General features: G+C 43.4%; 1 protein-coding gene and 1 long non-coding RNA gene across 3 annotated transcripts; one reads left to right on the top strand and one right to left on the bottom strand.

Moving 5' to 3' along the window:
• Positions 1–8388: 8388 nt before the first annotated feature.
• On the top strand, positions 8389–13021 carry Pcdh8 (protocadherin 8). Of its 2 annotated transcripts, none has more exons than XM_058582612.1 (3): positions 8389–10921; positions 11382–11589; positions 12056–13021. In XM_058582612.1, exons 1-3 carry the CDS (start codon positions 8582–8584, stop codon positions 12427–12429), a joined length of 2922 nt encoding a protein of 973 aa, XP_058438595.1. In that variant the 5' UTR covers positions 8389–8581; the 3' UTR covers positions 12430–13021. The 2 variants fall into 2 exon arrangements, with proteins under 2 accessions (XP_058438595.1, XP_046310154.1); XM_046454198.2 differs by having other exon boundaries at positions 8389–11212.
• A 21038-nt stretch (positions 13022–34059) lies between these two features.
• Positions 34060–50771, bottom strand: LOC124099238 (uncharacterized). Its single transcript, XR_006853884.1, has 3 exons — positions 50663–50771; positions 50475–50547; positions 34060–35378 (listed from the first exon to the last, which is right to left on the bottom strand). It is a non-coding gene; the product is annotated as an uncharacterized LOC124099238 (long non-coding RNA).
• Between the last annotated feature and the right edge of the window lie 21318 nt (positions 50772–72089).

Raw genomic sequence — 72089 nt, 5'->3', positions numbered from 1 at the left:
CAGCCTCCTGAGACCAGAGGCCACTATACAAGGCTCCCGAGGCAAAGTAAAGCAAGATTGATACCCTCCAAACAGCTGTGCCTAGAAGGGATAGAGGTTCAATGAAGGGAGCAGGCCATTCTTCTCCATCTCAGGTTCCCACACAGGACACCAAATGGGAGCCTGGAGCCAGGGCAGCAAGAATTCAACCTTTGTTCATCCCCAAACACAAATGATGTGCCACCCTTCCCTAGTCTCCCCAGCCCAGGCCTTCCCACCTTGCCTACTCAAAATCTTTCTGAAGGCGCTCCAGGCCCTCTTGGACTAACATGAGATTCATACTGCTCTTTGGACAGGGGGAATAGAATCAAAAGAGGGTAGAATAGTCTGTTGCACAGGGGGTGGAAACCCACTCATTTAACTATCATTCAAGGAGAATTTCACCTCCTTTCCTAACCAACCAAATGTCTTTCTCCCACATTTTCCCCTTTTAAAGTGACTGTGTTTGGGCCTGTAGGCTGGATAATTCTGCTAAAGAATCATAAATTAGCATTAAGGCTGATGGCTATTTGCCTCCACAATTCCCTACCAGATCGGGTAAAGACCTCCTAAGGGCTCAAGCGTACAGCAGGACTATGGGACTTTAGGGGACTGCAAAGTAATGCATATAAGAATGATTTCATCTAAATTCCCTGAGAGGTTTCACAGACTAAAGCACCTCTGAAGGACAAAGAGACAAATGTAAAATTACCTGAAAATAAATGCTCCTAAAGTGGTCGGAAGGAATCCAGGGTGAGGGGTATTTGGAGGCCAATAACTAATCCATCAGCTTTTTTTTTTTTATACACATCTGAACTTTTTTTTTTCTCCAAGGCTACAGCCTGTCACTATGCAGTTTATCAGCTGTCACTCCATCTCGATTCTGGGTGACATGAGATCAATGGCCTAAAACTGCTCTTAGATCTACGGAGAAATTTATAACACCAAGCTCCACAGTGTCCTGACTGGGCCTGGGTCCCACAGTTCTGAGGATAAGACTGCCATGTAGACTTCATTTCCATTTCAAAAGTGGGTTATGACCCGTTTAGAGCAGGCCAGTTCAAGCAAAGGGAGGCCTGAGTCAGACTTCTGCACTTACAGAACAATGACTTTGATAGGGGTTGGAATTAGCCAATGATAAAAATTCTCTTTGCTTCAGAAAGCTCTAACTTTCTGTTTTAATTTCTTTTTAATTGTGTGGGATTTATTAATAATGAAACCCTAAATTTGTAGCAACATGTTCTAGTCTCTGAAAGCAATTAGTCCATTTAATTTATCTAACTGCATAACCCTGGCACATGGTGTAATCAGAGATTTGTGGTTCATTTGCTCCTCACCAAGGTCTCGTCTGGTTACCTACAACTATTTTTCTACCACAAACTCTGTGATCTTTCCTAATTCTGCCTCAAAGTGCCCATGAACCATGAACGAGGCCCTAGGAGCCCATATTCCACAACATTTAGCTGAAAGACTCCAGGGAAATTCTTAATCCCTCACCACCACACAAAAACACAGAACCCATGGGGTTATCCAGGCCATAGGCAGCTGTAGAACACCTCACCCCACCAACTATACCCCATCCCACCAACAGATGCCCAACAAAGGGTTCGCTGAGGTGACTCTAGATTTATTCCCAGGTGAACCCAGAGAAGCCTCAGATTGCAGAGCAAAAAGAAAATCTCTCCTACCTCTGTCCTCTGCAACCTCCTTAGAACTAAATATCCAAGAGAAGGTTCCCAAGAGGAACTGCATTCTCTAAAGGACTAGTGATGGCTGGAGCATCAGGAACAAACAACTCCTTCCCTGCTTGATTTAGCTCCCTGTGACTGAAGGGAGGTAGGACTCATTCATAAGGAAACAATCCTCTGGCTCAACGCAGACACATCTCAACACAATTTTTCTCGACTGAGTCTCCAAATTTGGTCTTATTACTAACTAGTTACTATTCCTTAAGCTGTCAGTTGAAATAGCTGCCCTTCATCTTCCTTCCAGATAAAGTTTAAGCTTCTGGTTCCACTTCCCTTTCTCTTACCCAGGGAAGTCTATTGACTTCAGGATGACAGCTCTTTTTTGCCTTAATGACAAAACCCAGATTCCTTAACATGGCACATATAGCACCTACCTGGCTTTCCTTACCTCTCTGTGCCCACCACTTCCCCTCATGGGCCTTACACCCCAGCCTCATTTCTATCCCTTCCCTCTCATACTTTACCCCTAGCTAATTCCCACTAATTTTTCAAAGTTCAATTCAGATGCCACCTTCCCCTGGAAGCTCTCTCTGACTACCCTTGTACCTGAGTCAGACATCACTGTTCTTGGGCCCTGTGACATGTGTTAAGGTATTCCACCCTTCCACAAGAAGCCAACTATAATCAGCAGCAATGTGCACCTTCATTCTGGTACTTCTCAATCCAATTGCTCTCTGTTTTCTCTCTCCCCTGCCTCAAGCATGGTAGGATCTAACTTTTTATTTTAGAACAGAATTAAATTTATAGAAAAATTACAAAGTTAGTCTAGAGAGTCCCCATAAACCCCACACCCAGTTCCCCCTATTATTAGTATGTTTCCCTTTACATTAGTATGGTACATTTATTACAATGAATGAATGGTATTGATATATCATTATCATCTAAAGTCCTTATTTTATTCATATTTCCTTAGTGTCCCCTAACATCCTTTTCCATTCCAGGATATCACATTCCATTTAGTCATCATATCTCCTTAGGTTCTTTTGGGCCGTGATTGTTTCTCAGATTTTTCCTTCTTTTGATGACCTTGATGATTTGGGGAGTATGGGAAGGTTTTGTAGCATATCCTTCAATTTGGTGGGTTTGTCTGATTTTTTTTTTCAGGATTAGCTTAGGGTTTTATGGTCTAGAGGAAGACCACATGAGCTAAGTTCCATTTTCATCACATCCTACTTAAGGTACACACTACCATTATGACTTATTGCTGTCAATCTTGATCTTGATCACCTGGATGGGGCACTGCGTGACAGGCATCACTGTGTGAAGCTACTCTTTACCTTCCTTTTCATACTGAGCTTTCTGGAAGGAAGTCACTATACCCAGTCCACACTTAAAGAGTAGGAAGCTATGATCACCTCCTTGAGGACAAAATCCACATTATTGAGTCTGCATAAATTGATATTTTTCCATGTGGCAGATTTGTCTCTTCTCATACATTAATTTATAAAATATCCAATAATTTTTTATATTGGTATGGATCATTTGAGTTTTATTCTCGGTTCCCACAGCACCTACCACAGAGTCTAGCACTTCATAGAATGAGGATATAATGGACTGCCTTTGGTCGCCACAAAATTCATACACTGGATCCCTGACCCTTCATGCCACAGAATGTAACTATATTTGGACACAGGATTTTTAAAACAGATAATTAGGTTAAGTAAAGTCATCAAGATGGATTCTGATCCAATATGATCAGTGTGTCTTTAAGGAAAGGAAGAAATATTATTACTTGCACACAAAAAGAAGACTACAGAGAAAAGCAGTTATCTGCCAGCCAAGGGGAAAGGCCTCAGACACCATGATCTTGAACTTCTGAACCAAGAGAAGATAAATTTCTCTTGTTTAAACCACTCGGTATGTGGTATTTTGTTATGGCAGCTCTAGCAGACTAATACAGAGAAGCACAGGGCCAAACATTTTTTATACATTGATTCAACATAGGTCATAGGAAGTCACTTTCTGCTCCTGGGCATCCTAGAAGAAAAATTCCTTAGGAAAACTCCTGCTCCTTCAGAATTATGGGTTGCTATCCATCAAATGTCTATTATCTGTATGTGGTTTCAGTCATGATGCATGAATTTTGTTGAAATGAATAGGGGGAAAAGTCTACTGAAAACTCCTTTTAGTCCTCATCTGATCTCATCCAGAGAGTAAGACACCAAAAGATTTTGAAATGACAGGAGGGCACGAAAGTTGCTTGAACCCTCACATGACCATATTCTCTTTCCTTTGGGATCTATACACCTACAGCCATATTTATTATTTCCAGGGAAGAGAAAAACAGAAGCAAAGAAGCAGACTAGGAATAAGTTCCCTTCTTTCTTTCTTCCTTCCTAAACAAATCCCTTGCCTATAAAATATGAGATTTAGATTGCATAGTCTCTGATGTTCCTTCCCTATGCTTTAAAGTAATAACTAACATGTGTTCCTAAGCACCTGATATTTTATCTTCTACACAGTCCTCAAGAAAACCTTAACAGTTACTATTAATACCCCCATTTTGCAGATTATGGAATTAAGATACACAGAGATCAAGTAACTTGCACAGAGTCACACAGCAAATCTTTGATAAGATTTTAACTCAAGCAGGATGATTTCAGGGACTGGAGTCAACAGCCATGTTCTGCTTCTTATCAGGTAAAGCAGGTCTCCCAGTCTCCTGACACACAGAGCACACAAAAAGCTGAATGACCTGGAAATGATTCAGGATTTGTGAGCATCTGGTATTGGGATAAATCCAAAATCAATGTTTAAACAACAGTTACCTTCACCCCCCAAATCATCTCATTGTCTTGACAGCTGAGTTTGAATCAGAGATATAGTAAATGTCATTCTGTAGTTTAATAAAAAATGTAAAAGTTACTATGCCAGTATTGACAGCCCAATAAACAGAGAACTTTTTTGAAAATAAGTATTTGGAGAGTAGAAAAGAGCTTCGTTGCATTTCAACAGCACCAAACCCAGTAAAACCCAGAAATTTAGGAATTCTAAGAGATTTTTGGAAAATGCAGTGTCTCTACAGGAATGAACTGAATGTCCCTAAAGAACTGCTTCTATTCTTTGTTTGACCAAGCACTTGCTGAAAACTTCCTTGGGAAGTTTATTCAATGGAGTGAGCTGTAAAAGGAAAAACCATGGGCCCTGCCTTATTTAAATAAATAAATAAATAGTTAAAAGGTTAAAAAATAACTCCTCTCTCCATCCATCCTTAGAATTACACTTTCCAGCGAAGTCTATTTCCCTTTCCTGGTAGATATAATCCTAATTAAAAATAAATTACATGCTGTATAGAACTTGAAATGGAAAAGATAATCCTATTACATATGAGAATATATCCTGATTTTCTTTCCCGCTAAACTGTGGGAGATATCAGATCAGGTTGAGCCCCCCATTGTCGCCGCTTTGAAAACTTTCCTAGAGCCCTAATCCATCACGTGACACCCGTGTCAATCTCGGTGTCTGCACGCGAGTTTCACAATGCCGGCATTAGGCTCCGTAACAGAAACCCAGCTTTGCGGAGCCTGCAACATTTGCATTCCAAGAAAACGCTGGCTATTGTGGAGCTGTGTTTGTTCTCAGAATTGCAAGACGGTTGCCCGCAAAGTTGCTAAAACCAAGAGAAAGGGGCTCCTTTGAGCTTGCCCAGGCCTTTTGGTATGATAACAAGGCGATTTGATCGGCTTTTGTTGGGTGGGATCAGCGCTGGGGCGGGCGACCTCCCCTCCCTTCCCCCCACAACCGCCCTCCTCCCCTCCCCGGACATTTTTCCTCCCCGGGGAATTGCTGTGGTCGCTGATGCGCTATATTAAATCGTATTTCCGTAGCAGGCGGCTGCAGGCTGCCGGCCGGGAGCTCACTCTGTTCGCGTGCCTTCACACCTTTACCACCAGCTCCGCTAGACCTCTGCGCGCCGGCCGCTGCAGCCCAGCTCGCGCCTGTCCTCCCCAAGCTCCCCTCCCAGGGCTCTGGGCTCTGCGCTCCCGGCTCTCAGCTTCCTGGCGCCGCCGCGGTCGCTGCCACTTCCCAGCGGCCAAGGACCACGATGCTGATAAAAGGCTTTGAACCTGCTACAAGCCTCCCCACGCCTTCCTCCCGCGGCTCGGCTTTTGCCAGCTTCGGGTCCACTCTTCCCTTTCTCCCTTCCAAGCACTCTTTATTTCCGCCTTGAGAAAGAGCATGCTGTTGCGGAAGCGCCGAGGTGGGGAGGGGAGCGGAGTTCTCTCGGAGCCCATCTCCCGCGGTCCAGGCCAGAATTTTAAGAGGCGGGGGGCGCCGGGTGCGATGGCTTAGTGTCCCACTTCTACCACTTGCTCTGTGCAAGTTGCTGCCCACCCCTTCTCCGCGACTCTCGCACAACTGCCCCCTTCCCTGCTTGCTCAGACCTGGGAGTTGTTCTCAGCCTAGTTAAGAGCAGTGACTGGACTAGATCTCTCGGGGGTTACCAGAGCGGAAGCTTAGAGACCGCTGTCCAACCGCGCAGTTCTGAATCTGTTCGCCTCTGAACCGACAGGGGGAGCGAGAACTGAGGGAGTGAGCCTGGGAGGGCCAAAGGTCAACAGCAGACTCCACACTGGATGGGAATGCTGTAGTGGGTTCTGAAGGAAGACAGGAAATTCTCTGGGCTGTATATACCCCACTCCAGTAATGTCTCTTGGGCGGGAGTGGGGCAAGAGCCAGATATTAAAAATCACTTGGGGGAGGGAAGCCTTCTTGGCTGGAAATTGCGTTCTTGTAGGGGCATTGTCCTTCACACGTCCCCGCGTGGCTGTAGATGTCTGGTCTTAGATAAGGTGACAAGGTGAAGGTGACGCAGAAGAGAACCTAGAGGATCTGAGGAAGCTCCAAGCCACCCACCATACACCCATCCCAATCTCCTGCAAGCTTTTATTTACTGAAGCCTGGGATTGCATTTTTCCACTCTTGGCAGTTCCCAACTCCTCTCTTATTCTCCTCCACCCCACTGCCCACCTGGCTCCCTGCATGATCTTTCTGGGGAAATTCCTGCTCCTCCTCTGAAAAAAAGTCCAAACCCATTCCTTTGAATTCGAATGTAAGGAAAACATGGATAAGATGTTGGCAACAGGCCCAAAATCAGGAAGAGGTTGACTGATTGCAACCTGCTTATCAAACCCATGGCCTTAAAAACAAAAACAAAAAAAAAAATTCTTCAAATGTGTGACTTCTATTTTTAACTCATCTTTCTTATAAATTTGCATAGTGTGCTCAATAAAAGCTTCAGTAAGAATAGATAAGAATCTGTCTTCTTCCAGGATGGTGTCCCATCACCCTCGCCCTCAGGGGTGGGAGAATACCTGTGAATACCTGTGCGAGCAGGAAGACCTGCTCCGCCTGGAGTTTGGCAATGCCGAAGTTCCATACTTTCCTAGGCAGATGGTTAAGTTCCCCCAGGTTCGTGCCAGGTTTCAACGTCATGCTGTGATTTTGTTCTTCTGGAGCGGGACGAGTGTTGCTTCCCAGAGTGGCCCTATTAGAACAGAAAGAAAATCCTCTAAATAGGCGGAACAAGGCATCAGGAGGGAAAGTTCTCTAAATGCTCTCTAATACGAACCCGGTATTGTGTGGAATTCAGCGCCCATCACCGTTTAGCCCGAGAGTTATGGCAGTGATTGTGGATGAATAGAGGAACATAATGGATACATGTGGCGTTTGCTCGTTATATTCAAGTTAGCCCAACTCCGCTGTGGAAACTGTTCAACTTTCTCTCCCCTTAGCTTGTCACAGTGAAATAATACAGACATTGGGGCCTCCAATGGGATCGCCTGCCACGCCATTCTATTTCCACTGCTAACGAGGGCTTCATAAGCCTTTGATACAGTCTGATCTTTGAAACCTTTCCAAATCTCCTCAAGCTTATGCTAAATCCTATTTGGAACTTTTTTTTCCTTGCCTGCTAGAGCCCAAGGCTTAAGAAAGCCATTTGGACAGTGACATGCATACTAACATATAGTAGTGCTCTTTATTGAAAGGAAAGTGGCAGCTCTGATCACCAGGGCTCACACGAGCAAAACACAATTCTGTATACAAATTTGAATAAAATCAATTCTCCTTTATCCTTCAGGCTTCTTCATCGACAAGCTATTCCAGGCGCTGTGGGGAGCTGGGAAAGGTGATCAGAGCCTCACTTGGCAGAGCAAGTTTGGAAGCCTCGGAGGTGCCAAACGAAACAGGCGGCTGGGCGGAGGTGGGGGTGGGGGTCTGAAGGGATGGGAGAATCCCGAGCCACTGGGGAGAAACCCGAGCTACTTGGCACTTAGTTTTAGCAATCGGCACTGGAGAAAGGGTGCGGGGCGCACACCAAACAAAACCACCCGCTCCGTTTACCCTCGGAACCTTGCGCCAACTCCTCTACAAGCAGAGTGCTGACCAAAAAAAAAGGCGGGGGGAAGGAGTTTTAAAAACAAAGGAACCATCCCCCTCCTTTTCCTTTCTTGTTTTCTCCTCTAAGCCTTTCCACATTAAAAGAATTGTCAGAGGATGGCGGAGGAGCGGCGCTAGGGTAAGGCGGCCATTGGCTGCCCGGCTCGGGTGATTTGCATATCGGCGGTTACAAAGGCGGAGGCGGCTCGCGGCGGCGCAGCTCTTGCCAAGAGAAGGGAGGGAGAGGCGCTGAGTGAGGGCGGGTCCGCTCGTCCTCAGAGCCAGCCTGAGCCGGAGCTGCAACCCACGGAGTTCTCCCGCACAGGGCTCGCAAAAGAGCGTGCTCCCGGGAGCCGGGACTCTCGGCAGAATCTGCCGCAAACCAGAGAAGACGATCTTCCGTAGCATTTTGAAATAGCGCTTGAGCTAGCGGCATGAGTTCTGTGAGGCGCTGGGGCAGCCCTTGCCTTTTCCCCCTGCAGCTCTTTAGCCTCTGCTGGGTGCTTTCAGTGGCCCAGAGCAAGACAGTCCGATACAGCACCTTCGAGGAAGATGCCCCCGGCACGGTCATCGGGACCCTAGCTGAGGACCTGCATATGAAAGTATCTGGAGACACAAGCTTCCGCCTGATGAAGCAATTCAACAGCTCTCTGCTTCGGGTGCGCGAGGGTGACGGGCAGCTGACCGTCGGGGACGCAGGCCTGGACCGCGAGCGACTGTGTGGCCAGGCCCCGCAGTGTGTGCTGGCGTTCGACGTGGTCAGCTTCTCACAGGAGCAATTCCGGCTGGTGCACGTGGAGGTAGAGGTGAGGGACGTCAACGACCATGCGCCGCGCTTCCCCAGGGCCCAGATTCCAGTGGAGGTGTCCGAGGGTGCGGCGGTGGGCACGCGCATCCCCCTGGAGGTGCCGGTGGACGAGGACGTGGGTGCCAATGGGCTGCAGAGTGTGCGATTAGCTGAGCCACACAGCCCGTTCCGAGTGGAGCTGCAGACGCGTGCGGACGGCGCCCAGTGCGCGGATCTGGTGCTGTTGCAGGAGCTGGACCGCGAAAGCCAGGCCGCTTACAGCCTGGAGCTAGTGGCCCAGGACGGCGGGCGCCCTCCGCGCTCTGCCACCGCAGCTCTCAGCGTGCGTGTGCTGGACGCCAACGACCACAGCCCAGCCTTCCCTCAGGGCGCAGTGGCCGAGGTGGAATTGGCAGAGGATGCTCCGGTGGGCTCGTTGTTGCTGGACCTGGACGCGGCGGACCCCGACGAGGGCCCCAACGGCGACGTGGTGTTCTCCTTCGGCGCTCGCACCCCACCCGAAGCGCGCCGCCTCTTCCGGCTCGACCCGCGCTCGGGTCGCCTCACCTTGGCGGGACCCGTAGACTACGAACGCCAGGACACCTATGAGCTGGACGTGCGGGCGCAGGACCGAGGCCCTGGTCCCCGGGCCGCCACTTGCAAGGTCATCGTGCGCATCCGCGACGTCAATGACAACGCTCCCGACATCGCTATTACCCCGCTCGCGGCCCCGGGAGCGCCAGCAGCCTCGCCCTTCGCCGCCGCCGCTGCCGCCGCCGCACTCGAGGGGACGGACGCGACCTCTTCGGCTGGTCCAGGGACTCAGGAGGCCGGCGCCACCTCTTTGGTGCCTGAGGGGGCGGCGCGCGAGAGCCTGGTGGCGCTGGTCAGCACCTCGGACAGGGACTCGGGCGCCAATGGGCAGGTGCGCTGCGCCCTCTATGGGCACGAGCACTTCCGACTGCAGCCGGCCTACGCAGGCAGCTACCTGGTAGTGACCGCAGCTTCTCTAGACCGTGAGCGCATCGCCGAGTACAATCTGACGCTAGTGGCCGAGGACCGTGGCGCGCCCCCGCTGCGCACTGTGAGGCCCTATACTGTGCGTGTGGGCGACGAGAACGACAACGCGCCACTCTTCACGCGGCCAGTCTATGAGGTGTCGGTGCGCGAGAACAACCCTCCTGGAGCCTACCTGGCCACCGTGGCTGCTCGGGATCCGGACTTGGGCCGCAACGGCCAGGTCACCTACAGGCTGCTAGAGGCTGAAGTGGGCCGCTCCGGAGACGCAGTGTCTACCTACGTCTCAGTGGACCCCGCTACAGGAGCAATCTACGCGCTGCGCAGCTTCGACTACGAGACTCTGCGCCAGCTCGACGTGCGTATCCAAGCTAGCGACGGCGGCTCTCCTCAGCTTTCCAGCAGTGCTCTCGTGCAAGTGCGGGTGCTGGACCAGAACGACCATGCGCCGGTACTGGTGCACCCAGCGCCAGCAAACGGCACTCTAGAAGTAGCAGTCCCCGGGCGCACATCTAGGGACACGGCTGTGGCGCGCGTGCAGGCCCGGGATGCTGATGAGGGCGCCAACGGGGAGCTGTCATTCGACCTACAGCAGCAGGAGCCACGCGAAGTCTTCGCCATCGGCCGCCGCACGGGGGAGATCGTGCTCACCGGAGACCTCTCGCAGGAGCCTCCCGGCCGCGTGTTTAGGGCGCTGCTGGTCATATCCGACGGCGGCCGCCCACCTCTCTCCACCACAGCAACTGTCAACTTCGTGGTAACAGCCGGCGGCGGACGCGGGCCGGCTGTGCCTGCCAGTGTAGGGAGCCCGGAGCACTCCCGCCCGCCTGGCTCTCGGCTAGAGGCGTCGGGGCCGGCCCTGCAATGGGACACGCCGCTGATTGTCATCATCGTGTTGGCCGGGAGCTGCACGCTACTGCTGGCCGCTATCATCGCCATCGCTACCACTTGCAACCGCCGCAAGAAGGAGGTGCGCAAAGGGGGGCCCCTCCGGGAAGAGCGGCCCGGGGCGGCGGGCGGCGGAGCCTCGGCTCCCGGCTCCCCGGAGGAGACAGCCCGGGGAGCTGGGCCCAGGCCCAACATGTTCGACGTGCTCACCTTCCCTGGCAGCGGCAAAGCGCCCTTTGGCAGCCCCGCGGCCGACGCGCCCCCGCCCGCGGTCGCCGCGGCCGAAGTGCCGGGCTCGGAGGGCGGCAGCGCCACTGGGGAAAGCTCCTGTCACTTCGAGGGGCAGCAGCGGCTCCGCGGCGCGCACGCCGAGGTGAGGCCTTCCTTTGGCTGGGCGCCCCTCTCCGTGCTCCGCGGACAGGCTGGGGGAAGGGAGTCGAGGGGTAGGGGTGGGCTCTGGCAGTGGGACTCTTAAACTATCCCACATGCTTCTTTGTTTCTTGTCCAACCCTCACACCCTTTTCCCCCATTCCTCGCTGCAGCCTTACGGTGCCTCCCCGGGCTTCGGAAAGGAGCCGGCGCCCCCTGTGGCGGTCTGGAAGGGACATTCTTTCAACACAATCTCCGGCAGAGAAGCGGAGAAGTTCAGCGGCAAAGACAGCGGCAAAGGGGACAGTGATTTCAACGACAGCGATTCCGACATCAGCGGGGACGCTCTAAAAAAGGATCTCATCAACCACATGCAGAGTGGTGAGGACTCTTCTTCCACCACCATCATACACACCACCACCACCCCATTCCTCCTTCCCTTCCATTTCTTGCCTCCTCTCAATCTCGGTTCCTGGACCCACCCCCTCTTTCCCACTTTTTATTCCCCCGTTCCGAATCCAGGCCTCATAGTGAATTTCAACATGCCAAGTAAAGGCACCCCCCCCCATCCTGTTAGGAATAAGCAGAGATGCTGCCAATCTTCTAGGAAAGGAATTCAGCTTATCAATTTCTTTTTTCTTCCAGCGAAAGAAGCTGGGCTGAGCTTTGTGTAAAGACGTCTTTACAGGAAGCAATGTGCCTTTCAGTTCTTAAATCACACCGTTCATCTTTATCCACACTTTTCTTTTCAATCACCCTGAACCTGGCTGGCATTCTTCTGAACATGGAGGCTTGGGTGTGTGTAACCTCGGGAATAATCATTATGCTCTTTCCCTTTTTATGACAGGACTGTGGGCATGCACTGCTGAGTGCAAGATCCTGGGCCACTCCGACCGTTGCTGGAGCCCATCCTGTGGAGGGCCCAACTCGCATCCCCCACCACACCCACCAGCCCAGATGTCAACCTTCTGTAAGAGCACGTCCCTGCCTCGGGATCCTCTGCGCAGGGACAATTACTACCAGGCCCAGCTGCCCAAGACAGTGGGACTGCAGAGTGTCTATGAGAAAGTGCTGCACAGAGACTATGACAGGACAGTCACTCTCCTCTCTCCTCCTCGTCCAGGGAGGCTCCCAGATCTTCAAGAGATTGGGGTACCCCTCTACCAGTCCCCTCCTGGAAGATACCTGTCTCCAAAGAAGGGAGCCAATGAAAATGTGTAATCCCATGCTGCATGTCTTCACACACATATACAGGTCACTCCGAGAAGCCCCTAAGTTATTGACCGGTTTCAGTGTTGTATATATAAATATGCAAGATGTGCCTTAAAATGAAGTTGTTGGAAGCTATTTCCAATCACATTGGTACTGTTTGGTATTTGCAAACAAAAATGTAGTTAATGTAATTTTTATGAAATGTGTGCAGTATTTAATTTTTCTTATCATGCTATTGACTTTAGTTTCACTTGCAGCTTGCCATTTTCTTAGTGTTTTTAACCTGTACATTGTGTAATGTAATGTTTGTATATAATGAAATTTTGTTATATTTTTATATAATAAAAGCTAAAGTGGAAGTTATTGCCAAAGGAACTGTCTGTAAGACAAAAAAACAAAACATGTTGGAATTACTCAATGGAAATTTATCTTTCACCAGAAATGACCTAGTGTTTGAGAAGGTTTGCCTTGCCAAGTATAACTTGTATATCTTGAGTCTGTGGTAGATTTCAAGTTCAATGTTATTTAATTACATTTGGTTTTCTGTAAACCGTGTCACTTATAAGCACAGTAATAAAGGATTTGTCATGTGTTTGAAGAATCTGCTCATTGCTTTTCATGAAATTGTCTATAGTCAGATATTCACTAATAATTTTGGTGCCAGGATTAAATCCTCTTTCAAGTGCTAATTATTTGGGCATTATAATTGTTTATGGCAATATTATCCTGTGGGATTTCAAGTATTACAAAATCTCAGACAAGAATTTAAAATATTTATTGATTGTATAAAATATATACATCTCCATATACATTGATCACTATAAAATCCTTTCCCTCACCTATTCACTCAACACATATTTCTAAAGCATCATCAAAAAGTGGAGGAAAGGCCTAGTGTAGAGGTACATGCCTGTAGTTCCAGGTACTTGGGAGGCTGAGGCAGGAAGATTACAAGTTTGAGACCCACATGGGTGACTCTGTCTCGAGGATTAAAAGGAAGGGCTGGGGATTTAGTTCAGAGCACTTACCTAAGGTGTACAAGACTGTGGGTTCCATCCCCAACACACACACACAAAAAAAAAAAAAAAAAAAAAACTGTAGGAAAGCTAAGTATGGGTTGTTCATTCACTAACATATGTAGAGATTTTACTTGTAGCCAGTAACTCCTTTATGAACCTGGATTTGAAGTGAAGAAGACTATCTCTAGGAGATATCAGGTAAAATGTCAGTATCAAAAAGACAATGAAAAGGATTGGGGGCATAGCACAATGAGAGAGCACATTTCTAGCATACACAAGGCCTAGAGTCAATCCCCAGCACTGGGAAAAAAAAATAAAAAAGAAGTTTGTGGGTGAAATGAGGAGATGCAAGCTTGAAGATATTCTAGGGAAAAGAAAATATGGCGGGGCTGGGGCTATGGCTCAGCGGTAGCACACTTGCCTGGCATGTGTGAGGCACTGGGTTCAATTCTCAACACCATATATAAAATAAATAAAATAAAGGTCTATCAACAACTAAAAAAAGAAAAAAGAAAAGAAAAGATGGGGCTTTGTCGAACAAGACTGATAAAACAATAATTGTCAATAGTAATATGGATACATGTTGGCGTGGCGTAACTACCCTTACAGTCTATTTGTGTTTGTGTTTGAAAATGTGCATAATGGAAGATTTTCAAAAGATAGTCAAGACACCTATGCCTGTTTTCTATGCATTTCATTTGCAATCAAAATGATGATGATGATGATGATAATGAAAGCTAACATTTACTGAACAAGCTTTTATACATGCAAACAGAGCTCTCTGCAAAGCACTCTCTGTGAATTATCTCATTTAATCCTCAAACTTCCTTCATGCGAGGAGAACCATCATTAACTCCATTTTACATAAGAAAACTGAGGCACAAGGAAATTAGATAAAATGCTGAAAGTCACTCAGCTCACAGGTAGCCTGAGGCTGGGGCTGCAGTTCAGTGGTGGGATATTTGCCCAGCATGTACAAGGCCCTGAATTCTATCCCTAGTACCATCAAAACAACAACAACAAAAAAATGTACATAAGTGGCCAGGGTGAGATTCTAATCCAGAGTACTCAGAATGAAAAATAAAATAAAGCAATGAAAGAAGTTTGGCTGGCTTTTTTTTTTTTTTTAACTCAAAGAAACAAAGAGGTGAAAAAGTCCCAGTGTGTGGCCTTTACTGCCTGGTTATTGTTTAGTCCTTTATATTTGTGAAGTGCCTGTTTTCCTTTATTACTAATTATAGAGTGTGAGGCACTGTAATGAATAGAGGAGCCCTCAAAGCTGCCTGTTGAAGTAATAATTGAAACCAGTGGTGGCTCCAAGCTAAACAGCAGGTCAGGCACACACAAGCGCTTTGCCTCCCACGGCCTGTGCAAAAGTGCAGCAGTTTCTGCAGGCGACTGAGCTGCACATGCGCCTGACAATCTCAGGCTACCCAGGCCTCCAGTTCCAAAGAAAATGTAGGATTTAGAGAGGTTACCAGAATGATCAGGCCTGGTGGGAGAGACCCCCTGGTTGATCTGAAGCTATATGTTTGAGTCAGTCAGAGCAGAGGGACAAATGAATAATCCCATCCTGCAATCTAAAAGCAGCCAATCTCTCTGCATTTGCTGTTTGGATCCTTCAAAAGTAAAATGATGTTCATTTCTTTTTTTATTTTGTACTGTGCAAGCTATTTTACTGCTCAAAAAATTAGGGATTCACAACCTCTATGACTTCACTGTTTCATTTTTTCCCCTTAGAGAAATGACCACTAAAAGGCCTTGCTTCAGCCTGGAACCTTTACAAAAATCAAACATACAGTTCAACCCTTAAAATTGTTTGAACAAAAATGAGGAGAGGAAAGCTCTCCTAGGGACCAGCAGCAGGAACCCTCAGAGAAACAGGAGCTGCATGGGAGAGGCTTTCGGCTTTTCTCTAGAAATGCTTACTCTCAAGTATATTTTTAAGAAAATGTATTGTTTAATTAAAATAAATGAGATAATATAAATGCAGGACATTTAAGACAAAGCCCAGCCTATGGTAAGTTCTCACCACACCCTGTGCTTTTTCCCCTTTCCGTGCCCCACTTTGACACCAGCCTCCACTTTAACTATCAGCACAGTCCCACCCACTAAGGAAGAAATGGACCCAGGATGTCTGGCCTCATTCTGACCCTGTTTTCCTCTCCACTTCTTCCATTTTCACCAAGTAAACTAGAGCCTCATGTGTATTCAATACTCCACAAACAAGCAGGCTGAAGAGAACATCACATATAAACTCACAAGTGTTACAGGTTTGTGATGGCAACAAAAATACCTCTCTGGAGGTGGAGGCCAGGGATATAGGAAGGGCCTCAGGGAAAATATAAGTCACCTTGAAAGAGAAAGCTAAAGCCAGACTTCACCTGTTTCACATCTTTGTCTCTAGCCCCATTGACTTGGACGCCCTACACTTCTTCCTATAATAAAATATCCATCAAAGAAACCACTTCAGAAAATTAAAATGTAAGTGGTTTCAACATCTATTGAAAAAGGCATTCTGAAATAGAATGAAAACAGGATGCATGTCTCCAAATGCAAATATATATGCCTATAGAGAGAAGGGAGAATATATATATATAAGTAAATCAGGATAAGTTCCATGCCACAATTAGCTGGCCATCAGGCTTATTCACTTGGCAAATATAAGCTTCTATTATCTAAAAATTCCATTTAGAAAACAAGCATATTCACTTTAGCACTGAATTCAGTAGCAACAGTATAATTGGAAATGCTGCAAGTTTTGAAAGCAAATTGAAGCAAAGAAATACTCGAAGGACCACTGGGCTCTGCAAAAACTCAAAGAGAGCTTTGAAAACGTTGTCTTGGTTTTCAATAGCTACGCAATCACTCAAAGAGTATTTATTACTTCTTTCTTCAAAGGGAGACAATCTGCAGCAGAATTCAACAGGTTCAAAATCAACTAATAAGTGAACAGCAGGTAGAAGGAGACACCAGGCTATTTTTAAAACCATCACTTAAGCCACCATATTAAATGTGCTCTTTTAGCAGGGAGAAAAATCTTCATTCATTATCAGAGTTCGAACTTGCTCCCACAAACCCTGTTTAAGGGATTTCAACATGTCGAGTTGAAGCCTGCACAGTTTAACACAGGATCAGGAGAATTCCATTTGCCAACCCCATATGACACTTGGCTATATCACAGACACCTCCAACTCAGCATGTCCAAAGGAAAATCGTCTCTTCCTGCCACCACGAACCCCACACCATCTGCTGAGAGCCATAGCCAAGTAGGAATGATGCATGGCATTTTTGGTTGAAAGGTGACGCCAGCAAGCCATTGAGATGATATGATTATGTTAAGATCTGCATTCAAATGGATATTAGACCCCTGCTGTCTACCTTGGCCTGCTACTTTGGAGCTCTAGTGGGACTCCCAGAGAGTTCCCATTGGTTGGGGAAGTGCAGTAGGAGGGATTTCCGGAGGAGGGATTTGTCTGTTGGTGTAGTGTGGCCCGGGAGAACGCCAGTTCGGCATATTTCCCGGGACATTGCGTGGCATTGGCGGGAGTTTCAGAAATAAAGTTTGTTCCTGCTTGAGTGGCTCATGATTTTGTGCCCAGCCAGACTGTGGCAACCATCCCTCTGGCAAGTGTTTTAAACTCAATAAATGCAAACACAAACTCAAAATACAGAAGTCACTTTAAGACTTCACCCTGTTTCTTACTCCCAACATCCAATCAAGATCTATTCATTCTACCTTTCAAATATTGCTTCATGGTTCTTTCACTCCACCTATAGCAGATATGATACTACTGCCCACGTCCCCTTTGCTGACCTGTGTCCACCTAAGATATAGTGGACACTTCTGGTAGCACTATGACAGTGTCTATCTCAAACACTCTTCTCTGCTGCTTGAGATTTGCTAAGGGCCTTTGGCCATACTGAAGCTTGTTCAGTCTGTGCACAAAGAGGTGTGGAAGGGGATTCAAGGCCCACAGGGGCAACCCTCAACCAATGAGTGATGGGAATTGGCAGATAATACCCCAGCTTTCCCATCCCTTGGAGGAGCCATTTTAAGCTGTGTTCTACACATTCTCCTGAGGTTCCCCAGTGAATTTGAGCCCCAGGTGTCCACAGCAGCAACCCACTCAGTAACACAGCTTCTGTTGGCTTTCCAACCTTCCCCTGTCTCACTTGCCCCACTCCCTCACTTGTGCTTCCTGGGATCACCTCCCAAGGAAACCAAGGGCTCCTCCGCACCTCCTCAGCATTGTCCAAACTGAGAGCAATTGCCACTCAACTTGTCTGTCTTCCCTTGATAGCCCATAGAGTCAAGGACTGTCTGCATTTTCATCTGCAATATCCCCAGCACCCAGTCTTTCTTTCAGTGTCTGCTTTTCAAAAAACTGTCAAAATTGAACAATAGTTCATGTGTTGGACACTTGGTCCCCAATATGGCAACATTTGGAGGTAATAGAACCTTTAAAAGATGGGGTTTAAGGAAAGGTTATTCGGTAATTAATCGGGTTGCCATCCCTGGAAGACTCCAGTTAATTGCCAAGGGGATCCCCTGTTAGTTTCCAAGAGAATAGGTTGTTATAAAAGAGCAAGTCTGACCCCTCCCTGCTCTCTGGCTTCTTGTCTTGCCAAATTATCTGTCCCTCTCATTCCCATTCCTCCCATGATGCTATCCATGATGTAATGTAGCCAAGGGGGCCTCGCCTGAGGCTGAATCAATTGAACCATCCAATCATACACTTTCAACCTCCAAATCTGTGAGCCAAATAAAACTCTTTTCTATATGAAGTATCCAGCCTCAAGTGTTTTGTAAAGTAAAATGAATTAATTTAGGTTTCATAAAAATCAGAACATTTACTCATTTGTTTTTAGTGTATACTGTGTTCTAGTAATGGTATCAAGTACTTTATGGGTATTAGCTCATATAATCTTCATGAGTTTACATTATATCATCTTTTAGGTGGGGAAAATAAGGCTTAGAAAGAAAGGTCAGGTAATTTGCCACAGGTCACACAGCTAATATAAAAAGGAGCTAACATTAAAATCAAGATCTGGCTGATAAAGAATGAGGTATATATCTCCTTACTCAAACCTTCATTGCTTTTTTTCCTGGGTTCCAATAAGACTCTCTTATCTGCTCTCAGGATTCACTACTTGTCCTCCACATTGCTCCCATAAAGATCTCCGATCTTGGCACTCTTCTGACTCACATCCTCATGACTTCACATCACCCTTAGGATGAAGTTCAAAGTGCGGCTGATGGCATCACCAGATCCTTCATGTTCTGGATCCCTGCCTCCCTCCCCAGCCTCAGTCCAGCTTCCACCTTCCTCCCCTGCCACCTGCCTCACACATAACTCCTCCACCAGAAAGACCTACTTGTGCTACACCTGTCCATCCTGGTCCTTCTGCTTGGAATGACTTTCTATTTCCTCTTCTCTCTCCACCCACGGTTTCTCTTCTCAGGCCCATTTTTGTTATCCTTCAAACTACTGAAGGATCACTTCTCTACAGAAAACTTCTGTATCAGGTGCAGTGCCTTTTCCAACCCTTTCCCCCAGCCAGGAAGGACTATGTGCTTCCTCAGCACTCACCAAACTGAGGACAGTTGCTCTACTTGCCTATCTTGCCCTGCCAGCCCATGAAGTCAAGGACTGTCTGTGTCTTTCATGCCCACATCCCCACCACAAGGTACACTGGCTGGTACAGAATAGGGGTTCAATAAAAAAGTGCTTGCTGATTGGAATGATTCCCAGAGCCAAACACAAAAGGTCATAGCCAAAAGACTCTGCATTCACAAGCCAACATATCTCCCCACAGATCTGTGCTAAATATGCCTCTGAATCAGACACAACCAATAGATTCAGCATTTCCTGCACCCCAGCTACTCTAGTGACTCTGAGTGTGTGGATGATGCAGAAGCAGCACCAGCCCTGGCCAAGCACAAGTCACCTTACCCACTGAAGGTCAAGCCCTCCCCACTTCCAGTCTTAATGCAGCAGCATCTCTTTAGACCTGACTCAAGAGAGTTTCAGAAGTTTTTGAGCGCCATATGTCTAGCTATTTGACATAATCTTGTTCATTTTGGTACCTAAATCCACGTACACCAAATAATACAGACGATTGTCAAAACTTCCACTTTATTCCATGCAAAGTTGATGAAAACATCAAATTCTTTTCTCTGCTAAATGCTGGATATTAGTCTCTTATTTACTGGAATTTTATTTGTTTTGCCAAATTTTCTGCCTATAAATTCTAAGATAGCCACAGAGAGGTGAGGCTTTGTTTCTAATGAATGTCACCAGATCATAAGGGGAAGGGCTGGGTTATTGAGGGTGGGGAGTAGAATCTCATTTTCATTCAGTAACTGGCTTTCAGCCATCACTTAACCTCATTGTGATTCATTGTGCTTATCAGCCCAAAGCCCTTAATCACCACCCTCACTGGAAGTCTGAGAACAACTAATGAAGATACTTAAGTGCCTCCAGGAATGCTAAGGACTCAGGCAGCCAACCTCCTACACTAAAGAAATTCAATGTCACCATTCTGTCCCTGATAATCTTTTTTTAAAAATATATTTTTTTAGTTGTAGATGGGCACAATACCTTTATTTTATTTGTTTATTTTTATGTGGTGCCTGGAACGAACCCAGTGCCTTACGCATGCTAGGCAAGCACTCTACCACTGAGCCATAACCCCAGTCCCAACCCTGATATTTTAGTCTGTGCATGTAGTGGCATATCTCAAACTGTTACATACAAAAGCTAGTAAACATCACATTCTACATAAATATCTAGATGTTTTTTTTTCCTGAAAGCTCGGTCTTTGTCCCCAATGCCAATCTAATAACAAGGACATGGTTTTGAGAAAAAGAAAAAAGAGGTTTTATTGCTTTGCTAGCAAAGGATAAACACAGGAGACTCCCATTCCAAAGGCTGTGATTCTGCCCATCAGCATGAACAGGGGGCTTTTAAAGAGGTGATTCAGAGAAAATGAGATTAGGGAGGAGAGATCCAGAAGGAGAAGATAAGGGGAAAGAATATCAGGAAGGAGGTTAGGGAAAAGATCAGTGAGGAGAAGATCAGGGAGAATAAAGTTGGGGGAAAAAATGCAAGTTTCAAAGCCACAAGAGAAAAAAAAAGCATCAAGTGAACCCCTATTACACTTTGAGGTACCCCTATGGGATTCTTAAATATCTCTATAAGTCCTTCAATTCCTCACCTAATTTTTAATGATTGTCTTAAATCAAGTCCTGGAAAGCACAAACTGAGATGGAGAGTCTTGTGAAAATCAATTACTGAGGAAGTGCTCTTAGAAAGGGAGAGAAGCAATCAAAATAGGGCAGGGGAAGAAAGCTCATCAGGCAGGCTCTTAGCTTCATTCTGATCCCTACCCAGAGCTCTGGACCACCAATCAGTCCTCTCTTGAGGCAAGGGGCTAGCCTTTGGACTGTGTTGTCTTAAAGTAACTACTCTGTCTTAAAGGAAATAAGAAAATGATTTATTCTAAGCCATATATGAGAGGCCATGGCCCTAGAACATGGATCAAGTTACCATGAATGACATGTTCTGCAGTGGAAGAGGTTACATGAACTTTTACAGCCACAGAACAAAACAATCCATAAATCAATACATTTGATAAGTACATTGGTAAGGCAGGGTAGGGGGTGCTTTTCTACAGGTTTCAGATGTTATAGCAGTCTTACTTTAGGGTTGATAGAACATAGAAGTCTGCTAAGCTGAAGGCTAAATTCCAACAATTTTACTTAACAGTCATAGGGTATTAAGTCAATATAGAGACTTTAAGTAAATGGCTGATAAAGGTACTACAATAGCCCAAGATGATTTGGATTCTTGGCCTATAATATTCTATGTCTTCACAATTATGATATTATAGATATTTAAGGTCAAATAGTCTGCAGCATCTTTAATATTGTTACAGAGCCCAAGTTTAGAAGCTCAGCCCGTAGAAAAACCAATGCCCCAGAAATGGATATTAAGGAAGAAAAAAAGGCTTTATTTAGAAGCCAAAGGATGGAGAAGCAGGAGCTCAACTCACAAGTCAACTTCTCAACCCCAAGATTATCAGGAGTTACAGATATAGGGTAGGAATGATGAGGGAGTGAGATGGGCTAATGAATATCTTTTCTGGGAGTGGGCAGAGATCTTCTAGGAACTTGGGTGCCACCTCTTTTCACTCCTTTCATGGTGTAGTGTTTTCCGTCATGGTGACTTTAGCCTTAAAGGGAGAGGAGAGAAAATAGGGCAAGCCCAGATCAAGTTAACCATGTATTATAGTCCTAGACAAAATATTTCTCAAATAATCAACTTGTTTACATGTGGAGCTGAGTACAATATGGCCCAAAGGTTAAGGCAGAAAAAGAGAAAGACACAACATAAAAGCAGAGATGCTTAAATCTTTTCAGCTCATCCCAATCACCCATTGGATGTTTGTAGCCCCAAGTGGAGAGTCAGTGTTTTCAGCAAAAACCAGACCCTCAAAAATAACCTAGGCTACTGCTATCATCATAACCCCACATCAGTGGCACTGTCTACAATAAAGCTAGTGGGAGACCAAAATGTATTGCCCAGCTGTATGATCTTCAAAATTAGTGATTTTTTTAAGTCAACTAAGAGCAAGTGAAGTTAGAAGGTTTGTTTAGGATTTTCTCTGTCAAACTATATGTGCAACTTCTTCAGAGAACCTCAATTCACATCTCCGTGTCCGTCATTGCCCTGGATTGAGGGATGGAGAGTGAAGGGCTATGATACATTCTCTACATAGCAAGGGGATTCCCTATTTGGCTAATGGCAATTCTCCCCAAAAAGGAGCCGCCATGAGCCATTAGTGGCCACCCACAGTAACTAGAAAGGAGGTCATGGTTCCATGCAAGTGGTGCATGTGAGTATAACACCAGTAGCGTCCACCACACCAGTGGTTCCAAAATCACAACCACCTAGAAGTGTTGTTAAAACAAATCGCTGGGCCTTGGCCTAGAAATTTCTAATGCAATGGGTTTGGAATTGGGTCCTATAATTTATATTTCTAAAAAATTCCCTGGATAAAGCTAATACTGCTAGTTCAAGGATCATCCTTTGAAAATCACTACACTATAAAGATGCAGTGTTGGGCCAAGATACACATTCTGACCTGCTTTGATTTGGTGAAGTTCTACACAAAAGTATTTCAATATAATCTTCAATCGCTGTCTCCAGAATGCTTGATTCTTTGCTTGCCACAAAGAACATGCATAAAACACCTAAGTAGAAAGGAAATAAAATGGTAAATATGGAGGTTAGAGCTGAAAAGGTCCCCTGTCCTCCCCTCACCCTTTCCTCTTCCCTACTCTAGCACACAGGTAAAGGAGTGGGAGGAGCCAAAAGAGGCCATGGAGAAGTCTAATGATGAGCAGCCCCATGCCCACAGATGGTCAGGCCCTGTCTGTCGTGCCGTACACAGCTCTGAGTAGTAGACCTTGTCAGAGATTCAGCAATGTCCATAGAGGAAGGAGTAGGTGACCGGAGGACTCAATGCAATAGTGTTTTGTAAAAGAGATTTGGTAAATAATCTATGATGCAAGATACTCAAAACTTACATGAGCTACCTCAAGAGGTAGTTATTCCCTGTCACTGGAAATTTTCAAGCAAAGGCTAGATAATCTGCTGATGGAATGAGGGGGAGAGGAGAAATCTGGTTTGGGAGTTAGATCAGGTGGCTTCTAAGTTTCTTCCCAAGCTTATCAGTTTGATGACTATAATGGTTAATTTTAGCTTTAGTTATCAACTTGACAGGACTAAGGGACAAGACATGTGGTAAAACATAGTTTCTAGGTATGTCTGTGAGAGTATCTCTGGAGGAGGTTACCCTTTGAATCAGTAGACTGAGTGAAAAAGATTGTTCTCACTCATGTGCATTGGTATCATCCAATCTGTTGAGGGCCCAATAGAACAAAAAGGTACGGGAAGGAGAAAGTTTCCTTCCTTGAGCTGGGACATCCATCTTTTCCTACCCAAGGACATCAGAACTCCTGGTTCCTACATCAGCAGACACAGCCCCTTCCCCCACTCCCATCCACACAACCCATTTTCAAGCCTTCAGCCTCAGACTGAATGATACCACTGATCTTCCTGGTTCTCCAACTTTCAGACACCATATTGTGGGGTTCATCAGTTTCCATAATCATGTGAGTCAATTTCCATGATAAATTTCCCCTTATATGTCTCTCTCTATAGATAGACAGACAGACAGATAGACAGAACAACCAACCAATAGACAGACCAACAGACTGACTGACTGATAGACACATAGACACACAGTCTATTGGTTCTATTTCTCTGGAAACTGTCTAATACAATGACTTTATGCAAATTCTTGGTATGTTCTTTCTCCCACTCTCTAGAGTTTTTTTAAAAGTATTTTGGAGGAAATAGTGAAATTTTACATATATTTGTTATATATATATATATATATATATATATATATATATATATATATATTTTACACACACACACACATGTATATGAACACAATACCTTTATTTTGTTTACCTATGTTGATGTGTTGCTGAGGATGAAACCCAGTGCCTCACATATGCTAGGCAAGAGCTCTACCACTAAGCTACAACCCCAGCCCACGGTCTAGATATTCTGATGTACCTGTCCTGCTTTACTTGATTCTCAAGTGATAGAAAGTTAAGCACTCCAGCTCTTATTACACTTGGTTTGCAACAACCCCTACGTTCTCTCTAGTTGTCTGCTTTTCTGGTTGGGTGAGACTAAATATGTTATTTTATCCTTTTGTGCTATGAAGCTCAACTCTTTCCCTGTGAAATTGGTTTCAATAAGGGATTTACCAAGATGCTTCCAGTTACTTCTAAAACATAGTGCTCACAGCAGCCCTGAGAATGAGCAGCCCCATCTTGCAGAGGGGAAAGTGAGACTGATATGTTCAGAAGCAGGTGCTTCCCAGTCTCTCCATTGGCCCTTCCTTCTCACCTCTATCTTTAATGCTTATTAAATGGTGATGTTTATTCAGCATAAGTCTCAGGACTCTTGTGCATGGTAAATCATTTAAGAATTGAGTCACCGGGGTTGTGTTTTGGCCGACCTCCCGCATTCACTCATCCCAGACCCATGTTCTAGAATACAAAGGCACTGTGATTCATTTCTACTCTTCAGCTTCACTAATCAGAGAAGCCCATTTCTCTTGCCACTCAGCAAGAGATATAATGAAAATTTCCAGGCTGAGGGCATTAGATTCAGATTCAACTAAAAAAAAAATGTCAGGTGGTGTGATTTACTTTAGCTAGAGAGAAATGAAGGAGAAAAAAAAACTAACTTGTTTGTGCTTGCTTTTACTTGTGAAGCTGTGGGCTGATATTTGCCATTTGCTTGACCAAGTTATCTGTGTGAGGACTGTCTAGCCAGACATTGAGGGATAAACAGGTCTGGTCGATGTGTGGAAAACCACTTTAAATAAAATGTAACTAGATTCAGAAAACTATAATTTCCTGAACTCCACTCAGACAGAGTCCTGTATGTGAATGGCCCATTGGGAAGTGGAGCCAGGTGGAGGAAATGGCTGCTACACCATCCTCTGAGGGGCATCTGTCCATGAAGTGTGTGGCCTTTGTTTGCTGAATGGGCAGGCAAGTGTGAAGAAAGCTGAAGTGCTGGGTGGAGGAGAGATTATCCTCCTCTGCCCTCTCCCTGCACAGCACTGTGCCATTCTTCAAAATAAATGTGAAATGAATATTTAAAGAATATAGGCTTAGGGGACTTAAATCTTATTCCTAATGTTTTATTTCTTTTATTTAAATAGATCTACAACGAATATGACAAAACATTAACATTTGTCAACTCCGGTTGGTGGGGCGCATAAGTGCTTGTTTTATCCATATGTATATGTACATTTTTCCAACTACAACAAAAGAATTCTGCTTTGAAGGATCACTGCATTTATTAGCTTTCCCATGGCTTCCTCAGGTCTTTAGTCCATAATATTACCACTGCCCTCATCCTCCCGAAACTCCTCCACTTCTTATTCCCTACTGAGCACTCTTCTGGGTAGGATAAAGATCAACATTGGAGTCGTAGCAATAACCATAAACCTGAAGACTGGAGTATACGGGTATCCCCTGGTCACAGAGAAGCATGTGAGAGTCTGGATGCATAAAATCAGCACTCCTGTTCCCATCCAGACAATGTGCAGAGATACAGAGGGGAAGGAGGAACAAGGCTAGAGAGAGGGTGGTGTTCGTGCTACCACAGGATTGGAACTAGGCCAGGATCCGGGGACTTCTAAGAGAGCTCCGACAGCCCAGGATGCACCATCCTGCACATGAGCACTTCTTTATGAACGTTCACCAGCTGATGTTCACACCGACTCTAGTATAACCATGCTCCTGCAAGTGGACGTAGTCCTTTTAATCTGAAGATACTTAGCTTTCCAGCACCAAACATCCAGGGGAAAAGACAGAAAAGGAGAATTGAGATTGTTTGTGGCTGTTGGGTAGATCAGAGAGGTGACTGATTCTCAACCTATTAATCCACACATAAAAGATTCTAGATGAAAGAAATAAAAAGATTCTAGATAGACTTCAGGTAACTCTTAGGAGGTACAAGGTTAAGATAGTTTTTAAAAATGGCCATTGGACCCCTAAGGTCATTTGGAATCTTCCGGAAGGTCTATAAGGGCAAATTTTTCATAATTGCTGTGGTTTGGATGTGGTTTGCCCCCTTGGCTCATGTGCTGGGAGCTTGATACTCAGCATGGCAGTGTAGAGGTGGTGTGGAACCTTTAATAGGTGGAGCCCTGTGGGAGGTCGCTGGAGATAACCAGAAGGGATTGTGGGACCCCAGCCTCCCTGACTTCCTGCTAGGCCATATGATCTCTTCTCCACTTGAACTCCTGCCATCTTCATGGGGCCCTTACCAGAGTTGGCACTATGCTGTTTGGATTTTCAGCCTCTAAAACCATAAGCTAAATAAACCTCTTTTCTTTAAAACATGCATGTTATTATCTATTTTATTGTGTAAAGCAGCCCCTTAAGCATTCCGTCATGTTTTTGTTTCTCAGATCTCATTTTAAGATGTAAATAAATACAATTTTAAACAATTTTTAAAAACATCTTTTATTTATAAAGTTAGCCTGCCTCAGGCATTTTGTTACAGAAAGTGGACTGATACAATAATAATGCTAAGATGTTATTTGTCTTTTTCATTATGTTGACATTTGCTCTGGTGATACAAAAGAATAGGTTAAACTATTGTCACCTTAGCACAAATCAAGACAGGAGCACTAAATTATTAATCATTGTGTTTCTTTGACTTGCAGAGAAAGGGTCCATAAAAATTACTTTGATGAAGTAGTCCTAAGTATTTATTAAATCTCAATCATTGAGTTTATATATATATATACATATATATTTAAGACTTTATATGAAAAATTGGAGATATGCGTAGAACACCTTTGCTGTATTCAGATATGTAATGATTGTCTCAAGAAGAAGCACTAGTGTGATTGTTTGAGTTATAAGCTGAGCTCACTGTCTTTTCATGGAACACCATTTTTTTAACTGTAAAGAATGACTGGCAGACAAACTATGGCTATTCAGACTTGGGTATTTGTCAGACATTGTCTTGAAAATGAACAAAATTAGTATGTCACTTTAAGCAAACCGACTGATAACATTTGTTCCAAAAATAAATTTTGAACTTTCAAGAGAAAATTTGAACTTGGAGAAACCTGTGTACATGACAGCTATTCAACACTTATGTGCTTTTCTAGTAAGACTGGTGGTAATGTTAACAAATGTGAATGTTTCAAAACTTAGCTAATCTACATAACTCAGTGAATCAATATTTTTTGAGTAACCAATGGAAGATGGTAAGTCATGTGTGAGTAAATGGTCCATAGAGTACAATATAAACCAATGGATTTTAATGAAACAGAGGGTGAAAAGTTCATTTATGTGACTTCTGATTCCACATTGCAACTAACCTTTAAGAAACTACCACTTGTAGACTTTTTGAATAGAGAATCATTAAAGGGGCCACAATTGTATGAAAGACAAGTAAAATAAGTCTTCTCTTTTCCAACTACATATCTAGGGGATACTGGACCTTCTCCATATACTTAAACCAAAACAATGTATTACCACCGTCTGAATACAGGAGCAATTTTGAGAATTCAATTATCTTCTACTGCTCTAGGTATTAAAGAAATTTGCAAATATGTAAAACAATGCCCCTTTCACATAACATTTTTTGCTTTGAATATATAGTTATTTTTCACAATAGTGGTGTTGTTTTGTTAATGGCTTGTGTTGTTATCTTAATTAGTTAATTAATATTTGTAAAATTTTCCTCATTTTATTTTTAATATAATAAATATATAGACATAGCCTACATAAACAGAAATTATCGTCAATAATTTTAAGGAGAGTATAGAGACTTGAAAGTTTGAGAACAACTAAATTAGAACATTATTTGAAGATTGAGTTAAAACATAAAGTGTCCAGCTTATAAAAAGCCAGCACCTATTTGCTATATGCTAGACACTGTTACATACATTCATTCCACCCTCACATCATCTCTATGAGAAAAGCACCATTCTAACCTTTGGAAAGATGAGAAAACAATGAGGCACAAAGAGGTCAAGTACCCTGGCCAACATAAAACAGCTAGCAGAGGGGAGGGCTGGAGCATGAACGCAGGTAGTTTGGCACCAGAGTCGGGATTCCCAATCCTGGTATCATGCTGTCGATATCTGTTGGTCTTGATGTCACTAATGATTGGTGATCGCTGTAAACTGGATTCTGGAGTCTCAAGTTACTCTATTTATTTTCCTCTTGTTATCCTAAGCGTTTTATGAGGTCTTGTTTAATATTACAAATTAGTCTCCAATGTGCCATGAGATATAGGGCTGGAATGAAAGGATGGCATTAATGGGAAAGAGCAGTACCACCTCCTATTCCCATGTTAGAAGCAGCAGAAATTCACAGAGAGCTCAGAAGCAACAGAGCTGTCCTTCCTTGGCAGGCAGAGATTTCCCCCTTTGTAGTCAAGTTTAGAGGATTTGTATTACATCAAAGTAAAATGGCACTTCCCCTATACACAGGCCCTGGGTCCTCAAGAACATGACAATCTAATTGAGGGAATAAAACAAATATACGAAATAACAGCTAGAACAGATGACAGTATCTAATTAAGTGCTAAATTAATCTGAAACCAGATTGAACTTTTTTTTCAAAATTTCTCTTAGATGATTCAGAAAATACTTTGGGGTCTACTGTGCCTCTGGGTCATAATTAAGAACAGTAATCATTATTGTACTCCTGATGTCACAGAATTCTTATTTAAATTCTTTCACATCTCAATTTGGCAAGCTGTTTTCCTCTCCTGGTAATCCTGAATTTGATTCTCAGTTCTCCCCTGTACCCACATGCAGTGCTTTGTCATTGGAGCTCCACTGGTTGCCATCAGCTACCACCCTTACACTAAGGGATGCTTTATCTGACACCATTAGGATATTGTCAAGGACCTTTGTTAAAACCCCCAGAGGTCTTTATGGGTGATGACTGCTCACCTTCCAGCTCTAACATTTTATGATTCTTAGCAGTAGAAAATGAAAAATTATGGGGCTGGGGTCGTGGCTCAGTGGTAGAGCGCTTGTCTCGCATGTGTGAGTCACTGGGTTCGAGTCTCAGTACCGCATGTAAATAAATGAACAAAATAGAGTTCCATCAACAACTAAAAAAAATTTAAAAAGAAAATGAAAAATTATGGTTAACAGTGCATTTGAGGGCCAGGTTTACAAACTGAAATGTATGCTCAAGATGTATTTGCTGTGGTCCCTTTTAGATGTTACCGATCAATAGATATCTGAAAACCGGTGCCAAGAGAGGAAGGTGGAAACTTTCTTTCACAATACTTTCCTCTGTTCCTGATCCGTGGCGAGGACATTTTTGCGATGACTACTTTGCTCAAGGAAGGATGCTGGCAGCAGAGATGGAGAAGAAAAATAGCTAAGATCTGGTGCCTGGGCTCAAGCAGCTTAGCAAGTAAAGGAGGCAAACCCTCCAGTGGAAACCCAAGGAGAGAGGGATGGGTATGAAAGGGGACAAATGAAAAGTGAAGACTGAGATGAAAAGGCCCCAATTCCTTAGCACCTCATGAACTAAAGCCTCAGCCCACTGGCAGAGAGGCACCTGGGGCCAGTGACCACTGCACTGGCTGTCCTGAGACCCAAGGGGAAGGAGGCTGCTCATTCTGCTGCAGGTGCCAAGTCTCTATTCATGTTCATCCATAATAATAATAACTTCACACGTGAGTTAACTTGTCTTTCTAGGCTCTGCCAAGTTTATGTGCCAGATGGCACTTGCCTCCCACATCTGATTTACTATAGGGCAGACCAGCTGTGCCTCAGCCCAGGGCAGGCCCGCATCTGGCAGCCAGTTGGTGAGATTCTGTCTGTATGACACTTGTGCCCTAGTATAATTCCCCAGAGCAATCCATTTCTATCTGTCAAGGGTGTTTTTTAAAAAATATGTTTTTTTCTTCTTGGCTTATTTCTAGGACTACTGTTGAATATCTGTTGGCAACAGATCTACTTAAGCACCTTTGTGTCAGAGAAAAGGCTCTTACTGTGAAATATAAATAATGCCACTAACATATTCTGAAGGGAAAATTCTCATAGATAAAGTAAACAGGAAGACACAGGTGACTGCATACCCAAGAATTATTCCTCCCTTTTTCCTTTTCTCTGTAAAATCAGGACACTGATTTTATATGGAGAGGTAATTCCCTCCTAGGAGAACCCCAGCACCAGCTCCAAACAGCATTATGTGATGCCCCAAGGTGAAAACATCCTCTCTTCCAGGGAATTGCTTTGGGGGTGTGAGGGTGAGCCAGGACTGGCCTATAATACTAGGGGGCCGGTGCAATGCTGCAGGCCTGTAATCCCAGCAGTTTAGGAGGCTGAGGCAGGAGGATGGTGAGTTAAAAGCTAGCTTCAGCAAAAGTGAGGCACTAAGCAACTCAGTGAGGCCCTGCCTCTAAATAAAATACAAAATAGGGCTGGGGGTATGGCTCAGTGGCCAAGTGCCCTTGAGTTCAATCCCTGTACCAAAAAGAAAGAAAGAAAAAAAGTCTGCTAGGGGGATGGGAAAATCTTCTAGAAATAATTATCTCTAAATGAGAGAAAGAAAAGGGGGTTATGATTCAAGTGGAAGGAAAAGATACATACACACAGGTTCCCAGCAGCTTTATTCATAACAGCCCCAATTGGAAACCTCTAATGGAAAGTGATGAGATTATTTGGGGACACTGCCCTTCAAAGCGATTAACATTGTGGGAACCTGGTTAGTTCTCAAGAGAGCATTATTATAAAAGACCAAGACCGGCCACTGCTCTCTCTCTAGCTTTCTGCCTCCCCATGTGACTTCTCCCTCTTGCAAGTGTTCCTACCAGGATGCCATTTGCCATGATGTGATGCAGTAGGGTGCCATCAACAGAGCCAGAGCCATACTATTGAACCTCCAGAACTGTGAGCTAAATAAACCCATTTTCTTTAAAAGTTATCTAGCCTTGGGTAGAAAATAGACTAATATACCTTAGCATAGAAATTGATTCCCAAAGCAATGAAGATAAGTCAATTTCCCCTCTCCAGAAATGGATTTAGGATGGGCATATGATCCAGTTCTGGGCTAATGAACCACAAAAGGAAATGCATCTGAGAAAAACTTCTAGAAAGTTTTACTTACTCCTAAAAGGATCACAAGAAAAAGAACTTCTCATCTGAACCTTTGCAGGACTGGATGTGATGTCTGGAACTGCCTCAACTCTTTTGCTACCTAAGAACAGCCTTAAGATGAAGTTTGGCAGAGAATAAAAGAAAATAGGAAACTGGGTCCCTAATGTCATTATATGCCACTGAGGGTAGTATACAGGGAGCTAGACTTTTGGTTATGTTAGATAATAAATTCACTATCTTCTCAAGGCAGTACAACTCATTTCTTATGGTACCTATAGCCTAAAGCTTACTAATATATAGGTGCCATTCTTGAAGAATTTCCAGCTTTTAAAATTTTGTCAATCTTATTATGGATAAAAATTGATATTACATTCTTACTTGAATTTATATTTTCCCTTTATTAATAATGTTAAGTATTTTTCATGTGGATGCAATATTGACTTGTATTTCTTTCATTAATTGCACAATCATGTCTTCTTTCCATTTTCCCATTGGTTTGACTGTTGATTTATAAGAGTTTTTTAAGTTAATATGCACTGATCATTTGTGTATTTAATATTTTGCAAACATTTCCTCCCCTAGAGTTTTGTGTTTTGGAGGGTTTTTAAATTTTTTAAAAAATGTACTCCAATTCATCCATCTTTTCTTATTTTTTTAGTCTGTATAGTGCATAAGGCCCTCTCCATTTTATCGTGAAAAAAAAAAATTCTCCTATATTTTCTTTCAGTATTTTCAAGTTTTATAGTTATATTTTTCATAGTGCAAGGTTGAATTTTACCTTTATTTTTCAACATGAATAGTTTTCCCAACACTTTTTTTGGTGGCTGGGGGTCCAGGGCCTCACACATGCTAGGCAAGCGCTCTACCACTGACCTATATCCCAAGCCCTCCTAACATCTTTTTAAGCATTATTTCCCCACTAACTGAAATGCCATTTTTTTTATCAAAAACTAAAATCTTGTACATTGATTTGTCTGTTCTTGGGTCCTTTATTCTGTATTACTAATCTATTTGTCACTTCTGGCACTAACACCACACTGTTTCAATCATTAAACTTTGGAACCTTGTTTTGTTATCTGGTAGGACAAGCCTATCCTCTTTTACTTATTAAAGTGGTTCCCAGTTTTTCTCATGCTCTTTTTCTTTCCAGATGAGTTTTAGAATAAATTTATCAAATTCTGGACTTTTAATTTGAATTGTACCAATTTGTAGACTGATTTGGGAAAGGTTGTCATCTTCACTTTCTTCTTTTTTTTTTAATGTTTATATGTTTTCTGTGGTTCTGTCCTCTACCCTTGAGCTACACAGATCTTTATTTTTTATTTTGAGACAGATCTCCTTGAGTTGCAAAGGCTGACCTCAAGCTTGCAGTCCTCCTGTCTCAGCCTCCCAAATAGCTGGGACTACCAATGAGTGCCACCACACCCTCTGTCATTTTTTCAATAAGTAATTTCATTTTTGTATAAAAGTGAAATTTGTTTCAGTGCCAAATGTGGTATCTGTAGCTTCTCCCTGACAATTTTTTTTTTCTGGGCGGGGGGTCCTGGGGCTTGAACCCATGGGCACTTTACCACTGAGCTTCATCCCTATCCTCAGCCCCTTTTATTTTTTATTTTGAGGCAGAGTGTCTGTAAGGTGTTGAGGCTGGCTCTGAACCAGTGATCCTCCTGTGCCACAGTCTGGCTGGGCAAAATAACGGGGGGTGGGGGGTGACAAGCAACTTGTGAAAATTGAAACAGCGGGAGCACCTTTATTACAGGACAGCAGAGGTATATATACCCAACTAATTACACACAGCTTAACTTAATTAACATCATCTAGATGCAGCAGTCAGTCATTAAGGAATCCTCATCATCTTAATGGCTCGCTGGTGTTGCTTCAGAAACCACTCCTCCTGACAAAGTGCCAGGTGCCATCTTGACTTGGTTGTGGCCCTCAACACTCCTGCATCAGTCTCCCAAGTCACTGTGATTACAGGCATGCACCCCCACCCCTAGCTAGGTCTGTCTTTTCAACAGGATTGTTGAAAATCAGAGTTTAGAGCATCTGTCCATTCGTTCATTCCAGATATATTTATTGAAGGACTCAGATGTGAATAAAACAGTATTCTTTCCTTAACAGCACTCACATCCTAATGGTATCTGACCTACTCAGACACTGGGATCTGTAAGGTTTGGATCTATCAACATCACCGTTTCATGCTTTCTGTTTCTGTATGTCTTATTTCTTTTCCCCCACTTTTGTCTTTTATTAGATAGGGATTTTTCCTCTTTAACAGTCTGGAAATTACACATTCCATTTCTATTTTTCTACTAGCTGCCATTAAATTTTGACAAAATTGAATTCACTATCAGTGCCAAATGTGGTATCTGTAGCTTCTCCCTGACAATATGAGACTCTCAATACAATAGCACCATTTCCCTCCCATGACAGTTATTCAGAAATTTAGTTCCAGGCCATTGTGGATCTTTTTGTATTATGTATCAAATTTATTCAGATTCATTATAACTCTCACTGATGGCTTTGCTCAATATGATTTTCCATGTTCTATCTTTCTCTTTCTTGAACGCATTTTTTCTTTTTGCTACAATCATTCCTGAGGAATTCTTTCAGGAAAGTCCTATAAATGAAAAGCTCTCTGAGCCTTTATGCATCCTAAATATTTACTCTTTATTTTGAACTCACACTGCAGTGGTAGTTTGAATGGATATAGAATTATAGAATTCTAGGTTCAAATTTATCTTCCCCCAGAATTTTGAAGACTTTTATGCCTTCTCTTCTAGCATTCCTTATGGCTAGTCGAAGTCTGATACCCGATTTTCATTCCTGTGCTTGTGCATATTACAGAAACTCAACTCCAACTAGCTTTAGTCAAGTAAAGAATTTATTGACTCATACCTGGGGAGCCAAGAAGCGGATCTTGCCTCCAGTGTGGATGAATCCAGTGGTCTAAACAGTGTCATTGGGGCTCTTTTCCATTTCTTGTGACTTTGTTTTTCTCTGTATGTTTGGTTCATTCTACACTAAAACAGCAAGTTCCTCTCTGCAAGAAAGATAACTACATGCAGCTAGAGCTAATATCCCTGTAGTCACATAACCTCTCAAGAAAGGGACTGGCTTCCCCATTATCACCTGAAAATCCTGGGAGGATCTGAGTGAGTTCTTTTGCATCCTGTTCCCATTCTAAGTTAATCACTCTAACTAGAGAGAGGAATTCTCTAGTCAAGTTTAGGTCCTGAGCTTCTTCCTGTGGCCTGGATTGTCTATCTGAATGATATGGAAAGAGAAAAGACTTTCAGCTGAAAAGGAAGGAAGGAAAAGAAGTATGGAGGAAGAAAGGAAAGACGGAAGGAGGTAAAGCAGGAAGGAAGGAAGTTGCTCTTACTGAGAGAATGAAGAAAGAAAAGCAAACATGAAATGTAGAACTATAACTTCTGTTGTCCAATATAGTAGATAAGACTTCTTTTTCTCTCTGGGAATTTTTCAGATTTCATTTTTTATTCTTGGAACCTGTTCATTTCACCAGAATTTTCTGGTGTGGATCTTTTTACATTAGTTCCACTGGCTTTCAGTGGCTCCTTTAAGATACATGGTTCTTGTCTCTCTATAAGCTTAAAGAAATATTTTTTCCTATTATTTCCTTCCTGCCTCTGTCTCTGTTCTCTGGCTCTGGAATTCCTGTTCAATTGGTGTTTTGGCCTCCATGGATTAATCCTTTTTATATTAACTCTTCCTCGTATGTTTCATCTCCTTGTAGTTTTGCTCCAAATTCTGATAGATTTCCTGGGCCTCGTCTTCCAGATCATTCATTTGGCCTATTCTGTTGTTCAGACTTCTTGTTGAACTTTTCATTTCAGGCTTTAAACTTTATATAATTATTTCTTGTTCTCTGGTTCTAAGGTTTTCAGAGCAGTCTGTTTTTATTGTTGCTTTAATGAGTGCTCTTACCTCAGGGATTTTTTTTCCTCTTCTGTTTCTTAAATTGCCTCTTTTTCCTCAAAGCAGTTCTAGGTGCTTCTCTTTTACATACTGTTGATTTTCCTCAAAGACCTAGTATTCATCCGTTGTTGTCCATTTATACAGTAGTCAGTGTGGGTAGCTAGCAAGTGTTTCTTCTGCAGCTGTGTTGACTGGTTTCCCAAAAGGCGTGGTTATGATTTGGATTTGAGGTGTCTGCCAAAACTCCTGTTAATGCAGGAATATTCAGAGGTGAAATGATTGGATTATGACAGCTGTAACATAATCAGTCCCTCCTAGTTTGAATGGATTAACTAAGTGGTAACTGTAGGCGGGTGGGCTTAGGTAGGGCAAGGCTGGGAGAGGTGAATCACTGGGAGTTAGTCCTGGAAGGGTTCATCTTCCCTATAGGCCCTTCCTTATCTCCCTCCCCCTCCCCCTCCACCTTCCCTTCCACCTCCCCCTCTCCCTCCCACCTCCAGCCCCATGGGTGCTGTCTCACCTTGAGCCTAGAACAAGGAAGTCAGACATCTGTGGACTGAGACCTCTGAAACCATGAGCATCAAATAGACTTTTCCTCTTCTAAGTTGTTCTTGATGGGTATTTTGGTCATAGTGATGCAAAAATCTGACTAAAACACCTGGGAAGGATTCTTCAAGAGGGGAACATCCTAACCAGGAAGCTTGGGCACAGGGCAGGTGTGAGGCTGTTGACCTCTCTCCAATTACCAAAATAAGGAGGGTTCTGCCCTAGCAATGAGGAACTTCAGTGGTTTCCCTGTTGGAAAGGTCTTTCCCTCTTCTTTCCCTTTTATGTCTTATGGAGTCTGGAATTTCCCTGAGGTCACACTGGTTATTCCCCTCCCAGGCCCTCCATTCATTTCAGCAGCTCTTCCCGATAGGGCCCTTTCCCCTGGCCAGCAAGAGGTTTAGTGAGAGTTGCAACCAGCCCTTCTGGTCTAAAGGCAGCTTTCAGTCAAGTTCTAAGGACTGCCCAGAACCTTCTTCCTGTTCATTGTATGAGCCAAGGCTGAGCTCAGAGTTTCTCTCATTCTACTCTTACTTCACAGTGGTTTTCTACATGAATCATGGGCTGGGATTTTCTTAGTTCTTTCTAATCCCATTCATTGGAGAATTGCTTTCATTTGCTGGTGTCAGTCTCCTGTCACTGCACTGAGGGAATTGGAGAGAAATAAGAGTCACCTCCTATGTTCTGATCCACTCCCACACCTGTTATGAACTATCCATTATGCACTTATTTTACATATTGAACTACCCGTGGAGCACTTTTGAAATAGTCTGTTTGCTAGAATTTGACTTATATACAAGGGTGATGTGAATTAACTTTTTTGAATTGCTTTTAATTTTTTTTTTTTTAATTTTTTATTGTGGGTTGTTCAAAACATTACAAATTTCTTGACATATCATATTCCACACTTTGATTCTAGTGGGTTATGAACTCCCACCTTCACCCCATACACAGATTGCAGATTCACATCAGTTACACATCCATTGATTTACAAATTGCCATACTAGTGTCTGTTGTGCTCCGCTGCCTTTCCCATCATCCACCCTCCCCCCTCCCCACCTCTCCCCTCCCCTCCCCTCCTCTCTCTCTACCCCCTCCACTGTATAACCCTGAGGGTCTCCTTCCATTACCGTGCAATTTACCTTCTCTCTCCCTTTCCCTCCCACCTCTCATCCCTGTTAAATGTTAATCTTCTTCTCCTGTTCTTCGTCCCTACTCTGTTCTTAGTTACTTTCCTTATATCAAAGAAGACATTTGGCATTTGTTTTTTAGGGATTGGCTAGCTTCACTTAGCATAATCTGCTCTAATGCCATCCATTTCCCTGTAAATTCTATGATTTTGTCATTTTTTAATGCAGAGTAATACTCCATTGTGTATAAATGCCACATTTTTTTTATCCATTCGTCTATTGAAGGGCATCTAGGTTGGTTCCACAGTCTTGCTATTGTGAACTGTGCTGCTATGAACATCGATGTAGCAGTGTCCCTGTAGCATGCTCTTTTTAGGTCTTTAGGGAATAGACCAAGAAGGGGAATAGCTGGGTCAAATGGTGGCTCCATTCCCAGCTTTCCAAGAAATCTCCATACTGCTTTCCAAATTGGCTGCACCAATCTGCAGTCCCACCAGCAATGTACAAGTGTACCCTTTTCCCCACATCCTCGCCAGCACTTGTTGTTGTTTGACTTCCTAATGGCTGCCAATCTTACTGGAGTGAGATGGTATCTTAGGGTGGTTTTGATTTGCATTTCTCTGACAGCTAGAGATGTTGAGCATTTTTTCATGTACTTGTTGATTGACTGTATGTCCTCCTCTGTGAAGTGTCTGTTCAGGTCCTTGGCCCATTTGTTGATTGGGTTGTTTGTTCTCTTATTGTCTAATTTTTTGAGTTAATACGCACTGAGTGGCAGACACTGTGCTAGTCCCTTTATACTCATTTCCTCATTTAATATAACCTAATTCTCCTGAGAAAAAAAATTTTGTAAAAACTGTGAACCAAAGATGAAGGCTGAGATGGGGGAGATGAAGAAACTAACAATACACAAGGCAATAGCATAACTTGTCCAAAGTTATATAACTAATAAGGCACAGAGACTAGCTCTAAACCCAGATCTCTCCATCTCAAAACCCAAGAATTCCAAATGTTATCTATAACCTCTCCAAGAAAATTGATTCTTTTATTATAACATAAGTCTGCATCTTGAGTGTTGATGGAAATAACTGAGCCAATATATATATCTACTATGCTATAATTTAAACTTTTGCACTAGAATTAAGGAGAGTCTACAAATAATAACCTGCAACGTGAAAGACAGTTAGAGCACACAGAGTGTTGGGAATTAAAAGCGAATTAAATTCTCTCCTTCCTTGGGGATTTTGCCTCTTGGGAGCATGTGCAATCCTCACTCTTTGCTTGAAATACCTTGTAACACATCTTCCCCACGACCTTTTTCCATGACTGGTCCCTTCAAATTCTACTAAGAAGTCCACTCCCTGGAGCAGTCCTCCTGCAACTACATCTAAGAGAGGTCCCCTCCTCCTCAATCTCTCTTTTTGTAACTCTATTTCCTCTCTTAACACAACTTGTAATTATTTTGTTTACTGTTGGGTGTTTTTGTTTTTGTCTGTCTCCTCCTTAAACTGTAGGCTCCAGGAGACAGTATGCATTTTTTTTTTACATCAGCCCCTATTTGTTAAACTATTAGTTAAACCAGAGTTGTTATTAAGAATTAACGCAAAATAGTTTTCCCCGGCCCAATAAGCAGTGAAATAGTCAAGCTTAGGAGGTGAAGAAAGGTGTAAAAGCAAAAAACCTGGAAAATCCCCACCAGTATAATTACCAAAACAATCAAGTTAAATGTTGAATCAGAGATCTCATTTCTCTATCCTCTATAAATCCTCTTCTTAAGAACTAGTTTCCCCCAGACTCCTGTTGAGACTCTGACCAAAGATGATCGATCTAAAGAATGGACCATGCTGTTTGAACCAAATCACCTTTAGACCAATCCTACTAGTCCACCAGAATTGCTTTTTTGGGGGAATTTGGCCTTGGGACCCTGGGATTCTCCACGGATCAGGGAAGATGCAGATCTGCTTGGTACAGGTGTGACTTAAGAAAACCAGTCAGCCAAGGAGAGAAAAATAAATCAAGCTGACACAAGGAAGCGGAAACCCTGAGGCCTTTTGGTGCTTTTCACTTCAGGAATTGAACCCGACTCAGTCCCATGGGAGTTCCACTGCCATCTCTGCTCCTGAAATCTGTGAGACAAACTTTCCTTTTTGTCTAAACCACCTTGAACAAACTGTGACCAAATGGCCCTGACTGAGACAAGTGTAAAGTGTTATTCCTCACCTCCTCCTCTGCATGTGGGAGGGAGAGGCTTGGGGGTTGGGTTTTTCACTTCACCCCCAAAGCATCTGATATGGTCTGAATATGAGGTGTCCTCTAAGAGCTCCAATGCAGGAATATTCAAAGGTAAAATGATTAGATTGGGAAAGCTATAACCTCATCTGTCCATCCTAGTTTGAATGCAATGACTGGGTGGTAAATATAAGCAGGTGAGGCATGGCTGGAGAAAGTAGGAATACCCTAAAGAGTGCATCTTTCCTTGGTCCCTTCCCATCTCTCTACTCCTGACCCCTCCAGGATCTAAGCAGCTTGCCCCTGCTGGGCCCTTAGCCCATGATGTGCTGCCTCATGTTGGGGCCAGAGCAATGGAGTCATCCATCAACCCTGAGTTCCATATGAACTTTTCTTCCTCTAATTTGTTCTTGTCAGATATTTTGGTTATAGCAACACAAAAGCTGACTAAAATAGCCTCCTTGTTTATACATGAAGACGATAATATGGTATCTTACAATCAGGTCCTGTCTTATGTTCAGACAATATAAACCTGGAGTTCAGTTTCTGAGGCACCCTAAAGGCCCCCTACTCTCCCCCAGCCTTCTCCCTACTCTTAAAATTGCAACACTAAAGTGCAACTTAGTTCTTGGTCTGAAGCCCTGTCTCCCTGAAACACCATGGAACCACCATACAGAATAGGTTCCTTATAAGCAGAGACCATCCCATTCATTTTTGAATTCTCACTGTGCCTAATAATGCAGAGGAGCAAAGACACCTGCTGGAATAAATGAACTGAGTGGGAAAATACAGGCAGGCGGGGAGGGGGCTGTGAGGGCACCACACTCAGATGTCCACAACTCCTCCATTTTGAGCTAGGTTAGTTCCAATCACAGTCGAGTTGCAAGATGACAGTTTCAAAGAACTGAAAATCTCTGAAGTGACAGACTCTACATCCATCTTTGCAGTTTCCATTAGTTTTACAAGCATAAATGCCAACTGGCCAGATTCGTTTAAATGAAGAGGAGCAGAAAGGTTTTACACATTGCAGGGAATTGAAGGGCATAGAAGGGGAAGAAAAGAAAAAGAAAATTTCCAGGCAGAAAGGTGGAGTTGAAAATTTCCAGGCAGAAAGGAATCTCTCCCTCCTGCTTTCTCTTTTCCCTCCCCTTACTCTATTTCATAAGTTTTATTGCCATCCTGACATTAACTAAATTATGATTTGAGATTCGTTCAAGCAGATGAACTCGCGGGTCCTCTGTAAAATTGTAAAATTTGGGGAAAAAAATTTAATTTCTTTCTTTAGAAAAAAACCCATAGTGTTATAAATACAACTAAGGGACTATTCATATGCACCCAGTGACTGGAGCAAGCAGATACATGGTTTTAATATGCACTCTCATAAGCCTGGAGGTTAGCCTCCCAACAGTACCCAACAGGATTCCATACGATCTTTTCAAAGCATTTCACTAATGAGCTGCCATCATCTGCACAAACAGCCCTATAAGAAGGGGAAAGTTGTGGCTGTTCCATTTACAAAGGAGAAGATTGAGGTTTGAGGAAGGGAGATGCATTTTCCCAATGGCACAGTAAACCCATAGCATGTCTCAAAGCTCTGAGCCCCCTGCACTGGATCCCATGAGCTAGGCTACCATTTTAAATGAGACTCCTTCACACAATGAAGTCTTAGATTCTAACATGGCTGTGGGGTAGAATAAAGGCAGAAAGTCCACAAATGGAGATAGATTTAAAGTATATGATATCCAGTATCCATGCCCATACATCTGGCAAAGCTTTTTTGTTTTCTCACATGATTCATGGACAAAGTTTTAAGAAAAATTATGGCAGTCTCTGGAAGAATCTGCTTCCTAATATACATGAGGGGCACATGATTCCACAAGGCTCAAGGAATTTTTCTGAATGCTATTCGTAATTTAGCACATCATATAAGTCTAATTGGAACTCTTTTGATTCACATCTGGAATTTTCCAATGAATAGCCCATTGCCTAATTGGCCCCTTGAGTTAGCAAGTGGTTGCTATTTTGATGACTCAGTTTTCCTATCTAACAACTTTCTTTTTTTAAAACTATATTCAGTTCAACATTCACTTTTTTAGAGGCAAGGAACAATGCTGGATATTGCACAAGGGAAGGAAGGAGAGAGGCGCTGGGGAATAAAGATAAATAAAATGCAACCTGTTTCCTCCAGGAACACATAGGCTATTTGTGTAAATAACTTAGTTTTAAGGCAAAGAGAATTGGAGACTGTAAAAGAGTCAAAGAATCAGAAGGCAGAAGAGACAGTGAAATGTTGTAATAGGGGTAGCTAGAGGCTAGAGGAGGAAATCACCAGGCTTCATGGGGAAGGCAGCATTTGCAGCGGGCCATATCAAAGGGATAAAATGTGCATAGAAGAAATATGCATTCTAGACCAAGGAAAGAATGTATCGAGGATATAGATGGAAGTGGAAAGGCAAAGAGTGATGAGTTGGAAGTACAAGTCAGGGTCAGATTGTGAAGGACCTTGGATGTATTACTGCCAACTCCCAACAGCTGGGTTGCTTTTAAGAGATAAATGAGGCAGGAGGGAAGATGGCGGCGAGGGGAGTGCATTACCCCCGTGTGCTGCTTCACTGTGTGGGAGTGTGACAAGTCAGGACGGCTGAAGGATATCTTGTTGGGAATTTCCAGCAATAGTGGGGTGCGCCGGAACCTGGAGGAAGGATTTCCATCGCATGAGGATCGGCTACGGGGACTCAAACGCGAGAGGTTTGTCGCACGGAGGGTAAAACTGCTTATTCAGCGAATCGCCCCGCGGCTGGAGTCTGCAAGGCGCGCTGGGATAGAGACGCAGGGTTACAGCGCTGCAGTTTCTGCCAGACGCGCAAGCACCGCACTCAGGGCTGAATTCTGGGTTCGAGACGGGGAAGGAAGCGGTCCATCTCGGTTCTCCACACCGGTCAGACCACAGAGGAGGCCAGCAGCCACCATGTTGGTAAACTGACGTCACCACACCTGTTTTTGACTGACCGCAGCTCATTCAGCCATAGAACAGGTAATTTCAGGCTGCAATTCGCCTGCGGCTTGCAGACAGATTGCTAGGGTTCAGCGCCTGGGGGCTTCTTAAAATCTGATCTTATCGGAGTGAACACGGAGCGCGGGGCGGCCGAGTCCCGGCTCCCGGAGCCGTCCCGGAACCGCCCTGGCTCCGGGCTGCGGAGCCTGCGGAGGCTGCTTCTTGGACCCTGCTAATATCAGAGCAAACACGAAACACCAAGAGGCCGAGTTCCGGCTCCCGGAACTGAGCCCGCGGGGACTGCTTCTTGGAGCTTACACTTATAGGAGCTTACACCGAGCACAGAGCGGCCGAGTTCCGGCTCCCGGAACCGTCCCGGAACCGCCCTGGCTCAGGGCTGCGGAGCCCGCGGAGGCTGCTTCTTGGACCCTGCTACTATCAGAGCATACACCAAACACTAGGCGGCCGAATTCCGGCTCCCGGAACTGAGCCCGCGGGGGCTGCTTCTTGGAGCCTACACTTATAGGAGCTTACACCGAGCACGGAGCGGCCGAGTTCCGGCTCCCGGAACTTCCCTGGACCGGGGCTGGGAGCCCGCGGAAACTGTGTCTCGGTCCGGGTCCTGCTGAGGGCAGGTCAGGACTCACCCATTGCTTGGGTTGCCTGGCAAGGGGAACGAAATGCTGCCATTCGCATAGGATACCAACATGGCAGAGATCTGATGTCAGCAGAAAGCGGTGGAGGAGAGATCTTCATCAATACCAGCGGTGACATAAGCAGTTGGTCTCCTGGTAAGGGGGGTGAGGCTCAGTCACCCGAGTCTCCTCAATTTGTCCTCGAGCCAGAGGGAAGGAGCCGGGCCGCCGCCAGCCCCCGGAGCAGGCCCAGCGGCTCGCCAGCGTGGTGACCGCGTGACCCCAATTGGAGAGGGGGCGGAGCGGAGCCGCCACCCAAACCCGCCAGGTGGGCAGACCCACGACCCAGTAGTACATGGGCGTGGTAGGAGGGGCAGGGCAGAGCCGCCCTTCGCGCTTGCAAGGTAAACAGACCTGTGACAGCCTGGCGGGTCAGGCCCAGTGGCCTGCCAGTGTGGTACACACGTCACCCCAACTCGAGTAGGGGCAGAGCAGATCCTTATCCCACGCCCGGATCAGGCCCTGCCGGTGTGGTGGTCACGTGACCCCAATTGGAGTGGGGGTGGAGCGGAACCGCCACCCGTGCCCGCAGGGTGAGCAGACCAGTGATCAACCTGCAGATCAGGCCCAGGGGTCCGCAGGCGTGGTAGGAGGGGCAGGGCAGATCCGCCGCCCGCGCCTTCAAGGTAGGCAGACCTACAACAGACCTGCGGATCAGGCCCAGGAGCCTGCCGGCGGGGTACAAATACCACCCTAATTGGAGTAGTGACAGAGCAGAGTCGCCTCCCTTGCCAGGAACAGACCCAGCATCCTGCAGGCGGGGTAGTCACGACACCCCAATTGGAGTAGGGGCAAAGCAGAGCCTCCACTCGTGCCCGAAAGGTGGGCAGATCTGCGACCGACCAGCAGGACAGGCCCAGTGGCCTGCTGGTACGACAGACACGTCACCCCAATTGGAGTAGGGGCAGAACAGAGCCGCCACCAGCTCCCAGAACAGGCCCAGTGACCTGCCGGCGTGGTAGCCACGACACCCCAATTGGAATAAGGAGAGAGCAGAGCCGCCGCCCGCACCTGCAGGAAAGATACGCAAGCAGTATGAAAAGACAAGGAAAGAAAGGACCACAAGCAATGCAGGTCAACGCAACTTTAGAAGAGGTAACAGCTGCAGCAGATGGAATGTCAGATAAAGAATTCAGGATATACATGCTTCAGATGATCTGGAGTATCAAGGAAGACATTAAACAGCAAAATCAGACAATGAAAGATCACTTCGACAACGAATTACGCAAACAAATCCAGGAAGCAAAGGATCAACTATACAGGGAGATAGAGGTTATAAAAAACAAGCAATCAGAAATCCTAGAAATGCAGGAAGCAATAAACCAACTTAAAAACTCAATGGAGAATACTACCAACAGAGTAGAACACTTAGAAGATAGAACATCAGACAATGAAGACAAAGTATTTCAACTGGAAAAGAACATAGACAGCTCAGCAAGACTGTTAAGAAACCATGAGCAGAACATCCAAGAAATATGGGATAACATTAAGAGACCAAACTTAAGAGTCATTGGGATACAGGAAGGTACAGAGCTCCAAACCAAAGGAATGAGCAGTCTATTCCATGAAATAATACAAGAAAACTTCCCAGACTTGAAGAATGAGACAGAATCCCAAATCCTAGAAGCCTACAGGACGCCGAATGTGCAAAATCATAAGAGATCCACACCTAGACACATTATAATGAAGATGCCCAACATACAGAATAAGGAGAGAATTTTAAAAGCTACAAGAGAAAGGAAGCAGATTACATTTAGGGGCAAGCCAATCAGGATAACAGCTGATCTTTCAACACAGACTCTGAAAGCTAGAAGATCCTGGAATAACATATTTCAAACACTGAAAGATAATGGGTTCCAACCAAGAATTGTGTATCCAGCGAAATTAAGCTTCAGGATGGAGAATGAAATTAAAACCTTCCACGATAAACAAAAGTTTAAAGAATTCGCAGCTAGAAAACCATCTCTTCAAAACATCCTAGCCAAAGTATTACAGGAAGAGGAAATGGAAAATAACAATGAAAACCAACAGTGGGAGGTAGGACAGTAAAGGGGGGGGGGAAACAATCAAAGAGGAAAACAAACAATGTTTAGTAACAGAAATAAACAAATATGGCTGGAAGAACAACCCATATCTCAATAATAACCCTAAATGTTAATGGCTTAAACTCACCAATTAAGAGACACAGGCTAGTAGAATGGATCACAAAACAAGACCCAACAATATGCTGCCTACAGGAGACGCATTTGATAGGAAAAGACATACATAGGCTGAAGGTGAAAGGTTGGGAAAAATCATATCACTCATATGGACTTCGGAAACAAGCAGGCGTGTCCATACTCATATCAAATAAAATAGATTTCAAGCCAAAGTTAATCAAAAGAGATAAAGAGGGACACTACATACTGCTTAAGGGAACCATACACCAACAAGACATAACAATCATAAATATTTATGCCCCAAACAATGGTGCAGCTATGTTCGTCAAACAAACTCTTCTCAAGTTCAAGAGTCTAATAGACCACCACACCATAATCATGGGAGACTTCAACACACCTCTCTCGCCACTGGACAGATCTTCCAAACAAAAGTTGAATAAGGAAACTATAGAACTCAATAACACTATTAATAACCTAGACCTAATTGACATATATAGAGTATACCACCCAACATCAAGCAGTTACACTTTTTTCTCAGCAGCACATGGATCCTTCTCAAAAATAGATCATATATTATGTCACAGGGCAACTCTTAGACAATATAAAGGAGTAGAGATATTACCATGCATCTTATCTGATCATAATGGAATGAAACTGAAAATCAACGATAAAAGAAGGAAGGAAAAAGCATACATCAATTGGAGAATGAACAATAGGTTACTGAATGATCAATGGGTTATAGAAGACATCAAGGAGGAAATTAAAAAATTCTTAGAGATAAATGAAAACACAGACACAACATATCGGAATCTATGGGACACATTGAAAGCAGTTCTAAGAGGAAAATTCATTGCTTGGAGTTCATTCCTTAAAAAAAGAAAAAACCAACAAATAAATGATCTCATACTTCATCTCAAAATCCTTGAAAAAGAAGAGCAAAACAACAGCAAAAGAAGTAGAAGGCAAGAAATAATTAAAATCAGAGCTGAAATTAATGAAATCGAAACAAAAGAAACAATTGAAAAAATTGACAAAACTAAAAGTTGGTTCTTTGAAAAAATAAACAAAATCGACAGACCCTTAGCGATGCTAGTGAAGAGAAGAAGAGAGAGAACTCAAATTACTAGCATACGGGATGAAAAAGGCAATATCACAACAGACACTTCAGAAATACAGAAGATAATCAAAAACTATTTTGAATCCTTATACTCCAATAAATTAGAAGATAGTGAAGGCATAGATAAATTTCTTAAGTCATATGATCTGCCCAGATTGAGTCAGGAGGATATAGAAAACCTAAACAGACCAATATCAATTGAGGAGATAGAAGAAACCATCAAAAGACTACCAACTAAGAAAAGCCCAGGTCCCGATGGGTATACAGCAGAATTTTACAAAACCTTTAAAGAAGAACTAATACCAATACTTTTCAAGCTACTTCAGGAAATAGAAAAGGAGGGAGAACTTCCAAATTCATTCTATGAGGCCAACATCACCCTGATACCTAAACCAGACAAAGACACTTCAAAGAAAGAAAACTACAGACCAATATCTCTAATGAACCTAGATGCAAAAATCCTCAATAAAATTCTGGCGAATCGGATACAAAAACATATAAAAAAAATTGTACACCATGATCAAGTAGGATTCATCCCTGGGATGCAAGGCTGGTTCAATATACGGAAATCAATAAATGTTATTCACCACATCAATAGACTTAAAAATAAGAACCATATGATCATCTCGATAGATGCGGAAAAAGCATTTGACAAAGTACAGCATCCCTTTATGTTCAAAACTCTAGAAAAACTAGGGATAACAGGAACATACCTCAATATTGTAAAAGCAATCTATGCTAAGCCTCAGGCTAGCATTATTCTGAATGGAGAAAAACTGAAGGCATTCCCTCTAAAATCTGGAACAAGACAGGGATGCCCTCTCTCTCCACTTCTCTTCAACATAGTTCTCGAAACACTGGCCAGAGCAATTAGACAGACGAAAGAAATTAAAGGCATAAAAATAGGAAAAGAAGAAATTAAATTATCACTATTTGCAGATGATATGATTCTATATCTAGCAGACCCAAAAGGCTCTACAAAGAAACTATTAGAGCTAATAAATGAATTCAGCAAAGTGGCAGGATTTAAAATCAACACGCATAAATCAAAGGCATTCCTGTATATCAGCGACAAATCCTCTGAAATGGAAATGAGGGCAACCACTCCATTCAAAATATCTTCAAAAAAAATAAAATACTTGGGAATCAACCTAACAAAAGAGGTGAAAGACTTATACAATGAAAACTACAGAACCCTAAAGAGAGAAATAGAAGAAGATCTTAGAAGATGGAAAAATATACCCTGTTCATGGATAGGCAGAACTAACATCATCAAAATGGCGATATTACCAAAAGTTCTCTATAGGTTTAATGCAATGCCAATCAAAATCCCAATGGCATTTCTTGTAGAAATAGAGAAAGCAATCATGAAATTCATATGGAAAAATAAAAGACCCAGAATAGCAAAAACAATGCTAAGCAAGAAGTGTGAATCAGGCGGTATAGCGATACCAGACTTCAAACTATACTACAGAGCAATAGTAACAAAAACAGCATGGTACTGGTACCAAAACAGGCGTGTGGACCAATGGTACAGAATAGAGGACACAGAAACCAATCCACAAAACTACAACTATCTTATATTTGATAAAGGGGCTAAAAGCATGCAATGGAGGAAGGATAGCATCTTCAACAAATGGTGCTGGGAAAACTGGAAATCCATATGCAACAAAATGAAACTGAATCCCTTTCTCTCGCCATGCACAAAAGTGAATTCAAAATGGATCAAGGAACTTGATATCAAATCAGAGACGCGCCGTCTGATAGAAGAAAAAGTTGGCTACGATCTACAGTCAGTGGGGTCGGGCTCCAAATTCCTCAATAGGACACCCATAGCACAAAAGTTAATAACTAGAATCAACAAATGGGACTTACTCAAACTAAGAAGTTTTTTCTCAGCAAAAGAAACAATAAGAGAGGTAAATAGGGAGCCTACATCCTGGGAACAAATCTTTACTCCTCACACTTCAGATAGAGCCCTAATATCCAGAGTATACAAAGAACTCAAAAAATTAGACAATAAGAGAACAAACAACCCAATCAACAAATGGGCCAAGGACCTGAACAGACACTTCACAGAGGAGGACATACAGTCAATCAACAAGTACATGAAAAAATGCTCAACATCTCTAGCTGTCAGAGAAATGCAAATCAAAACCACCCTAAGATACCATCTCACTCCAGTAAGATTGGCAGCCATTAGGAAGTCAAACAACAACAAGTGCTGGCGAGGATGTGGGGAAAAGGGTACACTTGTACATTGCTGGTGGGACTGCAGATTGGTGCAGCCAATTTGGAAAGCAGTATGGAGAGTTCTTGGAAAGCTGGGAATGGAGCCACCATTTGACCCAGCTATTCCCCTTCTTGGTCTATTCCCTAAAGACCTAAAAAGAGCATGCTACAGGGACACTGCTACATCGATGTTCATAGCAGCACAGTTCACAATAGCAAGACTGTGGAACCAACCTAGATGCCCTTCAATAGACGAATGGATAAAAAAAATGTGGCATTTATACACAATGGAGTATTACTCTGCATTAAAAAATGACAAAATCATAGAATTTACAGGGAAATGGATGGCATTAGAGCAGATTATGCTAAGTGAAGCTAGCCAATCCCTAAAAAACAAATGCCAAATGTCTTCTTTGATATAAGGAAAGTAACTAAGAACAGAGTAGGGACGAAGAACAGGAGAAGAAGATTAACATTTAACAGGGATGAGAGGTGGGAGGGAAAGGGAGAGAGAAGGTAAATTGCACGGTAATGGAAGGAGACCCTCAGGGTTATACAGTGGAGGGGGTAGAGAGAGAGGAGGGGAGGGGAGGGGAGAGGTGGGGAGGGGGGAGGGTGAATGATGGGAAAGGCAGCGGAGCACAACAGACACTAGTATGGCAATTTGTAAATCATTGGATGTGTAACTGATGTGAATCTGCAATCTGTGTATGGGGTGAAGGTGGGAGTTCATAACCCACTAGAATCAAAGTGTGGAATATGATATGTCAAGAAATTTGTAATGTTTTGAACAACCCACAATAAAAAATTAAAAAAAAAAAAAAAAAAAGAGATAAATGAACTCCTATCTTATTTAAATCACAATATTTGGGGGCTACAACTTAGCCTTATCTTAACTATCAAAAAATGTCCTCATTTTACACATGAGGAACACAAAGCTTATAGAAGGCCAGCATCATGTTACCAATGTGTGGCAGAACCAAGACCTGATAAGAAAATTTAGAACTGGACATTCCACTGTCCCAAAAAATGTGCTAATGATGTTGGTTATGATGATAGTGATGAATGTGATGATGGCGATGATGGAGATTCTTCTTGGGAGAATCTGGTCTTTAGAAGTTTTGTTATGCCTCCCCTTCTTTATGTTTTTCTATGTTTTAATGTCAAGGCACAGAACAGATTATCCATGTAATCACTTTAATCAATTATCTGTGGGTGATAACTTCCCTGCAACTTAATTAGTAAAGTTGTCTCCCAGACTAACAGCACTACAGCATCATCTAAAAGTCACCTCAGAAAGACAGAACAATCCATTAAAAATCACTAATGTCTGTAGGGTTTAAAGATGTAAAGTGCTCATTCGGAGAATGAGAAAATCATGCACAATGACTCTTGCCGTCCGGGTTTGTCACGCTCTATGTCCGTGGGATGACTCACATTGCTAAAGCCCAAGTTTAATTAACATGCTTATTCTGTGCTGCTACTTCCATTCTAACAAATTAAATGTTTAAACAGCCAGTGCAAACATTTAGATCTGAGTCAAAATTGTTTGCACTCTGCCAGTTTAGGCATTTAATTTATTATAATCCTTTCCATAATACATGCCTTGAAAGTCATTTTTTTTTGCACTGAAAAATATAGTTTTTAGTATTTCAACTGATGATATTGAATCTGAGACTCTCAGAATGTGATGTGAGAACTAATTTGGACTGCAGACAAGGGTGATAAATGAAATAATAAACGAATCCTCGTCTGTCCCGACTTCCCCAATTGACCAGGTGATAACATGACAGGTGCCAACCCCGGGGCTGCCTTTGGCCCATAAATCTACTCTTGTTGGGAGCCACTACAGCAGGATGAAACAAAGATCTTACAAAGCTCTCAAACATTTCATCTTAAGAGCCATTCCCTGGATCCTGACCTCTTCCTCCCTGCAGATATTTTTTCAGATTATAGAATTTTGCTAGCTTTCAACAATTTCCTTTTTCCCAAGGCTAAAGAAAGTGAAAATGCACTGGAAAGAAAAACTCTAACAAAAGCTCCATTGAAGTAAAGCTGATGGTGCTGATAGAGAGCTCGGGCAAGCAGCCCAAGAAGTTGGACAGATGGCTCCCAAGGAATGACCCTCTGTGGTCCCAGGTGACCACAAGGTGGCAGTGAAGGCCTTTTTCACCCTCCCCATTGGCATCTCCCAACACCCATCTCTACCCCACCCTAGATAACCTGGCTTTGCACTAACCTGATCCAGAGGGTAGATGTTTTTCCACTTGCGATACAGATACTTTTCTGTTTTGTTGTAAGTAATGTGGAAACTGGAAAAAAAATAGTTGGAAATTTGAATAGCTCTTGCTTGAAGAAAATGCAGCATTGTGTTGGGACCAAGACAGAAATATGAAATTATAACAGATGATGGCCATGCAAACTCACTAAATCCTAGCTTCCTTGTCTGCAGAATGAGGAGTTGGCTCCTCTCATCCCTGAGGTTTCTTTCAATGATTCTTCCAGGCAGAGAAGAATGGATCAAACTCATCCAGCCAGGGAGAGGGTAAGTTTTCAGGGACAGCAATTGTTCTGTTGCTGTATGCTAATCAAGGTCACCTGAAACTGAAAACCTGAATTTGTTCACTCATGGCTGGTCAGGCTTCCATTTCCTGTTTGGAAATCATTCAAGGTCTTCCACAAAACATTCCAGGTTGTTTATACCTTAAGATTGAATTATCCAGAGAGGAGCTCAAGTCAGATTTCATAATGAAGCTATATCTACCCAAAACCTGGCTGGTGGGAGGAGGGAGGAAATAGTTAGATTCAGCCAATTTGTTACTTCTCAAAGCAATCAACTCAGATCAATGTAGCTTTGTTTGCTTTTCCAAATAGTGTGGGTAGTTTAGACACATGAGAAAATGTCTGCTAGAGTCAGTTCTAGGAACTACCTATTCAAAAGAGCCCTGCTAAATGCAAATGGATGTCAATCCCCTCATCCCGAATTCACTGTTTAAATGCCAGGAGGTTAACTGAGAAATAAAAGATAAAAATCCTTTCTATGCAGAGACATTTTTAAATGTTTTTAATGCCTTAAGGGATGTGATTAAATAAGGCATTAGCTGGCATTTTAAACCACTTTTAAAAAAATTAATTATAATTAGCATTGTGATTAAGTACTTACTATATGTTAGGCAATATGTTAAAGGGGATTTAGGACCTGGTCCCTTCCTCTTCCTCTTTTTGCTGTGAAGAGAAGTTTTGCTCTACCATGCTCTACCTACATGTTGTGCTATCTCACCACTGGCCCCCCAAAAAAATGAGACCAGTTGATCATGGACTGGAACCTCAAAACTATCTGCCAAAATAAACCTTCTCTCTTATAAGATGATTATCTCAGGTACTTTGTTACAGTGATGAAAAGCTGACTCACACACCTGCAGTAGCAGCATCATGGGCAAAGCACCAAAGTGGAAGTTAGCATGAGTCCCCAAGTCAATTCTGCCTGTAACTGGCAACATTTCTTAAGGTGAATCTCCTTTGGTTTCCTCTTCCTCCAAATTCCCTAAGGACCCTGTTTTACTCTGAAATTCTAAGATTTGGATTTTAGAAAGATAATAGTGTAGAAAAAGGGCTTAAGAAATTAGCAAGTAGAGAAACCAACAGACCAGCTGGTAGCCATAACTTTCCTGTTCATTCTGCACAAATTCTACACCAGCCAGGAAGTTTATCCTCCATTCCACATTATACATTCCACATCAGACCTCTGTTTTATCTTTAGCATGTTAGTATTACACATTTATATTTTTCCAGTTATCTCTTCTATTAACCCGGGCACTCTGTAAAATGACTTGTCATTAATAACGTGAACTGGCTTTTTCAGTTTAGACAGCAAGGAAGATATGGAATTGAAGGAACAGCGTTATCTAATGCATTTTCAAAGAGATTTGTTTGGAGAGAGCGCTTGTTAGAAATACCTAAGCAGAGAACATCAAATCTTTGACAAAATATATATTAGAAATATTGCGTAGAGGACTTTCAGGGATTAAAGTCCCTTGCATTGCTTCAAATTTTCTGACCAAATTTTAGCAGCAACCATATTAGAATCTTACAACCACAATTACCAATGCCAGAACCCAAATCACAAATGCCATCCCTATTAGATGTGGATTTGAGAGTAATTTTGTTGGGGGAGGTATATTGACTTTATTGTTTAGTTTGCTTGCTTTTCTTTTAAAAGACAGGCACAGTATTTTCAAATTGGGAGGGACCAAGATAGATTATTTCCAACCCCTCTGTTTTATAGTCAAGTAAATTGAGCCCAAGTGCAGGAATGCTGCCAATGTCACACACCAGCACACACAACCAGGACTCAGACCAGTAACTTGACTCCTAGTCCCTCATTTTCTGTCATGTTCCATAAAAGAGCAGAACCAAAAGAAGGGAGCCTCTAAGGACCCTGTCATTAATCAAATATCCCTTAGCTTGGAGATGGATGTTCCATGGTATCAGTCAGAATACCAGAAAAGGGTAAACAGACCCAAAACAGGGAACCCCTGCAGACTACAGGGAACAGCAGGGAGGGGCTGAGCTGGTAACTCCACCCCTGCGGCAGATCAAGCAGAGGGTGATTAACTCAGAAGCAGAGATTCAGAGTGAATAAACATCTTAGAGAGACACTGGCAGACCCTTGACCAGCAATTCAGTGGAAAGATGGGATGTGGGATCACAAGAGCCTGAGTGTGAACTCCATCTCTGTCTCTCACTACCTATGACCTTGGACAACTACTCCCTTTTACCTCTCCAAGCCTCAGCACCCACATCTGCAAACTCAGACATCTTTGTGTTAACATTGTGGCTTCCATTTGTATTTACAGTGCAGTCAGCCACTGGCCAACCAACCACAATTTAACTTCTTTCCAAGGACACAAACAGCACATTCTGACTCAGGTTAACAGGGCCCAGGCTTGGATTCCTACAATCAGGGACAGCCACAAATTAGCAGTATTGGCCTGGACCCACCCCCATACCCATCCAACATTCTGTGCCACTAACCAGCTGCTCTGCCTATGTTTGTTTAAGTTAATTCAAACACCATCCAAGCCAAGGAAAACACGGCTGCTATTGTAACCCAGACCCAGGACTGGCAGCTCAATAGCCCTGACTGGTGGCTATGCTCTGGTTGTGAAGGGGTAGCCAGCAGAGCAGTGTTCCCCAACAAGCTAGAAGGAGCCATGACATGGCACTGGGTTGGGGAGGCAAGCAAAAAATAGCTGCCCTTCCCAAAGGCATGTACTCTTCAAGACTCTGACAAAAGCTCAGCTTATGTGGAGCACCAACAGAGAGCAGAGAGCCAGGCCTTTAGGGGTATATTCGCTATCAATGTGACTGCTATCAACATGACTCCGTAATGTACTAGATCGACTCCTAAACCAAGAGACCTCAACTACAGAGGATGTACAGAGGCAGAGAATGAGGAGGAGGGAAAGACCAAAGGGAACCTAAGATAAAAGTCCCAGAAACAGAGACGGTAACCCCGGGTCTGTCATCATGGAAGAATCATTTCTCCAAGAGTGGAAAACCTGCGGTCCAGGCACTATACAAACTGACTGTGGACTGGTCTACCTTCCCTGGCCTCAGTTTACCTCTCTGGGCCAAGTCTCAGTTTTTTTCAAATATAAAAGACAAGCCCTCCAATCACACAACCTCTTACTTATCTTCCAGCTCTAAACCAGAGGTGTCCCTGATTCCAAGTAGACCAAAACATGCAGACAGACGGTAAACAAAATAAAAAGTTATCTTAAAATATTAATCAATTGTGCTTTCTTTTGAGTGACTTATTTTTTGATCAGTCAGAGGCATTCATATGGCCTCAGGGAAAATTAAGAATGCTTTAGTGGGAATGCCGAGAAAAGAAGTCATTTTTACTTTCAGAACTAGCTTTCAGAGCTCAAACCCAAGCCCTGAGGGATCCTGGAGAGAACTTTTGTCATAGCAATGGGTTAGAAAGAAGAAAAGAAGGGAAAAAAAGGGATGGGATAGGGGATGGGGTTGAGAACTGGTGAGATGAGGGGGCACCTTATGTGAAGAGTAGGGACCAGAACTGGAAGTCTCATGGAAGCCAAGCCAATCTTGATTCCTGTCTTACACTCACATCCCACCTCCACTCCATTTAAAAAATCCCATCTCACTGGCAATGCATCCAGAATCTGACCTTTTCTCGCCACCTCCTCCACTGCTGCCCCAGTCCCAGCCACAACATCTCTCACCTGGTTCATGAGAGACCTCTCCGTGTGTTTTCATGCTTGTATCCTTGCTCCCTCTAATCTCTTCTCACCTCAGCAGTTGGAGTTGTGAGCAAAGTAAATGAGACCATGCCACTCCTGCTCAAATCTCCAATGAATCCCCAGCTCATCTCACATATTGGCAAAGCCAATCCCTTAGGACAGACACCCAGGCCCCACCATGATTGGGCTCACTACCTCTGCAATCTCCTGTCCTTCTTGCTGTTCTTGGACATGCCAGACACATTTCCACCCAGGGCTCGACACCAGTCCTTCCCTCTATGGATGCTCTGCAGACATCCTCATAGATGCCTCCCTCAGTCTTTGCTCAAGCTCTCCTTCTCACCTTCTGCTAACTGACCTCAAAACACTCCTGATTGGTCTTCACTAATCACCTTCTCGGATACTGCACAACTTAAAACCTGATTATCTTTTTCTCCCCTACTAGAACATACGCCCTGCAAGAGCAAGGGTCTTTATTTTATCCACTGATAAAGCCTAGAAGGTGCTAAGTAAATATTCGTTGAATGAAAAACTAAGTGAATGAAGACCATCCCCAACATTGGCGTAACGGCTGTGTGGTCCAGGCTGAATGACCCAGCGGTCACTGTTGGATCAATCAATAGCCACTCATGGACTGTCCAGCAGAAGGAGGCCTATCTGGGCCCCAAGACCTATCAGAGGCTCATCTGAACTGGCCCTTGTAGATAGTCCCTCCTTTAACTGGTCAGTAAGGTTTGGTTATGAGAGAGGCAGGGCATAATTATTACCCACCCATGGTTAAAGGTATGATAGTGACTTTTTTGTTCTATTTTATGCAACAAAACTTTATTGAATGTAAAAACTAATATTTCTCAGACCCTGGAGAAATTTTAAATTATGTCTGTAAGTGCAAAATGTTCACACCAGAATATACAAAGAACTTTTATAAACCAGTAAGAAAAATATAGAAAAATACAACATAAAACCAGACAATTGGCTATATTCTACCAGAATGCCAAAAATAAGAAATTACCAAGTGTCATCAAGGAAGCAGAACAACTGGAATTCTCATGCACTGCTGCTTGGAGTATAATTGTTTCAACTACTTTGAAAGCCATTTAGCAGGATCCACTAAAGCTAAACCTGCTCATGATATACAATCCAGCAACTCTACTCCCACGTATACATCCAGTAGAAAGGTAGCCAGCCACACACTCAACTACAGATGCAAACTAGAAAATTCACAGCAGCATTGTTCACAAAACAAAACCGGAAACTCCCTAACTATTCATCAACAGTAGAATGAATAAATAAACGATGCCTCATTCACATGATGGAACACAGACTCATGACCTAGAACTACACACAATTCCGTAAATGACTCACAAAATTCAAACACAAAAGAGCACATATGGGGTTGTGGCTCAGTTGTAGAGCACTTGCCTCACACACATGAGGCACTGGGTTCGATCCTCAGCACTACATAAAAATAAATAAAATAAAGATATTGTGTCCATTTACAACTAAAAAAAATATTTTTTTAAAAAAGAGCACATACTACATTTCTCTTTGCAGTTCTGGGGATTAAACCCAGAGGTATTCTACCACTGAGCTATATTCCAAGCTCCTTTTATTTTTTGTTTTGAGAGAATTGCCCAAGATGGCCTAAAACCTGCAATCCTCCTGCCTCAGCCTCCCAAGTAGCTAGAATTATAGGCATGTACCACCACATTCAGTTATAATTTCTTCTGAGTAAATTACAAAAGTGGGAGAATGTGAGATATGGTGGTAACAGGCAAGCTGTGGTCATCTGGAAGGGTGGTGATTAGAGGGGAGCCTAAGAGGCACTGCAGGCACTAGGAAAGCTGTTTCTTGGTCAGAATGTTGTCTACACAGATGAGTTAATTTATGAAATTCTGTCCTGGTTACTACTCACACTGTGCCTGCTTTAGTCAGCTTCTTTGCTGCTGTGACTGAAAAGACCTGACAAGAACAACATAAAGGAGGAAAAGTTTATTTGGGAGCACACAGTTTCAAAGGTCTCCGTTCATAGATAGCTGGGCTCCATTCCTCAGGGCTCAAGGTGAGGCAGAACATCATGGTGTAAGTGTGTGATGGAGAAAACCAACTCAAAACATCACCTCAGTAAGCAGAGAGAGTTTCCACTCACCAGGTACAAAATATATACCCCAAAGTCAGGCCCCCAATGACCCACCTTTTCCAGCGACACTCTCCCTAGTTACAGTACCACACAGTTAATCCCTACCAGGGATTAACTCAATGATTGGGTTAAGGTTCTCATAACCCAATCATTTCACCCCTAAACTTTCTTGAGTTGTTTTACACATGAGCTTTTTGGGGATACCTCATATCCAAACCATAACAATGACTTACTGTATATACTTTTTAAAGTATATTGTACCTTGGACACTCATACATTGCTCGTGGGACTGCAAATTGGTACAGCCAATTTGGAAAGCAGTATGGAGATTCCTTGGAAATCTGGGAAAGGAAACACCATTTCACTCAGCTATCCCTCTCCTGGGACTATACCCAAAGGACTTAAAAACAGCATACTACAGGGACACAGCCACATCAATGTTTATAGCAGCACAATTCACCATAGCTAAACTGTGGAGACAAACTAGATGTCCTACAGTGAATGGATAAAAAAAAATGTGGCATATATACACAATGGAATTTTACTCAGCATTAAAAGAGAATAAAATCATGGCATTTGCAGGTAAATGGATGGCGTTGGAGAAGATAATGCTAAGTGAAGTTAGCCAATCCCCCCAAAAAACAAATGCTGAATGTTTTCTCTGATATAAGGAGGCTGACTCATAGTGGGGTAGGGGGGGGGGAAGCATGGGAGGATTAGATGAATTCTAGATAGGGCAGAGGGGTGGGAGGGAAAGAGAGGGGGCAGGGGATTAGCAAGGGCGGTGGAATGTGATTGCACATCATTATCCAAAGTACATGTATGAAGACTTGAATTGGGTGTCAACATACTTTATATATAAACAGAGATATGAAAAATTGTGGTATATATGTGTAATAAGAATTGTAATGCAAAAAAAAAAACAAAGTACATGAATAGAGGCATGAATTGGTGTGAACATACTCTATACACAAAGATATGAAAAATTATAGTCTATAAGTATAATAAGAATTGTAATGCATTCCACTGTCATGTATTTAAAAAAATAAAATCAGTAAAAACCAAAAAAAAAGTATATTATACCTTGGATACCCAGTTTTTAACAAATGAGTTAAGTACAGCAACAGGCACAGGTGAAAAACTGGTGGAAGCAACACACTATGCAGGCCAGGAGATGCAGTTCACAAAGGAAGCTGAGCTTCAGAGGGTGGGAAAACAGTGAATAGAAGAGTGGAGAACAATTCGGGCAGAAATGTGTGCCAATGCCAGAGGCACAATACAAAGCATAATTCATCTGAGGCCTAAGGGGAAAGTGAAGAAGCCAGGGTGGGGGTGCGGGGAGAAGCACCTCACATGGGCCCTTCACCCTCCTACCCCATCTCTGATGCGACACCAGCCCTGTAGTGCACATTACTTTTCCTAACTAACTGGCTTCTACAGAACTACAATATAATTTTAAGTACTGAGAAAAAGTGTTAACGTGGTCAAAAAATATTTAGAAAACATTGTATACTAGAATTCTCTTGGAGATTCATGAAATACTTTGGCATAGTAAAAGTTTGTAACCATCTGCAATTATACAACCTATTAAATTCCCCCAAGTTTAACGTGGAATCTTTTCATTTTCTTTCTTTCTTTCTTTCAATTGAACATATAGTCAGATGCCACTCCATTACACTTAGTGAATTTGTTAGGCCAATGTCAGATGCTATAACAAAATAAAGATCCCCAAATTTCAGCAGCTTCCACAATAAATTTTATTCCCTACTCACATGGTACCATTATATGATGCAGGTGTTACTGGTCTGTGGATGGCCGCCCACATGGTAATTCAGGGTCCAGGTCACTGGGTCACTCCTGTCTTATGGCTTTTCCCTTGCTTAGGATTCAAAATCTTCAGCATCTACCTCAGAAGATGGGAAGACAGAATGGAAAAGTATCATTCTTGACCACTTCCACCACTAAGGAGAACTAGTCACCTGATCCTATCTAGACACAAGTGGACTTAAGAAATGGAGTCCCCGGCAGCACCGCTATTCTACAGTGTTGAAGGGAGAGTACAAATGTTGGTGTTTCTACTATACCCTACAGATACATTTCCCAAGTCATCTCTTTTTATCATCATGCCATTGATCATGGCATTCCCTTTGCTGGGAAAGCACCCTCCCTTCCTACAAAATTCTCTCTCTCCCACTGGAAAATTCTACTCTCTTCTGGAGCCCAGGAGAAAGATCATCTTTTTTCTCCATGAGTCCTTCCCTGAACTGACTCCAGTTCTCTTCTCTATGTGCCTACAAGATTTTGGACAGAAGTCATCAAAACCTTGTGTTTCATCAGGCATGGTGGCACAAGTCTATAATCCCGGTGACTTGGGAGGCTGAGGCAGGAGGATCACAGGTTCAAAGACAGCCTCAGAAATTCAGTGAGACCCTGTCTCAAAATAAAATACAAAATAGGGCTGGGGATGTGGCTCAGTGGTAAAGCACCTCTGAGTTCAATTCCCCAGTATCCCTCCACCAAAAAAAAAAAATAGGTTTGTTTGTTTGTTAGTTTGTTTTGTTTTGTTTTGTCTTGTTTTGTTTGGTAGGGGGCTACTGGGGATCGAACTTAGGGGCATTCAACCACTGAGCCACATCCCCAACCCTATTTTGTATTTTATTTAGACAGGGTTTCACTGAATTGCTTAGCATCTCACTTTTTCTGCACTTTTTGCTGGCTTTGAACTTGCCATCCTCCTGCCTCAGCCTCCCAAGCTACTGGGATTACAGGGATGCACCATCGTGCCTGGAAACCCTTACGTCTCCTTCCAGCCAAAAGAGAAACCCCATATGGGCAGGGTCTGTACCTCAAGCACTTTCACATTCCCAGTACAAAGAGCTGTGTTTGATAGTCAGGGCTCAGTAAACACAAGGGAGGGAGAAAAGCAATGAAGAGATTGAGGGAGAGAGAGAGAGGGACAGAAGGAAATAAAAAGAAGCCATGGTTTATGAGGGACCATAGTGGGAAAAAGTAGCCCCATTCAATCTGGTACTCTGTAATTAAGAGTGAAGGGGCTTGTTACAAGAGTTTTACTTCACTTAGGAGCCCAAGAGTTAAACAGATGCCTCTGGAGGCAATTTGTGCTCTCATCTTTTTCTCTCAGTGTTTTTTATAGATGGCCTTTAACAGCATGCAAATTAGCACCCCTTCATTCTTTCAATCTCAGGATTGACACTAATGTAAACAATTATCGAAGTTCCATATCTGGAAGAGGCCTGGGTTATTGTTTTGATCTGAATGTAGTCAGCCTGTACTTGATGGTATATAATTTAAAAGAACATAATTAAAATGGGTAAGAAAAATCTGGACAAAATTTACAACTATAAAAAGAAACTTTCAAAATGCAGCCTCACATTCTCTTGATTGATAGTCTGGGGATAAAATATTATGCCCCGTGAGGTATGTCAGTCTTGCTTCCCTACAAACCAAAGGAGTCACCTGACCAGGTGTGGGCACTAGAGAAGCCTCAGATGCCTCTACCCAGGGTGACAGAGAAATTGGGGGTCCCCACCCCACTCCTACTCCAGGAGCCTTGTTCCTGATTCAGTTTGGTCTCCACAGCTCAGGCTAAGGTAGGTCGTGAACAAGGTGCTTGCCCTTTTCTTGGCCTTATTTTGCTCATCTCTGAGAAGGAGCTAATTCTTCAGTCCTCCTTTGCCACCTGAGAGTGTTGTTAAAACCAAACAAAGATGGGGTGGAAGGAGGGAGTGTCCTGATGTTCTTGCTCCCATGGGAGCTCTCTCTTCCAAACAGAGGTGCTGCTCCACACTCATGTGCCCTAGGGTGCCCCTTCTGGCATCTGTTTTTGCCCATCCACACAAAAATGGCCATCCAGGAGAGCTGCCCTGAACAAAAGCTGGAGACTGACTCGATTAATGTCCCACAACCTCGGCAGGGGATATGTGTTTCGCCAGGGTGTCAAGGGACTATTGATGATAGCTGTGACCTTAATGTCCGATCCCTCCTTTCACATCTTACCAGACTTTAAGCAGGGCCATCTTCCTAAAAGCTGGTTTGGTCTGATGCTTGATACCTTGTTTTCAGCCTTGTCTTCCCAAGGCATGCTGGCTTCATTGATAAGTGTTGCTAGCTCTTTATCGACATCATTTTAGAATAGGTTGCCAAGGAAACGGGATTCAGGAATGATTCTCATTACTGTACAGTTCCCGACAAATGAGTGTCTGCATTTACGTGATCTCAACTAGTATTAGCTTTCCCCTCTCCAAGCTACCAACACTTACCATGTGCAGCACACAATTCAACGTATAATTATATATTGTCTCCAAATAATTATACATTATCTTAGTGAACAATGCTGCTGTGGGCACCCGTGCCAACCACATTAACATCTCCTACAGTAACATCTTCCCTCCCTCCCTCACTGATGGGTCAATAATATATATATGTGCATATGCCATAAGAAAACCCAAACATTCACTAGAGTACATCCATAAACAAAACTCACACCTGGATTCCTGAACACTGCCTCAGTTTCCATCATGTAGAATTCTATGGTTCTCAGTTCGGGAATGGCCCAAACTGTTCTTGTTTTTTTTTTTTACCCATTTGTTTTTCTAGAAGGAAATATCATTACTCTCAGTATAGCCAGGGTTTGATAAAGACCTAGTGAGGCCATTCAAACTAGGACAAATTCCTACATATTTTCTAAAACTATGGAATGGGCATGAAACCACAATGTCAAAATAGTCTCCAACACTGATGCTCCCTTTGGATCATGGGCTTGCACTGCACCCAAGACTATGAAATCTACACTAACACTATTCTTCTCTGGGCTAGGAGGAAAATCTACAGTGACAGTAAAGCTGAAAGGGGGAAATATAAACAATTTTAAATCTCTATGTGGATTATAACATAGCTCTTTCTTTTCCCCTGTTCTCTCCTCTCCCTCTAACCCGCCCCCACACACAAAGCTTTGAAGGAGATTAACTGGACTACAGAAGATCTGGGGTTGTGAGCACTGAGTTGCATTTTAAAAGAATTGGTGGCTCTAGGTCATTTTAATCAAGTTGCATGTCAGCTTGCAAATTTTCCAAATTAGCTGTAGCTAGAGGAGAGCAAGATGTTGTTCTTTTCTCCTAAAGAATAAAAACAGATTGTTGTGACATGTTCTCAGTCATAATGACAGATTGGCGCTGCTGTTTGTGGTACAAGTCAGAAAACAAAGCAACTTTCCCCCCTAAAATTGTAACACTTGATTGATTTCTGTTGAGATTCAGGCATCTCCCAGTTTGTCAGTGATGTTGATGAAGTTCACAAAAATCTTTTTGAAAGCCAGATGCAGACACAGACTGATTTCAAATGAGATTGGCTTTCACTAGGAAAGGAAGCCTCTTGGTCCTAAGGACAAGTTTCAGGAATGCTTAGTTTGGATACTATTCCAATGTTGTTTCTTGAAAAGATAGAAGCATGATCAAAGGGGATAGTTGGTGCTCCCTCATCCTAGGAAGCCCTCTGTTCTGAAACAGGAACACTCTGGACAAAGAGAAGCTTTGTCAACCATCCTGAGTGAGATTGGCTCAGCACACACACCAGTGCTCCACACACATACCAGTGGGCCCCGGTCCAACAAGGAGTCTATGCATCTCCCCATCAGTCTTCTCAGAGTTCCCTCTTAGTTCATATCCAGTCAGAATGTCTGCAGCACAAAAGGTTGGTTTCCACAAACCAGACAGGAAGGTGTTTAAACCTGTCATTCATTCTGAAGTCAACCAGCAAACAACACAGCTAAAGACTATGGTCCCCGAATCCACAAACAGAATATTGAATTAATATTTGCATGCTATGTGAAGGAGAAAGGAGGAAGCCACAGAATAAACAATTACGGAATACACTGGAGTAATGCCTTAAAACACCAAGAAATCCCCGAATTAACAAGTTCCTCTCATGTTCTCAATATCTCAGTTTCCCTTACCAATGAATACTTGTTTTCTTTTTAAACTCACTCCTTGTCCCTGTCCAACTTTGAGGTCACCCTTCCCCTACACAGAGCTTGGAGACATGAAGATGAATTGGTGTTTAAAGGAAAAACAGAAACTATGAGAATAGCATATCCAGTCCTAGGGATCATATAGATCTTGGGTGAAAAGAGAAAGAGATGCCAAGGAAATGAGAAAAAATGAGTCAGATAACTGAAGAGAACTGAGAGTGTTGAGGTCACAGAGGTCCACTGTGGAGAAGACCTTAAGGAAGATGGGTTGTTAAGAGCGTCCAAAGTTTCAGAGCACTCAGCAAAAAGCACCAGGCAGTTTGACCACTGGAGAGTCACCCTTGACCTCCATGAGTACTGATTGAGTAGAAACCAGGTGAGGTGGCCTCAGGAGGTTCATGGGGACCCACAGATGCAGATGACTGGCTAAGAAGCTCACCAGTGAGAGAGCAGCAGGGCAGAAAGTAGGGCTAGAAGTAGACGTTGCAGCAAGTGCATGTCTGAAAGCATCAAAGGGCCCAGTGAAGAGAAAGACAGAAACCACAGGCAATGACCCAAGTCAAGCCCCAAAGGATGGCATCCAAAGCCAACTCCGTTGAGGAGAATGTCCACCTCAAATTGGAAAGTGCAGAAGAGGTGACAAACCAGAGACACATTACGGTAGATGGAAGATGGTTAGGAAACACCCGTGGGCCTCCATCTTCTCACAGGAAGCAAAGGTGTGTTCTTCAGCTGAGTTGGGACAGGGATGGGAAGCAACTGAAGAGAAGAGGGCACGTTTGCAAACACCTTGGGTAAAATAGAATGGAAAGTTTGAGAGGAAAAGTTTTCATGTCAGAGGGAGACAATGAGACTTGGATGAAGAATCAAAGTGAGCTGGGTAGGAGAATAAATGCACTTAAACCCCTGAAAAATCAGTAGTGGGAAATATTTCCAAACTCACTGTCTTCTCGTGCTGGCCTAAAATAACGCCACAGCCCAATCAGGCTTCCTAATATCCAATAAGATCAGCAGTGTTTAGGCAGTTCCACGGGGCTCGAGTCCTAGACTCAAGGTTTAATGAGTCACCTGCTCGATATTTTCCACTTCAGGCCTTTGGCTTTCTGGGACCTCAGTCCACTCAGCTGCAAAATTGACTTACGGGATCATGTCAATCGCCAGATGCCGCAGAGCAGAGCAGCGGGTCCAGCTTCTGCAGGTAAACGAACTGCCTGAAAGGAAATGAGCAGTGATTTCCCAGGGAGTCCCTTCTGCAATGTCGTTATAATGTCAGCTTTTGACAGCACGGTAGTTTCAGTGAAGACTCTGGAGCATCCCCTGGAAGTGCCCGAGCCTCATTAAGACGATGTCAGCGCATGCTGCATTTCACGTCTCGTGCACATGAACACCCCACAGGGGGACAACACAGTGGCTCAGACAAACTACCATGATGCCTAGACCCTCGTGTGCATTTGCCCTGTGGTAGCCCCCTGACCCCCTCAGGAATATCACATGGAAGACAGTCCATCTTGAGCTCAGAGAGTTTGTCAGCCAGTCCAGAGAGGAGTCCTCTCGGCTTAGCCTCAGACTCCAGCTTTTGTGTATGTGTAATGCTGTACATTTCAATTCCTTTCCATTCTTCTCCAGGCCTGGTGCATTTTATTAAGGGCCTTCCCCCATGGCCTCTCTCACAGGCTTGTCACATATTAGCTCATTTTATGTTCATGACCAGACCATGATGTCAGTCTTACCATCCCTATTTTCACAGATGGGAAAACTGAGGCTCAACGAGAATGGATTACTAGCTATGGCCATACAGCCAGCTGCTGAGGAACTTGAACTCAGAATCACTGTCATGGAGGGGAGCAGACTGTCACCCAGCACACAGACCTGGATCCTATTTGGGTCAGTTGCAGAATGGGCCAACACCATCTGTACCCTGGAGCTCCACAGCCTCACCCAGGTGATGACTATGGGAAGATCCCCTGTACATTCTAACCACTGATTGCCATGAAGGAACAGTGTGTCTGTGGCCACTTGCCTCTCACAGAGAAACCAGGGTGATTTCCAGTCTCTTAGGCCCCCAAAGTCATTGGGATCTGCTCAAGGCAGCTGATGGGGCAGGGCACAGTGCGGGCAGTAAACATGGAGAGTGATCAAGAGCCAGTTGTCCCTGAGGTGTCCGAGTAACTTTGCCAGTATCTGAGGGCTACTATGAGCAGCCCAAACCAACAGGATCCTACCTGGGTTCCACACCTATGGGTTCACACTGATACCTGGGCAAGGTTGATGTGTCAAGTTCAGCACTGTGGAGACCAATAGGACTCCAGAGAGGCTTAAAGAGATCAAAACTGCAGGCTCCTAGGCTGGTCTGGAGAGGACAGAGGGTGAGTCAGGGCTGAATCCCAAGGATTCCTCCTCTTCTGGCCATGGCTCAGCACAGAAGCTAAGGGGAGAATTCTGAAAGCTTCCAACCACACTCTCCTATCCTCCCTGGAAAAATTGCAGGCATAGAGGTGAGCTCCAAACGCAGGTGTGTGGAGGAACAGCCAGTGCTGAAATAATTAAAACAATGACCTGGAACAGGAATGAGAGGGATAAGGGATGAACAACTTCATGGCTGACATAATTCAAAATTTCATTAGCTTCATTCCTTTATTGGGTTTAGGCTAAACTCCAGGTTAGCCTGAAATGCAAGATTCAAAAAGGTAAAATTTTTGTTTCAAATTTGCCTACACTTTAATATATACCTTGTGGCTAAAATAAAGGGAGGCTTTCTTCTTCAGGAAGCATTTGGAGTCTCCCCTTATCTCCATCTGAAGCAAATGCCGAGGTTTAAGCCTCACTATTTTGAGGAGGTCATTCTGTTTAATAATTAGTCTCCCTGGGCACTGGCCACACCGAATACATGCTGGACCTCACAACCACATAACCCAACAAGGGCGTGGCAGATGAACAAGGCTGTGGCAGCCTGCCTGAGTCTTGTTCACATGTGCACATTGTACATGCATATGCACCTGCACAATTGCCTTCACATCACTCATGACAGAAAGCTCTGCCCCAGCCTGCTCATTGCACAAGGACCAAGGACAAACGACCAGGTGCATTTCCAGCCTAATTTAGTGGGGCTTAGTAATTGTCTAAAATTAATGCTCCAAGTCAAATTTCTTCAATCCTCTAGCTGCAGTTTCTAGACACAACTCCCCTGACCTTTTCAGATTCTTGCTATACAATTTGCCTCTTGTTCAAACAATTTGCAATTACCAGACACCAACTGCTTGCTGATAAAGGCTAAATATAAAATACCAATAGTATCCGACTTCAAAAGGGGGCTTAAGACTAGAATAGTAACTAACAATAAGGGATCAAGGGGGAAAAAAACAGGCTTAATTATATACTGGATGGTACCATCATGGCTATAAGACAGGTGCTCCAATTCTTGGCAAGAGAATTCATTACCTATCCACTCTCAGGATGGAAATTCTAATCCACAGGGATGTATACACCACTAGTTTTCTTTTAGAACCACGTTGGAAATAAGTTATTAGACTATTTGCAAAGAACAGAAACTAGGTTCTTAACCTATAATTTATTTCTTCCCCTCCTCCTCCTCTCCCTCCCTCCCCATCTCTCAACACTTTTCACCCATGTGGATAGTGAGCTGGCAGTACAACACTAGGGATAAAAAATGAGAAAGATCATTCCCACTCAAGGAACTTACACTCTACTCATAGATGACACAACAGAAATTCAAGTGCAGTGAAGAGAAGGAGCAGGCAGGCACTCCAAAGCACCTAAGTGAAGTGATCTCGTCAGATAAGAGTAAGATCCAGCTCCAACCTATGGAAGGCAGGCCCAGGAAGAAGGTCCCAGCCTGAGGAGTACTCCCAGCACAGGGACCCAGCAGACGAACCATCTGGAGACAGGCAAGCAGGACACAGAAGCACAACCAGCCAATGTTCATTGTTTTCACCTGTGGGGTGACAGGAGGTGAGCCCTGTCTGGAGCAGTACCTCCCCATCCCTGCAGAGTAGTTCTACAGGAAACTCCTTCATGTGGAGCCACACCCGTGGGCTTTGAGAAACTGCAGAGTAGATCTCCCAGACAGCTCCTTTTAACCAGAAAAGAGTGTCTGGAATTAAACCACTGGAATTTAACTTTTTGGAATCTAGAAGCCTTGCTTCCTTATTAAAGTACAAAGTGCCCTGGAAAGAAAACCTTGCCCTCAAGTTATGAGAGAGTCCCAGTTGAAGAGGTATATAGCTGAAAACAGCCTTCTGTGAGACGCAAGAAAATCACAAACTCCTGGCAAGTGTCCTTGTAGGAGATCAAGAACCGAGGCAGAAATATACCCTTTGAAGCCCAACAAAGCAAAATGGGCAGGGGTCTTCTTTACCCTTTGTAATTTTGAGAGGAGTAGATAGCCATAATAGTTTAGATATGAGGTGTCCCCCAAAACATCATGTGTTAAGGCAGGAGGTAAGATATGAGATTATGAGAGTTTTGATCTAATCAGTGAATTAATCCATTTGCTGAATTATAATTTGAATGAATTACTAGGTAGTAACTGTAGGCAGGTGGGGCATGGCTGGAGGAAATTAGGTTACTGTGGCATGCCTTTTGGGTTTATATTTTACTCTGAGCTTCTCTCTCTCTCTCTCTCTCTCTCTCTCTCTCTCCCCCCCCCCCCCTTCCAGGCTCCCATGAGGTGAGCACCTTTCTCCACCATGCCCTTTTGTCATGGTGGAGGGCCCTCACCTGGGCCCAGAGCAATGGAGCAGGCTATCCCTGGACCAAGAGCCAAAATAAACTATTCTTCCTCTAAATTGTTCTTGTTGAGAATTTTGGTCACAGTGACAGGGGCATTTCTGGTTGTCCTCTTGTACAGCTGGTTAGGCCTCACTGCTGTGCTATTTCATTCTTTCTTCCTGAAGTCTGTAGAGTGCCCACTGTGGGCCTGATTCTGGTGGCTGGAACAGGAGAGGGCTTCTGGAGGGTTCCTTCCTGTTCTTGCATCACTTTGTGTGGCTGGAGCCAGGAACCCAGATACCACGAACCCAGATACCACGGCAGTTGGTGGTACCCTGTATCCAAGACCCCTGCCTGACACTGCCCAAAGGCCATGCCCAGCACCCAGCAGAGGGCTGAACTACTATGGTCTGCATCAGCAAATGGCACCTCTTCAAAGGCTTTCCTGTAATCCAGCATCTGCAGGTTAAAAAAAATAAACCAACAGGTGAAATGAACATTAGAGTAGCAACCTGCCGAGCCTCTTAATCTGTCACTTAAATCTAGGGCTTTTAGCTATAATTGAACATCCTACTGTGACTATTATGAAGAGGAGGAGAAGGAGGTGTTGAAGTTGTGGTTTAAGAGGGTGGAGGAAAATACATTTTCCTTCAAAACCAGTCAATAACAATGTCTTTGTGTTAAAGGAGTGTAGTGCTACAAGGCGCTGCAGAGGAAAACAACACATCCAGGGCATTTAGAGAGAAGGCTGAGTCACTACTGAGGTGGCCATTATTGTGTGCGAGACTAGGGGACTGCTGAGAGGCCCCAAGACTAGAACTGACTTCTCACAGTCTTGAAAAGAAGCCATGCTGGCAGATGACTGTAAGCATACCATCTGCACTGCACCATCTTGCTAAGGAAAGGAATGAATAAAAAGAGGAAAGGGAGGGAGGGGAAAGAAGAAAACTCCTCAATAGGATGCAGCACCAAAAAGTTCCTTTACAAGATATGAAAAGAGCCCAGGGTGTGGGATGATTTTTGTGAAGAACAAATCCTTTCAGACTAACTGCCATGGGGGCCTCCCTGGAGTTCAAGAGGGAGTATTCTTGCCTTCTGGAATGCAGAGCATCTTCAGAGTGCTGCAGCCCTCTGGAAAGGCCATGTGATATAAATCCAGGAGGTGGTTGCAGTGCCTGTATTACTATTATTATTGGGCTGAATTGTCCTTGAGAGAGGGCTCTCCTTTCTAAGAGGGAAATTAGACAGGGAGTGAATTGTTTCTTCACATTTCTTCTTTACAGAAATTGGGTTCCTGGGGTCTGAAGAGACATAGTGAGGGGAATCTGAGGTAGATACCTCAGCAGGCAGACTCACTGCATCCCAATCTTCACCAAGAGCCAACTTGAGTACTGGGCATGTGACCTTGTGAGAAGTTAGGTGGAACTAAACTTGCCTTAACTCTCTTCAGAAAGGATCAAAATGAACATTGTACTTCACATCAAAGTTTTTCCTAAGAAGAACAGGGCAAGGGCTACTTTTCTGCCCATCCAGTCATTACCTTTCAAGTGAACTGAACAGATCCTGAAATCCTCCTTCAAGAATCAAGGTCATGTCCAAGGTAAGAGGAGAGGTGACCTCCTTCAACCCTTCTTTCAATAACTGAGAGTGGCTCAGAACACTCCCGTGAGTTCATGATGGTTGCATGCTGGTGCCTTGTACATGATCTGAATCTTAATTTTTACCCCTACAGCACCTCCTTGGTCCCTTCATTTCAGGGGATGAGGCACGCTGAGGAGTGAATGTACCATGTAATGTAGGCTTATCCCTTAAAGCACTGAATCATAAAAAATAAACAAGAAGACTAGTTGTATTGCAGACTCTCTTGCTGAAATAAACAGAGGACATTTCACACTTGAAATTTTACAATTCAGGCCATCATCTTGAATAAGAATTATATTATCTAGTTGTAATTCACATGTAGTAGGTAATAAAAGGTTAAAAGTACTGGCAATTTCTGTCTGGCTCTCTGATACCTTTAATGTGACCTGATTTTTGAAGCATTACTTGTTATTAAAGACTTTTCTATATGTCTGCTCCAGGTTTATCAAGGTTTAATGAAGGAAGTGTTAAAAAGACATGGTTCAAGGTAAAAGCTTCATTACAGAAATTAGAAACTCTCTCAGTGACTGGTGCCCAGCAATGGTTGTAAACAAGGAGACCTGAATAAATGTTCTTTTGTATAATGATGGTGGCAGCCATGATATGGAAAGGCAGCACATTAGTTAAGATTCACTGGTATAAGCAACAAAATCCAACTCTGAGTAACCTAAACCAGAAAAGTTAATTACTTGAAGAATTCTAAGGAGCTCCCAGCTTTGAAAGAAGAGATGAACCAAGAAGGACTGAATGAGCTACAAAGAGCTCAACAGCAGGATTCATGGGCCACGCCCCCCCCCTTTGGGACACTGATATTCCACAAACTGCATCCTAATCACTTCCAGTGCCTGTAGGTTTCCACTCAAGAGTCAGTTTTTGGCTGGGCGCGGTAGCACACCCTGTAATCCCAGTGGCTCAGGAGGCTAAATCAGGAGAATTGAAAGTTCAAAGCCAGCCTCAGCAAAAGCAATTCAGTAAGACCTTGTCTCTAAATAATATAAATAGCTCTGGGGATGTGGCTCAGTGGTCAAGTGCCCCTGATTTCAATCCCTGGTACCTACCCTCCACAAAATAAAGATTATTTTTTAGGAGACAGATAATTTCGTGGCCCCATTTGGTGTCATGGGTCTATCCCTGTGGCCAAATGGATGGACTCCTGTGATTGTTAACCCCATAAAAGCCAAAGAGAATGCAGAAGGGATATTTCCCCTAAATAAAGAAATGTTAGGTAGACCAAAAAGAAAAAAGAAAAAAAAAAGAGGTCCTCTTGAGATAACCTTTACTAACCCAACCTACACATTTTTTATCTTCCCTAAAGTCTAGCTGCTCCTAGTCTCATTTGAATGTGGCTTCCTAGCTCACGCACCCTCTCAAAAATGTGCATGTCCTAATTGGGAACCTGTAAATGGAGAGCTTTGTGTAAACATGATTAAGATTCTGAACTATAGAGATTAGACTGGATTATCCAGTGGGCCCAATGTAATCACATGAGGCAGATTCAGCAGAAAGAAATGTTGGAGAAATTCTGAGCATGAGAAGGAATGGATCTCCTCTTGCTGGAGAAGATCACATGGAAAACATAGGAAGGAATTCAAACAGCCACTAGGAGCTAGGATCTGCCTCTGACTGACACCTAGCAAGGAAACAGGGACTTCAATCCTACAACTACAAGGAACTCAATTTAGCCAACAACCTTAATGAGTCTAGAAGTGGTTTCATATCCAGAGCCTTCCAGAAAGCAACTTTGCTTTCATTTTAAAACTCAAAACAGAGGACCCAGTTGGGCCACAATATACCTGGACTTCTGACCTACAGAACTATGAAATAATATTTTGTGTTGTTTTAAGCCATTAATTTTGTACTAATTTGTTACGGCACCAATAGAAAAATCCATGAACAGGCCATGCAGATGTTTCACCTACTATAGTATTAAATCAGGCATCTAATGATTTTCCTAGTGGGGATAAATTCTCCAGATTTATCAACCTGGCCACAAATCTTTTTTCCATCAGTAATAACAACAACAAAAAAGCCTATGGGTCACCTACCATGTGATATGTACTTTATAGCCATTATAATTTTTAATAATTGCCAAAAAGAGAAGAGATTTAACAAATTTTAAAACTCTCCATTTCACTGCATCCCAGAATATGGGACTAGCAATGCCTATTTCACTGGACTTTCATTTGGATTAAATAAGATATAGAGAGGTCACATAATTCACCCAATTTCACAAAAACATTAAGAAACAGAGCTGGAATTAAAACCCCATTCTGACTGACCCAGACGTACATTCGTACATTCTTTCTACCAAGCCACACTGCCTCAATACCACTATGGAAGGATCCAAAATAACATGTGCTAAACTTGATTTCCACTATTACTTCATGGCCTCAAGATTCTCCGATATCTCAGACATATGGGGTGATGGAAAGAGCACTGGACCAGGACCTAATTAGGTTTCCATCCTTTATCAATAGGTTTATGTGGAGGTTGGGGAATACATCGAAAGTTGTAGCTAGTTCTCAATGCGCCTTGGTTTCCATCCTCTGCTGGGATCTTTTGGGTCTCCTCCATGCATGCAGAATCTTTCAGTCAGCCAGGACTATGTAGATGATTTATCTCAGAGGACACAGTGTTGGGCTACCAGAGTCACAGATTTTCTCATTCCTTCCCAATTGAGTCCTTCACTTTAAGCCAACAAAGTCAAAAATTCACACACACACACACACACACACACACACACACTGAACTGAATTGGTCCCTTTGGCAGCAAAATAACTCATTTCATGGCCAGCCCCATGTTTTCAAAGCTACAATTCTGGCCAATTGGGCTGATGGAGGGGACAGAAGCATCTTCAGAGAAGCAGGCCACAGGCTCCTGCTGTCCTTATCCAAAACTCCAGAATAAAAGCTTCTCAATTTGTTATCAGCTTTGGTCAATTTACAGTGCTTTGAAATGGTTCTTCTTAATGACTTTTTTTTTTCAAGTTTTCTGAGTGCTTTGTGAAGACAAGCCACTGACCTCTCATGCTGCCATAACCGGAAGTCCTACTCACCATCATTCAGTCAGTTCCTCCAAAGGATCTCCAGGAG

The sequence above is a fragment of the Marmota monax genome, unplaced genomic scaffold, assembly GCF_021218885.2.
Source record: "Marmota monax isolate L192 unplaced genomic scaffold, Marmota_monax_Labrador192_F-V1.1 WCK01_AAM20220418_F8-fsc00011, whole genome shotgun sequence".
NCBI lineage: Eukaryota > Metazoa > Chordata > Mammalia > Rodentia > Sciuridae > Marmota > Marmota monax.
The sequence above is the reverse complement of the archived record's forward strand: the minus strand, read 5'-3'. Positions and strand labels throughout refer to the sequence as shown.

Bases quoted from the DNA above. Each gene is read 5' to 3' on its own strand.
- Pcdh8 (XM_046454198.2), top strand. From the start codon at position 8,582: ATGAGTTCTGTGAGGCGCTGGGGCAGCCCTTGCCTTTTCCCCCTGCAG. The intron at 11,213-11,381 runs GTGAGGCCTTCC...TCCTCGCTGCAG, and splicing joins TCCGCGGCGCGCACGCCGAG to CCTTACGGTGCCTCCCCGGG. The intron at 11,590-12,055 runs GTGAGGACTCTT...TTTTTATGACAG, and splicing joins CATCAACCACATGCAGAGTG to GACTGTGGGCATGCACTGCT.